The 65529-nt window shown below is 39.4% G+C and overlaps 1 protein-coding gene across 1 annotated transcript; it reads right to left on the bottom strand.

Annotated features, from left to right (window-relative positions):
• Window positions 1-5490: 5490 nt before the first annotated feature.
• Window positions 5491-30625, bottom strand: LOC124776270 (ER lumen protein-retaining receptor). The gene is made up of 5 exons (XM_047251170.1): window positions 30459-30625; window positions 29959-30148; window positions 26957-27026; window positions 26253-26505; window positions 5491-8161 (listed from the first exon to the last, which is right to left on the bottom strand). The coding sequence occupies exons 1-5, from the start codon at window positions 30547-30549 to the stop codon at window positions 8127-8129; spliced, it is 639 nt and encodes a 212-aa protein (XP_047107126.1). The 5' UTR covers window positions 30550-30625; the 3' UTR covers window positions 5491-8126.
• Window positions 30626-65529: the final 34904 nt, after the last annotated feature.

Genomic DNA, 65529 nt, shown 5'->3' with positions numbered 1-65529 from the left:
CTGTCAGCATGACTTGTGTACATTAAAATAATATAAAGCAACATAATGAGTCTTTGTGAGATTAAAACGTGAAATGTTTGCTGTAAACCAGTTGTACACATGCTCAGGTTGTGTCTGTTGAGGTTGAGTTTGTTAGCTTGCTTTTATAATTAATGAACATTGCTGTTTTGTAACCATGTTTAAATTATTTCATTGAGATCGAAAAAAAAGACTGGATCCAGTACTAATACTTGTGGGGCCCATCATCATGTGCCCTCATTCTAACGTTAGTTTCTCTTGTCACCCAGTCTATCAATGCAATAGCGTCAACAGTGATGCTGAGGTGGGTACATCAGTGTTCATCACACCACTGAAGTTAAGCACTGTCAGGGATGGTTAATTCTTACGTGGGTGACTGTTGAGGTGCGCTGCTGACAATTTTCGCTTTGTCTTTACAGCAGATGGGGTGGGAGGGATGATGGCATAAAGCCCCTGATCAAAAGTCTCTGCACCAATGTCCTGGAATAACCTCTCCACAGTCTCTCTCCAAATGAGGACAAGTTTATGGTGATCTGTCTGTCAGAAGGGAATGTTATGCCTGGTGGTCCCCGAGGTGCTGTCAGAGAAGTAAATTGTGTGTCAGCACCAGTTTTCATCCTTTCCTTTCTCTCAAATACAAACATAACACTATGCTATATACACACACCAATTACAGTCACCTCCACTTAACAGATAGACTCACGCACACTGCTCTCATTCTTCAAGAAAATAAAGTGGCTGTGGTTGTGAAGAATCGGGACAACCCATTTAGGTGGCTGAACCTGGCTTTTGGGGTCTCCCATCCACTCATGCCATATGATTTTACTTTTTTAAGGTAACATTCTGTTTTCTATTATGGAGGCAAAACATCACCTGTGCTAAAAGGCATGTCACCAATGCTGTAGCATTTTAACTAGCACAAGTATAATTTTGTGGTTCATGCTTTTTAAGCCTCTGACAAGATCACAGAATGTACCAGCATGATAAATTTTTTTTGTTTAGCTCTGTCAAGACTTCTTTTGTGATTTTTTATATTAGCTTCTTTCTGGATAATCGTTCAGGAAACCCAAATTAAGATGCAGTTAATAACTTCCACTCCAAAGAATGAGTCAACATTCTATCATAGACCACTTTCTCAACGTTTGTGTAATGAGTGAAGTAGGTCTGTAATTATGGGTTTGCTTACCTCCAGTTTCATTCAGCAGAAGATTTTAGTAATCGATCAATAGGAAAATTCTCTTGAAAATACTATAAAATTATGTGACTGAACTGCTGGGCAGTACTTACCTCCTGCAGAAATGACATTACTTCTGACAAACATATTAAAGTACATACAGTATCCTAGCTTTTGGGACTAATAGTTCGATCCTCAGGGACGAGAGAGGAAAAGAGTTGGAAAGGTTAAAAAGGAGGACAGGTCACTCAGGCCCACGGATGAGTGTCCCCCACCTGCTAGAAACACCACCATGCCTAGTAGAATCACTACTTTTTTACTGATGTGATGTATTTTGTAATTTCTTTGGAGGTTGTAGTTTTGAAAGTAATGTCTGTTGGGGGCACATGCAATGTTTGCAAAAGTGGTCTACTATGGAGCAAAGGATCTCAAAAATTTAAGCCTCGAAGTAATCAAAGGCACTTAGCCTTAAAACAATTTAAGAATCACAGGGATCCATATGACAAAACACAGCAATTTGTATGTCTCAAGGTGATCAGACACCAAGTTAACCAAATGTCTTATGTTATTTTCACAGCCATCTGCACATGAATTGGTCTTTGCCGCCTGGTAAATATACATCTTTTCCTGTTTTGTGATGCAGGGCACAGTACACTAATCTGATGATTTTGGAGGGTGGATTAAAAATGTATCCATAGTTTATTGGATCAAATTAAACTTTTGCAGTTTTCTTACAATATTTCAATAATAAAAAAAAAAAAAAATCACATGTAATTAATGTCACCTAAGGTTTGGTGGCTGCCAGCGATTACTGCAAGAAGCAGCCACACTCCCCAAAGGGCAGCATGCCAAGGTGATCTGTCCCAGCTAATGGTCTTGTTGGCCCACCATCGTCATTTCAAAAGTATCCACTGGAGCAGCACCATGCATAAATTACAAACCATTTAGCCTGAGCATCGGTTGTTAACTCACACTATTCAACTGTTTGTGCCTTGAAATTGTGTGTACCAAAGTACAATACAATAAAGAGTGTATAGTGCCAACAGAGCACAATGTTTTCCCTATTTTTCTTCACACACTAATGGCTTTCTCAGTAATCACTGGCGGAACTGCTATAATTTGTCGGTGGACATCAGTCTTTGATTCTGCAACTGAATATGGTCAAACAAAGTTTCCTGTCTTCAATATAGCTCTAAAAGGAGGGATATCTCAAACCACTGTATCAGGTGAATATGCTGTCTGGGGAATATCATAGGGTTGTAAACCCTAATGTCCACTAGAGTTTTCCCGGGAAACATCCATGAAAAACCTAGCTGTACTGTTGAAACCAAATTTCACTCAAATCAAAGTTATGTGTGGTCACTAGCAAACTTCTCATGAATTAATGGTGGCCCTTTATCAATAATTCTACTTGCTGAAAGATGAAAATGTTCTGTCACTTGAAAGCATAACCGCACCTTGTTGTTGGGAACAAACTCTCATTCTATTTTGATATGCTTATTCACTCACTACCAAGTTCCTAGAAAAAACATTTATATGAGTGGAAATTAAGGTCATCATGAAGAACTGTACTTGTACTCTGATCAGAAAAGCCTAATTTGGCAGCATGCCTCATGCAGAATACTGTGAGACTGAGTCACCAATAACCTTCAAACATCAACATTTCTGACATTTTCACATTCATTTTCTTCCAGTTAGTTTAATTTCTAAAGCAGATGATGTTCTCCGAAGTTATTTGAACAAAACAATAAGACATTCCCACTGGGAACAGCATTTCACTTCAAATTAAAATATATGTTTTCATCGACAGTTGAGCCAGCATACCGATGGATACAAAAATCTTAATTGTTTTGCCAGACCATGCACATTGAAATATTAATGTGATATAACAAAGATGATTAAACATGAAACGGATAGAAAATAGTAGGGGGGAGAAAACACTCACTTGATCAAACCATCTCATGGTTATACTGCTGCAGCTCTCAGAAAATCCATCAACAGTTAAAGTATTATCAGTCTTATTCATAAATTTGAATACAAGGAGGTTTCTGTCCAGCTTCAGTTTACAAGATACAAGGTTCAGACTCAATTAACAACACTGTCATGTGTACGACTTTTCTCAGATATAAAAACACCACACAAAGCATGCTGCATGATCTCATCCACCACTCTGCAGTGCCACAGAGCAAAATAGGCTATCCATTCTCCCTCTACACAGATGGACTCAACTCAGAAAATAGTACCTTCCTCTGCATTCTATCCATCTTTCACAATTAGATGAGCTCAAGTTGTCATTATGACTAATACTTTGCATTCTACAGCTGTGTCAGCACTGCATTAATAATTTTATTTTTGCTTTTCTTATGCAAGTTCATAAATTCTTTGTGGTTTTGCTTTAAGTGTGACTACGTAATCAGATTTTCAATCCAAGAATATCCCAAGTACATTTTCTTTACACTCAAGGTATGAATTAAGAAATGCCTTCAGCCACAATTTTCCATGTTTTATGCAGTACACAATGCATTTCGGACGCTGTGGGTCCGTCTTCAGATGTAATTCATCTTGGTACATGTTTTATTTTTTCTCCTGAATGAGATGAAATGCATATTCCTGTCATGAAAAGGTTTGATGTTAGCTTATGAATTTCGTAAATGAGACGCAGAAAATATGTGCAAAATAGTGGAAAAGATGAACAATGTAAACTTACCAGATAATCCAAGAAGAGTGTTTTAAAGTTCTAGCAACAGCATAAGTATTTTCCTCCATCATTTTCAAACATATCACTTCATTCAAGAGGCACATTCGCGAACATGTTTGTAAGCACTTCACATATGTTTTTGTACATGATGTGGTCAAAGATGAATTTCTCATAGTGCTAAATATATAATTGTTAACAATTGGCATATGCAGGAAATAACTTTAGAACAGATCTTTAAAATTACTGAAATAGCTGTGGCTTGAGAAATCTGTTCATTTAACATCGATTCTGGTATTTGATTTGTGGAGGTATATCTCCAGGTGTTCTGTTTTTAATTCATACCTAGAGTGTACTGAGTACAGTCACATTTGAAGCTGCAAACTATGGATACATTTCCTTTGTTTCTCTTCTTGTGGCTCTTATGGCAAGTGACTTTCCTATATTTTCCTTTTTTCTCTTGGCTCCATAAAAATAAGACACTGTTTCAAACGTCTGGCAGTCAATGGTTATTTTTAAGATGTATTATTATTTTTAGCTCCATGCTTCAATACAATATTACAATAATCACAGGTATTAGTTTTTAATTTCTGTATCCCATTTGCTCGTATAGTGTTCATAGATGCTCAACAAAGTATTCAATGCTCCGCTATTATCTGATACGCAAATTGATATTTCTCATGGCTGATTTTTAAATTAACATCAACTGCGTTTCAGTTTTAAGTAACTTACTACTTTCACTAAACTTCATTGAAGTTAATAAACTTAAAAGATTTCATATTCACATTCATGTCTTTGCCACATTACAACCAAACTGTCACCTCCAAACTACCCTAAACCTTCATTATGGTGCAGAGCAGACTGTTACCACAACCTACATTCCAAAACATGGTAAAAGTCAATGCTTCATTCTATTTCTGTGTGTGAGTGTACGGCATCAAACATCACACCATAGGTTAAAGCCCTTGCCTGGTATAGGTAGGTCCATATTTTCTTACTTCTGAAGTTGGAGTAACAACTAAAAAATTATGTAACAGTTCCTTATGACCATCACTGGTTGATATTGGAGCTTTATATACTGGTAGCCAATTCTGTAAGAGGTTAAGTTCTGTTACTCAGCTAATGTGTTATGAAATAAAACTGCCTGAAACTGTACAGACCACAATGATTTCCTTCCACTGAAAAGAAATTTTGAATGCAATCTGCAGCATTTATTACATAATAAACATTTAATTACTATAACAAATTAGGAAATAGTTTTGAATAATGTTGTATAACAAAACAAAATCATTTTCATTACATTATATTAAAATAACACATCTCATAAACTTAAAAAGTGATTGCAGCACCAGACAATACTTTGTAGAAAACTGCTGTACTAGCCAATAAATAGTTAAAAGAATCTATATTATACTTAGAACTAACATTCTTGGAGGCAGATAATATTTGTATTGTTAAACCCATACGCTTTGAATACAGGCATCTAATGTGCCATGTACAGCATCAATCTCCAACTGATGAATGGTTGTGAAATAAGTTGGTAGAATTAATACAAAACAATATAAAATGTGGGAACTGTTTCTGAATAAATGTACTAGGACACTCAGATCCAAGAACGTCTATAATTTTTAAAATCGTCAAGTTTGAATGTGATGAAATTACACTATATGACTCTCAGAACACAATCTTTGATTAGCACAAACAGTTATTTGTGTGTGTGCCTCTTATACTGTAGTTTCCTGCTAATTCAAAATAGTACATGTGTCTGTTTCCATCTTGACATAAAGTTTTAATTCCAAAACATATGTTGCATGACAAAGTTCATGAAGCATTTAAGTACACACATTTTCTCTGAGTAGCTTCTGGTAAAATGACTCATTAATACAAATGAGCTTAATTTCACACACAACAGCTAACAGGGCAATAGATGCAAACAGTACCACCAGTTTTACATATAACAAAAGTATCTGTATTTGGATAACCAAAGAAAGTGGCTCCACATGCCACAAATACTTCCAAGTCGTGAAGACACAATGACAATATGCATTTCCTTTGGTGTTTGTAGCCAGTGCTTACTTACTATCTCCATTATTTTGCAGGTGCTTAGTTCAAGGCATTTTTTTTGTAACTTACGTAACACAAAAATTGTCCTATGTCTGTACCCAGCTACTCAAATTTGCGAACTAGAAAAGTAACTGTGTGTGATGAAGTTATGTTGCTAAAAGTGAAGATGAATTCGGTTCTCACAATAGTAAGATTATTAAGGAAAAAAATTAAATTAAAAAGAAACCAATTTTTTTTGTTTCTCTGGCTGCAAATATCTGCAGAGGATACTCAATTGGTGAAATATATTTTCCAACTAGGGAGGGAGAAAGAACCATCAAATGCAAATATAGACGGTGATCTCTCTGGTGTTCTCCACATGATTGATTAATAATGTGCTTCTGGTGCTCTACTGAGCTATTATTTGCATTTTGTGCACAAAATGCAGCCAACAACTTGGCAAAATACCTGGAAGTATGCTACTGGTGATAAAGGCATTTGGTTACAAAAACCTTACATGCAACCCACAAAAGATACTGGAAATAATGTAGAACCTGATGGTTCACATTGACCATTATGGAAAGATGGCAAGAAGGAACACCCTTGTCAGTAACTGCATTATAGTGATATGTATGATAATGTTCACATCCAAGGAAAAAGCATATCAATAACTCCTGATTACACTATAGGAAGCTCAATATCAAACACATTTCTCAAGTATAAGAATAGAGAAAAGAATACCTGATGCTAGTGTAATGACACAGACAGTAGGAATAAAACTAAAGAACCAAAACATTTCTGGATATTTAATACAGGAAAAAGAAACTGAATGCAGATATTCAGTAAGGAGGATGGTTAATCATTGAGATCTACACATAATACATTATTCTAGTGGAAGAATTATGAAGCAAGTGAAACAGGTGCTCACTGTTGTGGGAGAAACTTATACACATTTTATGTCTTTTCATACTGTCTATTCATTTATGGATTTTTTTGTAACTGGCCATTCATGCCTGATATTCATCTATGAAAAAACATTACAAGTAACAAAATAAAATTGCTACTAGTGACAATCATTCCATTTATCTGATAAGTACTATAGTTTTTTCTCCAAGTGCCATTATTCTCTCACTGAATTAAGTAAACCATTCCCGAAAAAACCCCTTGAATACCCATAAAACTTGTTTTAGTTCCTCTTCCCATATGATGACAAATGCTCATACGAATATGCACCGCTGTTTGAAATTAATTAGTAGAATACTATAGTGGAATTCTACTATCTCTGTAAATATTCTCTTACTATTGTCTTAACCACTGAACAGGACTCATTTGATGTCATATTGTATTTTAGAAAATACAGCAATTTTTACAGCATGAGGTACAAAAACAGTCATCACAACTTAAATCACACATTAAAACTTTTTACAGCTTTGAAATAAACAGCCACAGTCATACAGCAAATCTCAATCATGCAATTCATTTTTTCTTAGAAGTGGTATATGGTATAAATAAGTAGCATACATACTACTTAAAAATACTGTACAGTAAATGCACCAAGTTAGAAACTATGTCTGTAATGTGCTTCTTTAATCAGCTTCTTTGTAAACAAGAAAATAAATTAAAAATAGCAGCCAATGTGACAATTATTCTGAATTACTTCACATTAAAGATACCTTTACCAGGAATGTTTTCACCCCACTGAGTTTAGAAAAACATGTTTGTACACACTGGCTCCTATACTGTAATATTTCTAACAAACAGAAATAGAATTCCATATGGTAACTTCTTAGATACAAATAATTTCATGAAGTATTTTTTCTGAAACTGCTTTATATTCATACACAATCGTAACATGAAGTTCACACATATTCACATGCAGTCTTGAGAATAATAAGACTACTAAAATGAAAGTATATTAAATTATCAAACATCTGTTACAAAACTACATGTTAATGAAACTTCATCCTTGAGTCCAACGATGTGCATATATGTAAGTGAATTTAAGTTTATAGTTTCAGTTTCATGCAAACAGCATGACACTAATGAAATGTTTCTGTGCACTTAACACTAGTGTTTCACAATCATATTCTTCATAAGTCGTCATCTCTTTTCAGCTAATCCCACACAGATGACTAACATTTGGCATAAAACAAGCTCAACCTCAATTTAAACAGAGGTCTTTACGTTCTTTGCACCTTAAGCTGGAAGCTGTAGTTTCTTTCCCTTTAAAACTGAAACAGAAATGTTTACACTGTGAGAATATGATGTAGTTATTAGGTAAGATTTATTTTTTTTATGACAAAGATCTAATTTATTGTTGTCTGTAATATCAAGGAAAGTTTAGCACTGTTTTCTGACTGTGTATTTCTCAATTTAACCCCTATGGGCCACACTGCCATTAAACTGCTTTTGTCTTAAGACAATCACATCACTAAGCTCCAAGTACAATTTTATTTTGTAACACATATATACATTTTTGACAATATTCGTTGTGAAAATTTACTGCAAATCCAGTACTTCAATTTTCAAGACAGCAATATGCGTTCTTGAGCAAAAATTACTTTTGACTACAATCATTTACAGTTGGAATTTCAACATTTGAGACATATGCCCAGGGTAAATGGTTACAGCAAAGGAGAGACTGCAAAAGCTCTCTGGTGGCACAGACGAAAGACATCTCATGAATCAGCGGAAGAGGCCAAGCTGGCTGCATTGCTTCCATACCGAGGGGAAATGATTACCGAGACAGGACAGGTGTTGCAGAGATGCAGACTGAGACTGTTGTTACAGCTCGTCTTTAAGATGTGCGATATGTTATGCTCCATAAATGACAAAGTAGGTCTGAGTTCCTGGTGCGTATGACGTAATGCAGCAAATGTTGTAGCATTTAAATGGGACAAACTATTTGCACTGTTGATAAGTGTTGTGAACAGTACTCACAATATATTAAACAAAGAGAACTTGACTGGGTCAGGCCTTAAATTGCAAGCGAAAGCAAAGAAAAGATACTTGCATAGAGGCATGAACAAGTTTCAAATGTGGCACCTGCCCTTTGTGGCAACTGACATCCCTCTGTCCCAAGGTGGGCTGCAGCTTCTATGAATTGCCCAACTTGTCTTCCATGCATACATCACTTTGGCCACCCACGGAAGATTTCAGACCTTGCTATCACACTTATATAAACAAGACTCTGTGCCAGCCCGAGCAGTCAGCGATTTTAACTCCCAATGCCGATCACGCAGATTGCTATTGGAAGCTCGAGTGATTTATTTGAAAAGCCACTGTTTGTAAACCGAGAAGACCTTACTGAAACAAAATGTTTTATCTATCATCAAACGATATCTTCTTCAGTTTTGCTTCACATTATACAATAAGTGCAAGTTGAGTTCAGACTGTAATAAGTTTCAAACACAACCCAAAAGCTCTAGAAAAATCGTCGCATGTTGGAATGTATTCTCTCACAAGTAGCCAGTGGTGAAAGTAGTATTATTACACTGATTAACTAGCAGTATGTAAAGTTATTGTTGGAGGATATTGAAGAACTGCATATGATGATGATGTGTTGTAACATCATGGTGTAAACCAGCAAGTTATGGCAACTAAGACATAGAAACATAGAATAAATCTCTCTCTCTCTCTCTCTCTCTCTCTCTCTCTCTCTCTCTCTCTCTCTCTCTCTCCCTCTCCCCCTCCACCCAATACTGTCAACCAATCTACAACAAGCATAAAACCAAAGCCTTTCTCAATACAAATGTATTTCAAATTTCAACACACTTACCAAAATATGTAAATCTGTGTTTTCCATACCAATTATGCACCTGTATTTATGACACCAATTTCTCCGACAAACTTCTCTATAGTGAAGTTAAATTAAAATTACCTATTACTCATTTTTGAAAGGAGCATGAGGTATTCAGACAACTGAATGGATATGCAGAGGGGGGGGGGGGGGTCACCCATGTTTGTAATGAAGAGTATAATCAAAGACAACACTTTACTGATAAAATAATTGCAGCAGCAATTCAATAAAATTTTCCTGCGTTGAGGTTTGCATCATAGTATACAATGTTAATGTTAAACCAACAGGACAACACAACTTACTTCTTATATACTGTTAGGACACATCAGTATATTTTGTGCTTTCCATGGAAGTGTTTACGTCTGCGAACAGGGCGGTCTGATGGGCACAAACTGTAAGCTGGTTACTACTGGCAGCCAAGGAGATGAAAGCTTGTAACCTTCATTGCAATTTGCATTGAGAGGTGACCTGACTATCGCCTCTTTTGAGTTAAGATGGCTGCCAGGGTAAAGTTCATAAAGTATTGCCATGAAAAATTGTGAATTGGGTATTGAAAAAGCAAGTGTGTGCAAAGTGTAAAGCTGAAATTACGAAACTGAGTATGCAACTCGTCATTAGTGAATTAAAAACGGGTACCTCTAAACCTCAAAAAGAAAAAATGAGTCGCAATCGCAATCAAATCTTCCACAATGTAGTTATAACACTGCACAAAAGTAGACAAAAATGTCATTTAAAAACAGCACACGTAAAGTAAAAACCATTGACGACACTGTAGTATACAGAAATTTAATGAATGACAATCGCTATCAATTACTTTCTAATATGGACTGTGAAAAAACAGTACAATGTGAAACCATATGGCAGGATCGAAGACGGCAGAAACAAGACAAGAGAAGGCAGTATTTCGCCGCGGAAAAACAACCTATACAACATGAATATGAACAATATTCATTTACCGACCGGTAGTAATTCTTGTGTGTTATCACCATCTCATGTTGACAAAAAAGAAAAAAGAAGACATAGAAAATGTGAATCAAGATGCAACAGGTACTTGTGATTATGGACCAAATAAGTGATCTTCTGGCAACAAATAGGCCCAGAAGTAAAATGGACATTTACACTGATAGTCAGGGGTGAGGAATACTGTCTGAACTGCAACGTATATGCAGACAAAGTCAACAGCATAGTGAAACCAGGTGCAAATTTCAAGGCAGCAACTGCAATCAGTCATGAAAAAAATCTTAGGTCTGAACAGTAGCGATTTTTGTTTCTTCTGTACCACACCGTAAAGACTTACATAATTGGTCCTGTGTGTTTTTAAAAAAGGGCTGAGCGAGACAACAGACTGGGAAAAGCATTTGGCATTTGTTAGTTGTAAGATCTTGGATATAGTTCATGCAAATTCAAACATGCAGTGAGGCATAAAGCATGTTATACCTTTGAAAGGTACTGATGTATCTTTAGAATTTAACATGCAACATGATGAAACAGTGACTTGTACCAAGAGCATTGATGAAAATGCTTTTTTAGTAGAAGTAAATATTCCAGCAATTTCAACTCAGAAACAAGATGTGCAACTCGGATTTACCACATGCAGATCAGTGCTCACTTGAAAATGAAAACAATGACAAAATATTAAGGTTACTGCAAGTCAATATTGGTTGTTTAAGAAATAAAGTGTTAGAATTAAAACATTTTTGCAACATTAAGGATGTAGATGTGCGATGTGTGCGTCAGAACACTGGCTAACAGAAAATAAGCTGACAGTTTTGTTACTCAAGGATATGTTTTAGCTGACAAAATGTGCAGGAAAAACAGAACAAATGGGTGTGCTGGAATTTATATCAAGCAGGGCCAACAATTTTCAAAATTAGATATAACGCCATATTGTTCAGATGTAAATGCTGAGTTTGGCTGTGTAAGACTGACTGAAGAAAACATGGTAATTGTTAGCCTGTATAGGTCTCCAAATGGAGACAAATGTTTTCTTTGAACAGTTTGAACTAGTGGTCATGAAACTTTTTAAGTTTAAAACAAAGACTGTTATTTGTGGTGATTTTAATATTAAAATGGGAAATTCAAGGTAGCAAGACTCCAGAACAATTTTAATATATTAAGATCTTTAAACTTGCACTGCACAAACAAGTGTCCTACTCATAATGATTCCTGCCTAGACAATATTATTGTTCATTTGCATAGAGAGGAATATGTGGTTAGCTTGGCTGATTGTGTTTTTGCAGATTATGATCCATTGCTTTTAACACTTTATCATAATAAACCATCTTATACCAATGGGTAAGAGGTCAAGAGAGGTGCACATTATGTCATTTATTAACAAGTTAAAGGACACAAACTGGAACTCTGTTTATGAGTGTCATCCAAGAGCTGAAAATGGTTTTGAAGCTTTCTTTAAAAAATATAGACATATATGGTGCTCCTGTTCCCCATTAATAAAAGTTAGGTTCTAAGTTGAACACAAAAATACAAAAATAAACTGATATACAAAAGAACTGGCAGAAATTAGACAAAATATGCTCATACTCTATCGAACATATCAAAGCAAGGACAATCAAGGGTCTGAACAGAGGGATATGGTCTACAATGTTTACCTTAGAAATAAAAAGTATTACAAAGCTAAGCTCAGAGAAGCCGAAAAAGCAGCTTGTGAAAGGTATATAGAAGGTGCTCCAGATAAGTATAAGGCAGCATGGGAAGTTATTAGACAAGATAATTCTTCCAGCCAAGTATGTCAAACTCTGCTTGATCCAAGAGAACTGAATGACTACTTTGTCACGTCAGTCAGAGAACTCAGAGACAAAATTAAGGCCTCAGACACATCTGCAAGGGATCTGCTTGGTCCCCAGCTGCCCGAAGGACCTTTGTTTCACTAGAACAATATCACACCTGATCAAGTTCGTAAAACTGTTGCTAAATTATCAAATTGCAAATGTATGGACTGCTTCTGGATGTCCAATTATGTTGTTAAAAGAACAGTCCACCTCATATGTAAGCCACTAAGCTTTATGTTTAACAAATGTTAAGAGAATGGAGTTTTTCCAGATTTGCTAAAAATCTCAAAAATTATCCCCATATTCAAAAAGGGTGATAAACAACTCCACTAGAACTACTGAGCAGTATCTATTGTGCCAATATTTCCAAAAATAATTGAATCTCTCATGTACTTTCATTTAAGCAATTATTCTGAAGAGCATGATCTGCTTTGCAACAATCAATACGGATTTAGAAAAGGTAAAAATACCACTTCAGCTGTTCTGGAAATTGTTGATCAGACTTCAACAGCTTTTGAAAATAAAAAGATGATGTCACTTGTATTATGTGATCAAAGTAAAGCTTTTGATTGCATTCCTTTGAATATATTATTAACAAAACTGGAGTATTATGGTGTAGAAAAATCTACATAAGCAATAATTTCTTCCTATTTGATCAACAGAAAACAGTTTGTCTCAATTAGAAATAAGCATTCCCCCTTGGTAGAAATTGGTAGAGGTGTGACAAAGGACTCTGTCAATGGCCCCTTCTTCTTACTGTGGCTATCAATGACCTGCCCCATTCTGTATCACAGTCTGTAATCAGCTATGCAGATTATACAACTCCGCTTACTTCACACCATGACATCCCAACCCTTGATAGGATTACACAATAAACTCTTGACTCTGCATTGAATCGGTTTGCAGCCAATAAACTTGTATGTAACCCAGACAAAACCCAAAAGCTCATGGCTCTGAGCACTATGGGACTTAACACCTGAGGTCATCAGTCCCCTCCAAAAGCTTATGTTAGGATTATCTAAGAATATACAAAATAAAACTGTCAAGCTCTTACGAATACATATTGATGCCAAACTAACTTGGGAAGAGCATATAAGCCAAATCCTCAAAAAAAATCTCAATAGTGACCTACATCATGTGGAAACTGAGAGATGGTAAAGAATCATTATCCCTGTATAGCATATTTTGGACTCTTTCAGTCACATATATCATATGGCCTATTCATATGGGGACATTCCCCTCATATCAGAAAAAAATTGTTCGTATGATGTGTAATGCTGGTCCTGTAGAACACAGTAGCCCTCTTTTTACCAGGCTTAGGATACTAACAGTGGTGAATCTGAATATCTATGCGGTTGCACTCTTTGTCAGGAACAAAATTAAGGAATGTATCATCAAGGAAACAATTCAAAAACACAATAATAGAAATAAGGCAAACACTGACATTCCAAGGCACAGGCTAGCAATAATAGGAAACTCCCATAAAGTAAATGCACTCAAAATTTTTAGCAAATTTCCTCTTTCCGTTCGATCCTTGCCTTTTAAAAAGTTCAAAATAAAATTATATGACTGGCTAACAAAAAACCAATGTTATCATATAAAAGAGTTCTATTATATTGACAATACTGATAATAATAAATAAGATTATTGCTGTATAAAAGATATTTAATTTTTACATGTAACATGATCGATATTTGTATCTTACTATCACCTATTCTACTGTGTGTGGTCAATGGCAATAAAGAATCTGAACCTATAATCTTCCATTACAGGTAGCTGGTGGCCTAGCTAGCATGCAACACTCTTTGAACTGTATATCTTTGCCATACGAATTTTAATGTTCAGTCACTGTGGGTCTATCAGGCTATCCAAGTTGTATGAGATGCTTGCAGTCTTTTAGCCATGTCCTGACAGGCTGCCAAGTGTAAAGCACTTGCAGCTAACCTCATAAACTTCTGGTATAGGTAGCATCTCAAAAGTACCTTTGGTCTCTAACTTGGTTTTTCCCCAGCAGAGCAACTTCATAGCCACATTGTGATAAACCACATCCAATCAGTGACTCCCTGTATGTATGAGACAACAGTGGTGCACACATGTTCCACATTAACTTGTCTATCACTCTTGTTCTTGGTAGACTTGATTTTACTGATTGCTTCTTTTTCGTGTTAATAAGCTCTGATTATGGTACACAGTTTCTGAAGTTCATATTGTCAACATTACAGGCTTGAGGACCTTCTTGATCAAATTGTACTATACATAGCTGTTATTTCTTAATAATTTTATGCGATTCATATGGTTTTTTTTTGATAAGCTAAGAAATGCCATAATTTTTTTTTCAAAAACTAATGATGAAGATCCACAAAATTCTTCTAAAAGACATACGAGTACATTCGAAAAAACTATATTAAAAAGTGATAAAGACACTACTAACTTTATAATGAAGTATTATGTTCTTCGGATCTAATACAAAGGCATAAATCTTAATATGCAGCCTACATCCTTCTGAATCTGCTTAGTGTATTCATCTCTTGGTCTCCCTCTATGATTTTTACCCTCCACGCTGCCCTCCAGTACTAAATTGGTAATCCCTTGATGCCTCAGAACATGTCCTACCAACCGATCCCTTCTCCTAGTCTAGTTGTGCCACAAACTTCTCTTCTCCCCAATCCTATTCAATACCTCCTCATTAGTTATATGATCTACCCATCTGATCTTCAGCATTCTTCTGTAGCACCACATTTCGAAAGCTTCTATTCTCTTCTTGTCCACACTAGTTATCGTCCATGTTTCCCATCCATACATGGCTACACTCCATACAAATACTTTCAGAAACGACTTCCTGACACTTAAATTTATACTCGATGTTAACAAATTCCTCTTCTTCGGAAACGCTTTCCTTGCCATTGCCAGTCTACATTTTATATCCTCTCTACTTCGACCATCATCAGTTATTTTGCTCCCCAAATAGCAAAACTCCTTTACTACTTTAAGCCTCTTATTTCCTAATCTAATTCCCTCGGCGTCACCCGACTTAATTCGACTACATTCCATTATCCTCGTTTTGCTTTTGATGATGTTCATCTTATATTCTCCTTTCAAGACACTGCTCAATATACAGATTGAATAACATTGGGGAGAGGCTACAACCCTGTCTCACTCCCTTCTCAACCACTGCTTCCCTTTCGTGCCCCTCGACTCTTATAATTGCCATCTGGTTTCTGTACAAATTGTAAATAGCCTTTCGCTCCCTGTATTTGACCCCTGCCACCTTCAGAATTTGAAAGAGAGTATTCCAGTCAACATTGTCAAAAGCTTTCTCCAAGTCTACAAATGCTAGAAATGTAGGTTTGCCTTTCCTTAATCTATCTTCTAAGATAAGTCATAGAGTCGGTATTGCATCGTGTGTTCCAATATTTCTACAGAATCCAAATTGATCTTCCCCGAGGTTGGCTTCTACCAGTTTTTCCATTCGTCTGTAAAGAATTCGCTTTAGTATTTTGCAGTTGTGGCTTATTAAACTGATAGTTCGGCAATTTTCACATCTGTCAACACCTGCTTTCTTTGGGATTGGAATTGTTATATTTTTCTCGAAGTCTGAGAGTATTTCGCCTGTCTCATACATCTTGCTCAACAGATAGTACAGTTTAGTCAGGACTGGCTCTCCCAAGGCAGTCAGTAGTTCTAATGGAACGTTGTCTACTCCTGGGGACTTGTTTCGACTTAGGTCTTTCGGTACTCTGTCAAACTCTTACGCAGTATCATATCTCCCACTTCATCTTCATCTACATCCTCTTCCATTTCCATAATATTGTCCTCAAGTACATCGCCCTTGTACAGACCCTCTATATACTCCTTCCACCTTTCTGCTTTCCCTTCTTGCAAACAACTTGGTTTCCATCTGAGCTCTTGATATTCAGACAAGTGATTCTCTTTTCTCCAAAGGTCTGTTTAATTTTCCTGTAGGCAGTATCTATCTTACTCCTAGTGAGATAAGCCTCTACATCCTTACATTTGTCCTCTAGCCATCCCTGCTTAGCCATTTTGCAGTTCCTGTCGATCTCATTTTTGAGATGTTTGTATTCCTGTTTGCCTGCTTCATTTACTGCATTTTTATATTTTCTCCTTTCATCAATTAAATTCAATATTTCTTCTGTTACCCAAGGATTTCTACTAGTCCTCATCTTTTTACCTACTTGATCCTCTGCTGCCTTCACTACTTCGTCCCTCATAGCCACCCATTCTTCTTCTACTGTATTTCTTTCCCCCATTCCTGTCAATTGTTCCCTTATGCTCTCCCTGAAACACTGTACAACCTATGGTTTAGTCAGTTTATCCAGGTCCCATTCCTTGAAGTCCCACCTTTTTGCAGTTTCTTCAGTTTTAATCTACAGTTCATAACCAACAGATTGTGGTCAGAGTCCACATCTGCCCCTGGAAACATTTTACAATTTAAAACCTGGTTCCTAAATCTCTGTCTTAACATTATATAATCCATCTGATATCTTCTAGTATCTCCAGGCTGCTTCTATGTATACAACCTTCTTCCATGATTCTTGGACCAAGTGTTAGCTATGATTAAGTTATGCACTGTGCAAAATTCTACCAGGCAGCTTCCTCTTTCATTTCTTACCCCCAATCCATATTCACCTACTACATTTCCTTCCCTTTCTTTTCCTACTATCGCATTCCAGTCACCCATGACTATTAAATTTTCATCTCCCTTCACTATCTGAATAATTTCTTTTATCCCATCATACATTTCATCGATCTCTTCGGCATCTGCGGAGCTTGTTGGCATATAAACTTGTACTACTGTAGTGAATTAAACCCAGTGAAAAATAACATGTTTATCTTTCATGACTGGCAACATTTATGGAGTATATTTTCATATTATGAAAGTATTCCACCAAATACAGCACAACAGCTTCTGAAGCACTGAAACTGAGATTGCCATGCTCTTCTGTCAGTCAATCATAGCTCATGTCATATGATCTTGCCAGCAACTAGCAACATCATTGTTAAGTAGCATGAACACACAAATAGGAGAAGGTAATGGTTTAAATTAATATAGATACAGCACAGCTACATGAAAAGCTAAGCGTTCACACATATAATTAATTTTGGTCATCAAAAATTCTTTGTTGGTTTTTTTTCCGGAGGGTGTGGTTAGGTGGATCCTAAGAGCACAACTTAAATTGCAGCAGCTGAATATTTTGTGGGTTACCTGGCTGAGTACATTTTCCACCTAGCATTTTGACTTTTCCTTAGAAAAGCCAGTTACATGAGAAATTGCTCAGGAACTCACTTCACACTTCATTTATTGAAGGACAATTATACTTTCTGCCATAGCTATTGCATAATTTATAATCTATGGAAGAACTAAAATAAATACAAAAACTAACCATGAAGCTTGGTCTGTTCTAGCATGTGTTTACGTTTATGATATATCAAACACAAATGTGCCAATAAAATTTTAAATAGTAGAATGAATGACTGGTCTTCTGGGCCCAAAATTTTTTTAAGTATTTGCATTAGCGGGCTAAAGTCAAGTTCTTTGTTATTTCTTACCAGTCAAGTTTTCAAAGATTTAACTGAAAACTGAACCAATGAAAAAATTTCCCAGAATTATAAAAAATTCCTGGGTTTTACCCCAGATGAAAAATTCCAGATTTTTTCCTGGATTGCCTGGTTGTCACTGAGTGCATGCACCCTTCTATTGCAATGAACATTTTTTCTGTAGCACATTACACTGCAAACCTCAACACAAAGTACTGTTGGTATTGTACCAATTAAATACCTACATTTTCCATACCTTACAAAAATTCTAAATTTCTATCAAAACTGTATGTGATTAAATATTCTAAGTACTTTACCTGAAAACAGCAGCCAAATATATACCACAAAAATCCCTATGTTTTTGTAAAACATTTCACTGTCAACCAGCGTCGCGTGACACTGAGTTCATTCATGTGGGTGCTAATAGTGGGATATAGAATGCAAAAAGCTATTACTGTTCGTGGGCTTGCTGGAGATAGTGTGCCCAAGTGTTATCATCCACACCCTGTTTCCAACATAAACCGTATGTTTTGGTGCTGTACATTGAGATACTGGTAGAGTGTGTGGACCAATTTCTCTACGAGATCAAATGAGAAATATACTTTCAATTTAAGGAAGCCAACATTTTTGTTGCAGAAATGACAAATTAAATGCAAATTCGTTTAATGTTTCCCTAAAGATGTCACCTGTTAACGATGGAATAGGCAATGCCACTGCTACACCGTCCATCTGCTCATAAAATTTTCCTTTCAGCTTTAAAAGTGTTCATCAAGCAGTGTCACACAAGGTTACATACATTGTGGGTAATTCGCTCTTTTAGTGTTTTCGCTGTCTTTTTCAATACTAGATTTATGAATAGCAACTTCATGTCAAATGGGCGATTCCACTGGCAAGATGGACTCGTGTTCTACAAGTCTGATGAAGTGTACTGAATATGATGGAATATTTTCCATCAAGTGCCAAAGCATTTTTGGTCAGATTTTTGGCCAGGTCATATGATGATGTGCTAGAACAGGATGACAAGCAAAATTTTGTGTTACATTTCTCGTAATGTCATTTCTATGTGAATAGTACACTGTGATGTGTTTTGGACTGGTCTTGAGGAGAGGAGGTGGATTATCAAATAACAAAATATACAGTGCTATTCAAAAAAGATGTACTACCGATCATATCTACATAAAGAACAGAGTTCAAGAAAGGCTATCATGTTGCTCGAAACATTCTTTTATTTTACTTTTGGACACAAATTATTTTGGATGGTTGAGAAAATAGGGGAAATAGCGTCATGGACAAATATGTCATCATATTCACTGGAGTCAGGCCGTTTCTGCACATTTCTAAACAAACACTCCACCTTGCCCACAGTACACATGGTTGATTCTGACAATGTTGCTCTTCACAAATGTACCACTGGAAGAGACAGTGAACAGTTTAAATATGCAAATAGCTCCAGACATCATGTAAGTTCAAGCGATGCTACTTGACGATCACTTTTTTCATGTGGAAAGGAACACCTGCAAATGGATTACCTAGCAATGAGATTCACCGTTAATCAATAATAGTAGACCCCTTTATGGCAGCCTTCAAGGAACGTACACTTTAATTCTGCACCACTGCTATTTTGACAATACCTTTGTCATGTGGCCTCCATGGGAAAATTGTGCTCTATGAATTCCTTCAGAAATAGAAAAGAAGTCTGTTTTGCCATTTCATGATGTGCAATTGTACAGCTCACCAGATGGTACACTTTTGTTCTATCACCAGAGCTTCGAAAATCAGAGATGAAGAGGTGGAACTACCGCATGTGCAGGAAGTTACCGAGCATACGGAGAAATTTTTTTCATCAAATGAGCATTAAATTTATCTACCAGAGAAACAAATAACAAACCTGTTGTGACCACCAGATGTGCTACCAATACATTGCACACACCTTGAGTTTATTAGGTCAGTTCTAAGAGAATGTAAGTTTACATTGGTGGGACAGGTTGACCGGTCAAGAAACAGCTAAAAGAGCACGAGTGCCACATATAAATCTGACATGATAAATCCACAGTGGCAAAACATATAAAATTAGGTGACAAATATTCATGGTTTGAAGAGGTGTGTGCACTAGCTAGGTAGCCAATTACTCCTAAAAGGAAGATACAAGGGACAACTGGTGTACTCATCAAGTGGCCCATCAACATGAACAACTGTTAAATGGGATCTTCCATATTAATGTGTTTTCAAACGTGAACAATACATGTGAAAAGAACTCAAACTTGACAATCATATACTGTCACTGCCTGCACCCAACTGGGATTATATTTTGTGGACAAATGTTTCTCAACCACAGGTATATTATCTTCTCTCAAGCAAAGAGTTGTGACTGGAGGTTTGTGTGCAACATCACTGAAGGATCAAGTATCACAACTGTCGGGTACACAGGTTTGGATGTTTTCTGATTCAGCTGTTAACTGATTCGGAAACATTCTCGATGCGTATGCTGAGTGGACCCATTTGTTACAGCAATCACTGTACACTTTGGCTCTCTCCAGCTCTCATTTCATTTTGACCAAATAATTCTGGAGGACCCTGCAGATATACAACAGATGTGTCTAAGTAGTTCACTGAATAGAAAAACTTTCGAGGCAATTACTAGTGAAAAAACATTGTTTGGCATGTGTAAAAAGCAATGAAGAAGCACTGCCTACTGTTCAACACACTAGGGCAATGGTTTCCAATCTTTCTGAGACAATTACCCCTAAGTGTGATCACACCAACAGACGTGCCTTACTAAATTTTAGAATGAACAAGTTCTCTCTCTGAACACCATTTAAAAAATAACAAAAGATAAATGATTATTTAGCTTTTGTAGGTGTTTGATTGAACAATGAACTACTGAGTCAGTGACACAATTGGAACATTTTCTTATAGAATGATGAAACAATTCTGAGTCATCAAGAGTGTTACCTACAGCTTCTTCTCAGAAAAGAGTGTTAAGTATCTACTTTGGGACCGGACACCCATTACTAAACATGCTTCCGCTGCACCATTCCTTTCTCTAGTGAAACCTAACCCACATTGCACACCCCCACTTAAAAGCAACCAAGTTAATGTGTGTGCACTACACTCACTGTTGGTATGACACTTTATTACTACTTACTTCAGAACAGGAAGAAATTAGAGACATCATGCTGCCAATAAGTTGTAACTGGCCACTGCCAATTACAATAATAATAATAATAATAATAATAATAATAATAATAGCTAAGCTCAACAGAAGCATAGTGGCCTTTACGTAGTTACTGGTGTGCTGTGCTATCAGTTAGTTCATTTATCTGCTGCGAAATACGCGATGAAGCAATTTCTGGTCCACTGTAGGAGCTACCTATAACTTGAAGAATGCATTTATGGATATATTTAATGATATATAACAAGTATGTCTTGATTTTACTGACATAGATGCATGGTACAAAGAATGTGCGTAGCGGGTGAAATGTGTGAGGAAGAGGATGTTCATACATTTCTTTCACAAGCTGTAACATCCCTGACATTGTGTTACACATTACTGCTAGTATTTGAAAAGAAAATGTAATTACTGGAAACTCACGTAATCAGTACTGTAAGTCTTATGTAGTAGACATAACACTAACAATATTTTAAAACTAATTTTGTTTTGTGATCTGACCAAAACATAGTTGAGCCCTTTTATTTTTATTATCCAAACAAATTTCATCTCCATTCCCTACTGGTGGTAATTATCCCCAGATTGGGAATCACTGCATTACGGTGAAGTGGATTTGTGAGCTGCGGTTACTCAAATAAAATAGGACTGAAGACTTTGTCATAGTGTACCGGTGCAAATGCACGTGAATCAAATGCTGCTACACAAGAAAGAGTGTGTGAAACAAAAGCTATGGGCAGAAATCCTATTTATGGCTCGTTCAAATGCTGTCAAAATGTGCTTTACATAGTCAGAAACAGTCTCAAACGGAGCCGGTCAAACATAAGGAGGGAGTATTGGAGAGAAAAAAAAAAAAACATAACAGTATTATTCCTGTGGATTGTCATAGCTGTTCTGGGAAAGGACCAGAGCTCTACGTGCTCCTAGAAAGCATTATAGGTACTTTAAATTGGCTGATTTTAGAGAGAAATTCAGCCAAGTTTTTATCAGGAACCTAACGGTGTACAAAAAGGATAAACTAAAATGGTGGTGGTGTGTTCACAGCTGTTGGAAGTAGTTTATGTTATAGACAAACTGAAGTTCATAGCTGCTGTAAGTTAATATGGGTAGAAGCTATACTCGGCTACCACAATGAATTAATAACTTGTTCTTTTTACTGACCCTCATCTTAGGTGTTAAAACTATTGAAAGGTTCGTGGAAAATTTGAGGTTCATTTCAAATAACTACATACAATTTTAGTTGACAGGGACTTCAAAACTGTTCTGAGCACTATGGGACTTAACATCTTAGGTCATCAGTTCCCTAGAACTTAGAACTACTTAAACCTAACTAACCTAAGGACATCACACACATCCATGCCTGAGGCACGATTCGAACCTGCGACCGTAGCAGTCCCGCGGTTCCGGACTGCAGCGCCTAGAACCGACAGGGACTTCAATCTGCCTTTGACATACTGCCAAAAATACATGTTTAAAATCATGGCATGCATGAATCATAATATGAAACTCTACTAGACACTTTCTACAAAAATTACTTTGAGCAATTAGTTTAGAGCCCACTAAGTGTAAGTAGTTATGATAATATGTGCTTCTCATGTGCCAAAAAAATCCTGAGCAAACAGTATCATGCAAAGTCACAGTCATGCGATTGCACACTGTAACATCCAAATAAACCAAAAACAATGAAAACTGCATCTATTTAAAAAAGCAGATAAAAATTTTGCTTGACACCTTCAAGTGTCTCCAGTCCACCCATACCATGTTAGTGTCCACCAAATACGGCTCAAGTTGAAAGAAATAGTGTTGACAGCATTAAGTTTTATACAGAGTAAATTAATGATTATGATTATTGTGTGTTAAAAGGCACTAAATAACTGGGTCATTAGTCCTTCCATTTCATGAGAGAAACAGGTAAAAAAGTGGGGTGGGGTGTGGGGGGAATGGGGAGTGGGCTTCTCCAACAATATAAGGAAGTCACAGAGTTTTAACATAATAGGTAAAAGAAAATTGAGATAACCTGTGCAGCATCATGCACAAGAGTGTCTAAAGGCAAAACACAGTGAAGAGGGGAAGAAGGTAACCTGCAGTCACATGGAGGGTATCTCCCCCCCCCCCCCTCCAACACTGAAAGTGTGGTAGCATTTTAGATTTGCATAAAATCTGCTTTCGCTCAGGAATTTCAACACATTTGCAGTGGCTGTCTTGTCATTCACAAGCATCTGAGGTAGTGGGGTACACAAGCAGAGAGCATGCCACAGATCGGAGAGCAGGGCACACTGAACAACAATAAGTGCTATCATCAGTAGACCACCACAAATGCAGTGAGGAGGATCCTCCCGACGCAGAAGGAACTCATGGGCGAGTCTTGTGTGGACAATGCGTAATCGGCATAACACACTGGCATCTTTCAGAGAGGCCTGGAAGTATATATGCCACACTTTAGTGGATCCCTTAATGACTTTTAACTTGTGTAGGGTCATAGTAGCCTGCCACTCCTATTCCCAGAGCCTCAAAATATGTCGAAGTTGTAATTGTAAGTCTGGGCACAGTATTCCGATGTCAAGTTGATCCCGTGTAGTTGTGTCTTTAGCTAGATGGCTGGCAAGATCATTTTCTGGAATGCCTATGTGATTCAGTGTTCAGATGAATATCAGTGTCTTTCCAGAGCTGTAAAGGTCAACCAGTAGGTTCTGGCTGTTGGCGAGCAAAAGATTTTTGGGGTAGCACAGGGGTATGCCTTATAAGCGGCTTATGGAGAGACAAAAATCGGACAGTTTGTCATGGCAAGGGATTTGACGTCCTGATTAGCCTGAGATATGGCAGTGAACTCTGCAGTGTATACACTGCAGGCACTTAACAGAGAGTGCTTTGCGTGTGCCCTGGCATGTGCAAAACAGTAACCAACCCTGTCGTTGACTTTCAGTCTGTCTGTGTAGATGCATACTGAAATAGAATAAACATGGAGGATCAAACAAAACAGGTGTCTGACAAGGGTAGAATAAGCAACCTTCTTGGGGCCACAAAAGAGGCCCATCCATATCACAAGACAGGGTACAGACCATGGGAGGAAGCCCTTGGAACACAGACTAAAGGAGGCTGCTGGAGGTCCTTCACTAGAGTACTGAATCAAATCCCAGCTGGTCCACCCAGTTTTGGGTAGTGCGCAGTCAATTGTCGAACACAGTTGGGTGACCTGAGTGAGTAGGCATCTGACAGATAATGACTGTGTAATTAGCCAGAAGCTGCTGTCATCTAAACCACAGCAGTGGGACACCGGCTTCTGCCAAGAGGCTGTCAAAAGCGCTTGTACGGAAGACCCCTATTGCCACTCGCACAACAGTGTTGTGAACAGGATCTGGCAAGCACAGTACGGGTGGTGCTGCCAACCTGTAGGCAACACATCCATAGTCCAAGTGGGATAAAAATCAGCACTCTGTAAAATCTCTGAACAACAATGCAGTCTGCTCCCCACGACGAGTTACTAAGAACACAGAGCATTTAGCTTCTTCATGCAAGTTGCCTTGAACTGGCAGAAATATGGAAGCCAAGTTACCTTGTTGTCAAAATGACTTCAAGTAAATGGTCACCAACATAAATTTCTGGGTGCACATGCATAGTCTGGAGTCACAAAAAATGCACAACTCGTGATTTTGCAGGAGAAAATTGATAGCTGTGACTTGACGCCCAGTCATGCACTCTCCACACAACCCGCTGAAGCTGGTGCTCAGTGGAGCGCAGTGATGCAAAGGCATAGTACAGGCAAAGATCATCCACATAAAGTGATGGAGAGACTGTGGGGCCTACTGCATTTGCAGTGCCATTGATGGTGATAAACAGCATTACACTCAGAACCAATTCCTGAGGTACTTCAGTTTCCTGTACATATTGGTTGCAGAGAAACAAACCTATCTGGACCCGAATAAGTCACAGAGATAGGAAATTAAACTGCCCCAGAAATGCCACTCATGAAATGTAGATAGGATGAGATGTCACCAGGCAGTCACAGCAATCAGATGTTGGTGATGAGAGAAAGCACTGAACACTGCAGATTCCAGATGAACCAGGTGATCTGTAGTGGATCAGAAAGCCCGAAAGCAACTTTGGAATCACAATATACGCCCTCCGGCTTCAAGGCACCAACAAAGACTGCGATTGACCATTCATTTAAATAGCTTACACAGCCCATTTCATGGAGATGTTGGTCATTAGTTAGTTAAAATATGTGGGTCCTTCCCTGGTTTCAGGAAGAATAGTAATACCTTCCTCCCATTGAGAGGGAAACTCTCCTTACTAAGTAAATGAATATGAGATTGAAAAGAACAACAGAAGAAATATTCCATATTTAAAAGAATGCAAAATTATGAGGTTTAGCTACAGTTTACAGATGCCTGAAATCTGTTGTATACTTCAATGTGGGATACCTCTAATAGTATCCACAACAAAACTTTGTCTCAAAACCTGGCAGAAAATCCAAAGAGGTTCTGGTCTTATGTAAAGTTTACCAGCAACAAGATACTATGTGCATGCAATGGTAAAGTTCCTGATTGTAATTCCTCTGATGCGGAATTACTGAACCTGGTATTCCAAAATTCTTTCACCAAAGAAGATGCTGCAAACATTCCAGAGCTTGAATCAAGGATTGCTGCAACATGAGTTACATAAATTTACATATCCTCAATGTTGCAGGGCAATCTAAGTCACTTAAAGGGTTTCCTCCCAGTCCAGACTGTACACAAAGTGCATAATGTATGAATTTCAAAAGTTTTCTTTTTTAAATTTACTTCTGTAAAAAATATAACATATTCTGTAAGCAACTAAACCACATTTTACCTAAGTATCTGAAATTTACTTACAAAAATGACCTATCAAAGACAGTCAATCTCACATGAGTGTTGTTCAATGATCTAAATTATTATGAGTAATAGTCACAGTGGAGGAATATAACAGGAAATTTAACTTGAGAAAGCTTGAAATACTGTCTATATATAATATTTTGTTTAGTTATCACTTACCTTTGGTAATATACAGGTAGAAAAAGTCGCAATATAGTACTGTCTGGACAATACCAGCTACAATGGCAATGAGATCGTAATGTTCTTCGGTGTAGTAACGGTATATCCAGTTCAGTAGGTAAAGTGCTCTGTAAGCTCCCAGAGCAAACAGGTAATGTGATGTTATGCTTTCTGCCTCACCAGTCTTTGAGACCAGAAACAGCTGAGGTAGGATTGCCACTGATTCAAGGTAGATGCTAAAAGTCCACAGTACCTGTAATGGCACAAAACAATTGCACACTGCTGCATGTAAGGGAAAATTTGAGCTCTGTCATAAAAGATGAAATAAATGTAACAATATGAGTGACACATTCACAGGCTGCATATAATCTATAAAATTTTCCTTTGTCTGCTAATAGATTCTCCCTAAACTTGATTGTAAAGATAACATCTATTTGTTCGAAACAGTGTCCACGTAAGTCTTTAGAACAGCATAATTACAATAGTCTCCAAATGTAGGGATTATATACACACAATTTAGTGAATAAATAAATTTCAGCTGAGTAGTTATCTGCGAGTCGTATTGGAGTTCTTTGATTTATTTCTTGCAGATCTACATTATCCCAACTTACTGATTTATTGATTTCTAATTTCATTAATCTGAAATGCAATATTTGTTTGCATAGTTGTAACTATGGGGTTAATAGCTGAATGCTAATTCTTACCTCCAACACTGTAAATTCATGGTTGATCAGGAGCGCCAGTGCTACAGCCGGAATTAGCAGAAATTCAATTCTGTAAAAATGAAAAGATAATGAGTGACAACAGCAATGCAGTCATGGAATACCATGTGAAGAATATAAACAATAGTATGAACAAAGACACCCACTTCTCACAATGGATCCCTCCCCACCCCAAAACACACAAATGAAAGATGGAAGGGGGTGGGGAGGGAGTGGGAATGTATACCATTCTCCTGGTGGAGCTCCGGAAGAATGCGTGCATGCACCCTTATTTATACGCAGTTCTACTGTTTAACATTCCCTCTAGAAGATGAATGGTCATGCACACTGCAGCTGTTGAAAATGAGTGAACTGAAGTTAACTTCCATGAAAATAATTCAAAAATGAGGAAAATTCAAACCAAGTAATAAATAAAGTATTAATGGTATGGTGCCTGCCTCAGTCACATCGATTTATCATCTAGGTGGTGGTGGTGGTGGTTAGTGTTTAACGTCGCATCGACAACGAGGTCATTAGAGATGGAGCGCAAGCTCGGGTTAGGGAAGGATTGGGAAGGAAATCGGCCGTGCCCTTTCAAAGGAACCATCCCGGCATTTGCCTGAAACGATTTAGGGAAATCACGGAAAACCTAAATCAGGATGGCTGGAGACAGGATTGAACCGTCGTCCTCCCGAATGCGAGTCCAGTGTGCTAACCACTGCGGCACCTCGCTCGGTTTATCATCTAGGTGTAATGTATGAAAGCACGGTCTCACGTCAATGTGACTAAGGGAAATTTTCTTGGGTTTGCAGCCATTTCAAGCAGTTATACATCATGAGCTCTTGGCCACAGCTCCTCGGCCATTGTCACGAAGTAACCGACTGCTTCTTGGTTGCTGTCATCTTCCTCATTATGTAGCTGTGATACTGGTCGTGACAGCATTGATGCTCAGTCCACTGGAGATACTGAAGCAGTCATCTCTGGAAGAATGTATTATCAAGAATCTTTTCCTTTCCACATGTTATTCAAGGTGCAATATTAAAAATATAAAACAATGAGAACAAAGTCAGCTGTAGGAAATTAATCATGTTTCGAACATTTAGTACTGATCTTATCACTGTATTGATTATGTGCACTTCGCATTTTCAGCAACTTCCCATATCTGTGCAAGCATCGGCAATGATCATATCCAGAAACTGCATCAAAATTGACATTACTCGTATCTACCACTTTGGAGAGAAGACAAAATACAGAAGGGAGGCAACGAGAAAAATATCCTCATATAGCATGAGTTGTTTTGACATTTACTTAGTGACTAGTCAACTGGTCTATTAAGAATGCCATTTTACATTTACGGGTGGCAAAATGCGAAAAATGAATATATGTACTGATTTGCAGAAGACGCTGCGTCATGACAAGCTTTCAGCCATTCGCTTGACTGAACATATAAATAAATAAAACAATAACTATACATCTGACTACAAACAACTTTACAACTATATTAACCATGATGTAGTACAGTCTTGCATATCCAAGTTTGAAAGCAGACGATCAGCAATGTACAATGGATTGAAGAATATATGAGCAGTGAGAATATACAGTTTAGGTGATGTGGCAACTGACATCACCCAATCTCAGATTAGCTTAAACAGTTGATTTATGGTATTTAACTTTAAACAGCTGGAAATAAAAATCTTATTCCATTTAGTGAACAAGTGTGACTTTGGGAAAATAGTATGTCTACATTACTTAAGTGCCATTTATAAACTATTACTTAATACAGACATATCAGAACAGTTTCGTGATGTTTCAGCATCCAAAATTTAGACTGATTTATATTTATCCACGTTACTGCAGTGAAGTCATGCTTTACATTGCTGTAAATTACATATCCATGCAGGAAACAATATACAATACAGAATTAGGTAGGAGTTATATAATCTCTCCCTTGCCTTTTTCTTTGTGTTAGATATTTGTATTATATGAAACACAAATTTTCTTAATTCATCTCACAACCACAATGTCACCTAACAATCAGACCTAGGTCTTGGGCTATGCTACATGAAAGTCTATCGCCGCAACTAAAATATCGAGAGGGAGAGGGAAGTGGGAGGAGACTATCAAACACTAAACAAGCAGTTGGTATCGGAAGTAGGGATTAAATGAAACATTCATTACTGCTTTGCCAATTCACAACCGAACTGTCACGTTCCAATCAAACATAGATCTCTGGCAATGCTACAAGATCAATATGCCACCCCCACTTACATTCCAAAAACTAATACAGACACAAAAGAAATATCATCAGTGTTCTGTTCGCACATATATGACATCATGCACTATCACATATCATCATATTATGGGACGAAGTTGATTTCTGGTATCAGTTGATTCAACTGGCCCAGAAAGAGTCTAGAACATGATACAAGCCATCAACGTTGAACAGCATCTCTATCAAAAAAGTAATTATTTGCCAGCACAAAGTGTCTACTAAGGTGACTACGAAATAATACAAATATGAGTGTTTTAACAAATCAAAGTACTGGGTTCTATGTTGGACCGAGGCTTTCTTGTTACTAATGCCTTTCAAACTTCAAGATACCACTCACCAGCGGGAAAATTAGGGCTTCCTATACAAACATGGGATGCATGCACTGTACAACAGATACAGTGCTGTTTCAGCTTGGGAAAGAATTTCTGTAAAAAGCTGCAACTGAATTTCCACATATATTACAGGCATTACTTGGAGGTTACTTTTAGTGTATTTATATTTAATGCTGTATGAAAGACATAGACTGCCACAGATCACTTGCCAAGATTAATGCCAGATTGAAAGTGTAAAAACTTGACCTCACATGGTACAAAAGGAAATATTTTCCGGACATTAATACAATATTAATGAATATCAATTGCAAAAGCTATGCAGTTAGCCAGATCACAAAACAAAGGTCTACTGTTGAATATAACAGGCACAGTATCCACTTGCAGGATACAAACAAACTCACCGAAAAGTGTCGTGATTGTGGTCATATGTTGCCTTGAATTTGACATACATCAAGTACACTGTTGCGTAGGAAGCAGCGATGAAAAATATCTTCATGGCAGTGTTGTATGCTGATATATAAGACGTCAGGAGATCCAAGTATCGCGTTGTGTACACCAACGCGAAGAGTATTTGGGATTTTCCAGAGATCCCTGAAACATATGTTTTCGATTATAACGTTATGCACATTAAGAGTCTTTATTGGCAAGCGAAAAATAAAACGTGTACACTAGTCAATATCCCATTGTGTGACAGTTAATCTGACCTCACACATAATGTACACAAAAGCACGCGTAATCACATCTAATGGCGTATTATAACAATGGAGAAGTAATTTATAAGTTCGATGCAGAAAGTTTCAAAATTTATCGTTCTAATTTACATTATTATGGTGGTTATCGGTAGACGAACCGGCTACCAGCCAACTAACAATGTCTATATCATACACGTTACAAAACATACCTGCACAAGAACGAGTCTTCCATATTTTCAGCAGTAAGATTATTATTGCTAATAGATGCGATAAATCTCCCACTAGTCGAAATATATTCATTTTGGTAAAAGAAACTGAAGAGTTTGAGTCTCAAAATATGACGTGGCTTAGCCGCAGATGGCACCACCGTGGAAACTCATAGCCTTCTTTACTACGTTGTTTATATCACAGCATTGTGTACATGGTTATTATGTTGGCAACAAGCTAAACGAATGATGGGTGACACGAGCTAAAACTCTTGATATTGTAGGAAAAAATGTTTTAAACCAAATATTGGAACCTGTTCGATACAGAAATAAAGCAGGAAATAATTTATCTTGAAATGACAGTAAAAAAATAATATCTATCTAGGTTTCTCCACACAGACCATGCTGTATTCAAAGGATATCTAATCGTGGTACGTCTTTCCGTTGAAGTGCTTTGATGTCTACGACAACAAGCTTGCGCAGACAGATCGCGGGAACTCATACGTCAACAAAACATGAACGTGCGAGGGACCAGTAGCACACAGTTGCGATACTTGGGCTGAGGTGGTTGGTCGCATTATAAGCGCGTCCGTCCAGACGATTTCGTGGGCTTAATAGTTTTAGCAACCGTTCAACAACAGTTCATGCGGTTTCCTCCGTGCTGGGAACTTTGTCTGGGAGTGACGTTTACGGTAAAGTAATGCCGTAGTTGTATCTGAATTGCCGTATCGTGTTTTAGTAGGAATTTTTAGTCGCTTTGTTCTCTACATACATCCTTACATCTTTCTGCTTGTAGTGTGCTTTTTTTTGCTTGTTGTCAGTTCATTTTGTTGTCGAATTTCATCTGTGCGCGTGTTTGAGTCTTGCCACTAGTTCAGCGGGAGGAACGGAAACCTTTTACTATGTTAGGTCTGTAGAAAAATTAGTTTCCTTCACGCATCAAATTGATACGAGTTGTAGGATTTTGTTTAAATATTCTGGACATTCACAGCTGTGCATTATTTTTGATTTTTCGCGAGACAGCTGACCGATGAAACGGTTAATAAGTCTATTCACGAATTTTAGATTAGTGTCCCTTTATAACTGGTTCATATTTTGTTTAGGAAATGGTTCTCATAAATATATTGAGAATTACATGTGGCACTTCAGTAATTACTAATTTCTGTTTTATGAGTTGCCTAAAAATAAGAAAGTGGTACGAAAAATTGGTTCCCATTCTTGGAACTAATCACGAAGAATATTTCCTTTCAGTTAATTACTACTTAACTCACTGCGCATTACTTCTCTGGTACACTGCGAAATCTGTGTTGCAACTCTCTTTTTTTTTTTTTTTTTTTTTTTTTTTTTGTTCATATAGGTACTTAATGGACTTCACCTTTTTTCTACTCTACGGTTCATCATTGCGCCTGTCTTGCCGTAGAGTCTTTCTCAGACTGTTATTGGGTATTAAACCCAAATAACTGGGCTGTGCTTTCTCCTGGATTGGAGAAAATACACTTTCCGTGAATTGCATAAGAACCGAACTGGGACGCTTAGCCCCTCTTGGAGTCTTAGACATATTTCCCATAAAAAGTTGCTGAATTGATAGAAAACAAAAATCAGTTACGCAGTGTATGAAAATGTTCGTACGAAGAACGCAATTGCCTGTGGTCACTTCAGCCTCAAAGATTCACTTAGGTTTCGCGCGCTATTTGGAAAGACTGTTTCCAGTCACGGATACAGGGGTGAAGTCCTTCTTTAATAGAATTGAAAGCGAATAGTGGACAGTTTATTTGTGTAAATTCTCCTTGCATTATAGCAGCGACTGTATTTTACGACGTGGACGTCCGTCCCTTAGTTCTGTTACCCTGGTGCCACTAAAGGAAAAAAAGCAGCTTACACTTTTTTAACTTAATTTTGCTTACCTGTTAACAACAATGAAACATTTGGGTCTATAGTGTAATGTTGAAGGGGTAATTTGGCAAGTATACTGACTTTGTCAAAAGGCTTTTGGTCCAACGAATATCCATATTTAACATCGCCAGAAAAATGTGTATTAAAACTTTACAGAATACTTAGTCACGCAGACAATTACTTCGTCATTTAAAAAGTATCGGCCCATTAACATAAAGTCTGGAGTAACAGGAAATCGATTAGAGCCAAACCAGGAGAATAAAGTGCATGAAGAACCAAGTCACACCACGTCTGATGCACTGTCGCCGTCCTACTGCTGGTTGTAGAATGGAGCGTTGTCATAGTATGTTTTGTAACGAACGCCAAACGAGCCAAGAATGGAAAGTAATAGATGCTGATTATGACAATTCTGTGGGCCTAGCAATCTGTCGGGACTGTGGCCTTGTAGATAAAATGCGATCTTCTGTCGAAACGACTAAATGCTCTTCAGCGAGTAATTGCACACGGTCTGTGGCTGAGGATAGGCAGTATCATCATCATTTTCTCTCCTTCCTCTCATTGGCAAAGGATGCGCGGGGAGGAAGGTTGCCGGTACCTGAGCACGTATTTCCCTAGCACCATGGACATAACGCGAGATAAAAGTTTGAGGAAATTGCAAGTTTCCTATTGTTTTGGAACGTGGCTCTCGTGGTTTTGTGAGTAAACTTTTTCTCGAAAGGTAACTTTTGCCTTTTATCACCTCACCAGTTTGTCGAGCATTTCTCAGGTTGACTGAAGAAATCCATGACTAATCGTGCAGCTCTTCACTGAAAATTTTCCTTATGTTCCATGAATGGGGTCCAGTTCGACGAAAAATATTTAAGAATTCCTCGAAGGGGAGTTCTGTAGGTGTTCTTAAAGTACACTTCTTTAGGATTCTTGCGATAAACCTGTCTGGCATCTGCCACAGTTACATCTAAGTGATCGTTCCACATTAGAATACACTGTTCATATCCTTCGAAATAACTGAAAGTTGTGACAAGCCAGTAGATGAATCACTCATCGCGTCGTCAAACAGTAAACAAACGAATAAATAAATAAATAAAACTTCGTTGTCGTTCAGCTTTACAGCAATAGATAACGCAAAGCTACAAATGTGTGTAAATATACAGTATACACATAAGAGATTTGTTCATAAAATCTAAAACTAAAATTACAATAAATTTCCAATAAAGTACAATATTAATTTTAAGCTAAAAGAATTTAAACATAGCGTTTTGCGCTACTGACGTTTAAGTAATTATGGCAGTCTCTCCAGCTGTTCAGTGATTTACTTACGCTGTAGTAAGGTATGTCAATGTGCCTATTATTTCTGGTGCCACGAGAGTGCAAATCTCACCTAAGTTGTTGTTCTGATAAGTTATTCTTTGTACAGGAGAGAACAGTGTAAATATATAACTTTATGACACTTAATATTTTTAAATTAGTAAACAACGACCTGCAATGGGCAAGTTTGTAATAATCCTAAGAACTTTCCTTTGAAGTAGCAAAATATCCTGAACATGTGCTATTGCCCCAAAATAGAAGCCCATAGTATATCAAAATGCGAGAAAAAATAGGCTGTTCTCACATAAGCCAAAGGTCCATGATTTTTTAAATTTAACACCACTTCACTCTAGGCAACATACTAAGATATTTAATCTGTAGATCCCAAAACAATTTACTAACACCACCTAAAAACTTAATACTATCTAAAGTCTTCTCCTGGCAAATCTCTGAAACTAAATACAGTTCATTGAGCAAAAATTCATTACCTCCAAACAAGATTGATACTTGTGATGGGGTGACTTTAGTCATAGTTTGAAGGGTATCAAAGTCTGAACTGACGCAGAAAAAAGTGATATCACCAGCGTAGAAAATGGAGTGACAACGTGTACAAAATGTAAATTATCATTAGAATAAACAACAAAGGTTCCAAAACTGAATCTTGTGGCACATCATGCTTAATATAGGATCTTTTGGTCTACTCGGGTACATTACGTTACATTTATTTATGTTTAGACAGCTAGCACTCCTTGCACCAGATAGGGTTGACTCTAGAACATTTTTTCGCACAAGCGACATGTCATTTGCTCGCCCCCCCCCCCCCCCCCCACCCTCCCTTTCCACCCCTACCCCTTCCGCTGCGCCGTTTATATTTTTCTTTTAAAATCGGCAACATGTTGCTGTGTATAGCCTGCTGACAGTGAAGTCACTATCCTAACTCTGTCAGTGTTGTGTGCCTCTACGTGGCATGTTACTGCAGTGCTGAACACAAACAGAATGAAGCTGTTGTTGGTACTGGACTGCTCGCGGTGCCGCTGCGGCATCGGTATGTTTACATGACTGGGAAACGGTCACAAAACATGTTAACAGTGAACACCGGCCAGTATGGGCTCTAACTGGCTAATGTATGAAGCGCCTACGTCAATGAGACCTCTAGTATCGTAGACTTCATTTTGCGAAAGTATACCTAACTTTTGTTGAGCAGTGTACTACCAGGTGGCTGTAATTATCCTATGGCAACGAAGCTTTATAGATATTCTGATGCGTTAAAGCGAAACCGATTTACGATGGAAAAAAATAGTTTTGGCTACCAGGTGCAAATCTGGCACAGCGAATGCAAGAACGACGTATAGAAATGTTTCCATATGTAGTGGATTAGTAACGGCCAGGAAAGGTCAAACAAGTGAGAAAGGCATAATGTTGATTTTATTATTAACCGTCACTTACAGTTTCTTCAATATGAGCTCTGGAGACGTCGACGATATGCTGTATCCGAAAAACGACGTGATCAAAAATTGCTCGCAGCAATTTCTGTGGAACCTGAGCATGTTCATGTTTGGTGGCCTTAAAATCAGGTAGACAGATGATGTCCCCAGTAAACACTTTTAGATATACCCAGAGCCAAAAGTCACATGGATTCAGATCACTTGATCTTGGAGACTATGCATCTGGAAAACCTCTTAAGATAACACGTTCGTGGAAGGTTGCATTAAGTAGACCTTTAACTGGGCGGGCGACCTGACGTGTTGCCCCATCTTGTATGAAAACAGTGCTTTCTACAGAGTTTCGCCCTTCCAAATAAGAAATCACATACTGTACGAGGTATCTGTAATGTGCAGACGTCACGGAAATCCTGACAGCCCCTATGGGTGTATTCTCTTCCAAGCAGAAGGGGCCGGGAATGCAGGTGCTTGTGAATCCTCACCAGTCACATACAGCGAGTGCAATGGTTATTCATACACATCACACCGTTTAGCGGCACCGCAATTCGGCAGTTCCGTGTATTCACTGCACCCTGTAGTGTAGAATGTGCCTTGTCATTTCATAGAATGTCTGGTCAGATATAATTAACTTTGAACCGTGCCAGAAACAGAAGAGCCTGTCCAAGTTTCAGTTGCTGCACTCTCTGGATACTATGTGTACCAGTTCAAAATACACGACAAAGCTTTCTGTACTGTTGACCATGGGATGGACAATTATTGTGACACGGCACGAGCACTGGCACTGACAAAGACACGTGCTGCACGGTCAGTTACAGCAGCAACCACCTCGTCAATAACTTCCGCTGGAATAGGGCGCCTTCCTCGTCCAGGTGTCACATCAAGCTCATGCATGTTTTTAAACTGCATTATCATCTTATTTAAATCATTTGACATCGGGCCTCTCCTCAGACCTTTCAGCCAGTGATACTGTCTCAGTGCAGCGCTGCAATTGCTGCCGTTCACATAAAAGTATCACTAACAGCGCACAGCCTCTCTCCTCTATAGCCATACTGTTCACTCACGTCGTGGGTTGTCAAATGCCATAGCGTTATACAATGTGCAGCGCCAGATTTGCTCCTGGTGGCCAAAATTGGAAGTATTTTTTCCATCGTAATTCGGTTCCGCGTTAGCACATCGGCATACTTAAAAAGTTTCGCTGCCACACGATAATTACAGCACTCACTGGCCCTCAGTGAGTAGCTGTAGTTTAATCATAACCACCCGAATCCTTTTCGCTACACAGTTCCATACCATGTGCCATTAAGTAACTGCTTAATGGCAGTACAACTAATTTGCGAATGTTCAGAGAGCTTGCTACAGAGTGAGTGTAACATTAAAAACTAAAGCGTGCCAGGCAGGGAATGGTATCTGGGACTTCACACGATGTCTCGAATAGAATCGATGCTGGTAAACAATGCTGGCTGCCATACTCTGCCATCCCAGTACTGTTTACACAAGTTATTATACAAATGAGTATCTTCCCCTGTACTACGTTGACTAAAGAGATAAACTACATATCTCACAAAAGCGTCTCCACTAATGATGTTGAGTGATGTTTTTAGAAGTCTTAATCCAGCTGGATATTCATTACACCATTCATAATGTACGCAATTACTAGTTGGCGGTGCGAAACTGTAATCAACGTTTTATGAAACAGTCACGCTGAGCACAGCAGTCTGTTGACTTCCGGATCTCGTCATCGAACATAGGTAGTTACGGAAACCATGTGGATTCGTACATAGTTCTTCGATGATACGAGAAGCCAGAGTACACTAGTGCGACATATCTTTATTACTTCTTCTACGCTGTCTAGTCACATTGTGGCCACCTGTCAGAACCACGAATAACCATCTTTCGCAGCGCGGACTGCTGCAAGAAAAGCAGGAAGCGTCAGCGAGGTGCTGGAAAGTACCGACAGGGATGTGGACCTAAGCAGGCTCCAGTGCCATGACCAGGTGAGCTAGGTTTCTCGGATGATCATCTATGCAGCGAACAGTCCGATCGAGGGGTCCCACAGATTCTTGGTGGGGTTTGAATTCTGGGAATTTGGTGACCAGTGAAGTACGGTAAACTCACACTGGTGCTCTTAGAGCCATACACGTTCACTGAAAGCTGTGTGACACGTTGCGTTGTTCTGCTGGTAGATACCAACATGCCGAGGATAAAAACAAACTGCATGTAAGTGTCGACATGGTCTCCAGGGATATATACATACGTGTGTTAATCCATTTTGCCTTCCAGAATGATGAAATCTGCCAGCGAGTGCCCTCCGGCCAGGATTCTTCCTACAGTTGTTGCAGGGCATTTGCTTTGAGATGTCTCACGCTGTAGACGCCAACAGCTTGCAATTTCGAGCCTTCATCGTCGATGAACAGCAGTCACCGTCGGTGCATGAAGCAGACCTCTTCTGTGGAGGGGGCCATGAAGCAGCAACGTTCCCAGAACGGTCATTGAGGACACGCTGTTGGTAGACTCGTGGTTCCAATTGGGCGGTCAGTTGCACGACGACTGCACGTCTATTCTCCCGCACACATCTACGCAGTCATCGTTCATCCCTATCTTTTATGGCCTGTAGTGCACCACAGTTGCCTCGGGGCTTTTTTGTATAGCGCCATTTTGCCGTGCACGATATACTTTAACCACGGTGGCATGCGCAAGTTTACAAAGACATTTGGGAAATGCTACTACCCTTGATCAGAAAACCAATTGTCCTGCCGGTTTGGACGTCAGATAAATCGCCCCATTTCCACAATATGACAACATCTGCACTGGTTTCCGTTTCCCCCGACACGCTTTGATCCTCCACTGTTAGTGCTGCTACATGCCGTCTGTTGACGTCACACGTAGGCATTGGCCACATTGTGACTGGATCGTGTAGAATCTGCGTCAGTGTGAGGCTTTCAGCGCAGCGCTCTCGCGACCCTTGTTACAGACGGGCACGGCGTGCGCGTTTTGCAATCACGTGCGTGGGCATCCACAGAAATTTTATCAGGAGGGGCAACACTCTAAATCTGCCTTTTTTGATGTGATTCAATGAGCTCGAAGACGTGTCTTGTCTCAAGATCGAAGTTTCGTAAAAAGTACACTACTGGCCATTAAAATTGCTACACCACGAAGATGACGTGTTACAGACACGAAATTTAACCGACAGGAAGAAGATGATGTGATATGCAAATGATTAGTTTTTCAGAGCATTCACACAAGGTTGACGCCAGTTGCGACACCTACAACGTGCTGACATGAGGAAAGTTTCCAACCGATTTCTCATACACAAACAGCAGTTGACTGGCGTTGCCTGCTGAAACGTCGTTGTGATGCCTCGTGTAAGGAGGAGAATTGCGTACCATCACGTTTCCGACTTCGATAAAGGTCGAATTGTAGTGTATCGCGATTGCGGTTTATCGTATCGCGACATTGCTAATCGCGTTGGTCGAGATCCAATGAGTGTTAGCAGAATATGGAATCGGTGGGTTCAGGAGGGTAATACGGAACGCCGTGCTGGATCTCAACGGCCTCGTATCACTAGTAGTCGAAATGACAGGCATCTTATCCGCATGGCTGTAACGGATCGTGCAGCCACGTCTCGATCCCTGAGTCAACAGATGGGGACGTTTGCAAGACAACAACCATCTGCACGAACAGTTCGACGACGGTTGCAGCAGCATAGCCTATCAACACGGAGACCATGGCTGCGGTTACCCTTGACGCTCCATCACAGACAAGAGCGCCTGCGATGGCGTATTCAATGACGAACCTGGGTGCACGAATGGCAAGACGTCATTTTTTCGGATGAATACAGATTCTGTTTACAGCATCATGATGGTCGCATCCGTGTTCGGCGACATCGCGGTGAACGCACGTAGGAAGCATGTATTCGTCATCGCCATACTGGCGTATCACCCGGCGAGATGGTATGTGGTGCCATTGGTTAAGTCTCAGTCACCTCTTGTTCGCATTGACGGCACTTTGAACACTGGACGTTACATTTCAGATGTGTTACGACCCGTGGCTCTACCCTTCATTCGATACTTGCGAAACCCTACATTTCAGCAGGATAATGCACGACCGCATGTTGCAGGTCCTGTACGAGCCTTTCTGGATACGGAAAATGTTAGACTGCTGCTCTGGCCAGCACATTCTCCAGATCTCTCACCAATTCAAACTTCTGGTTAATGGTGGTCGAGCAACTGGCACGTCACAATACGCCAGTCACTACTCTTGATGAACTGTGGTATCGTGTTGAAGCTGCGTGGGCAGCTGTACCTGTACACGCCATCCAAGCTCTGTTTGGCTCAATGCCCATGCGTATCAACACCGTTATTACGGCCAGAGGTGGTTGTTCTGGGTACTGAACATGTGATACATTTTTACGCAATTTGGGTGCATAGATCCTGAGAAATCAGTACCCAGAACAGCCACCTCTGGCCGTAATAACGGCCTTGATACGCCTCGACATTGAGTCAAACAGAGCTTGGATGGCGTGTACAGATACAGCTGCCCATGCAGCTTCAGCACGATACCACAGTTCATCAAGAGTAGTGACTGGTGTATTGTGATGAGCCAGTTGCTCGGCCACCATTGACCAGACGTTTTCAGTTGGTGAGAGATCTGGAGAATGTGCTGGCCAGGGCAGCCGTCGAACATTTTCTGTATCCAGAAAGGCCGTAAACAGAACCTGGATTCATCCGAAAAAATGACGTTTTGCCATTCGTGCACCCAGGTTCGTCGTTGAGTACACCATCGCAGGCGCTCCTGTCTGTGATGCAGTGTCAAGGGTAACCGCAGCCATGGTCTCCGAGCTGATAGTCCATGCTGCTGCAAACGACTGATCGTGCAGATGGTTGTTGTCTTGCAAAAGTCCCCATCTGTTGACTCAGGGATCGAGACGTGGCTGCACGACCCGTTATAGCCATGCGTATAAGATGCCTGTCATCTCGACTGCTAGTGATACGACGCCGTTCCATATTACCCTCCTGAACCCACCGATTCCATATTCTGCTAACAGTCATTTGATCTCGACCAACGCGAGCAGCAATGTCGCGATACGATAAACCACAATCGCGGTAGGCTACAATCCGACCTTTATCAAAGTCGGAAACGTGATGGTACGCATTTCTCCTCCTTACACGAGGCATCACAACAACGTTTCAGCAGGCAACGCCGGTCAACTGCTGTTTGTGTACGAGAAATCGGTTGGAAACTTTCCTCATGACAGCACATTGTAGGTGTCGCCACCGGCGCCAACCTTGTGTGAATGCTCTGAAAAGCTAATCATTTGCATATCACAGCATCTTCTTCCTGTCGGTTAAATTTCGGATCTGTAGCACGTCATCTTCGTGATGTAGCAATTTTAATGGCCAGTAGTGTAGTGTACTTGTATCAATCGTATAACGGCGGCTGCTGGCACGAATTATGCCGATACTAAATCAATTGCTAAATCCAAAATCACTTGATAATTAAATCAAATTACTGCAAAAAGAACATTTAGTTTAACAAAACTTACATATAATACAAAGAAAAAGTGAATAAGCAAGCAAGAATAAAACTTTTAAGAACAAAAAATAAGAAATTAGAAAATTAATCAAATTAAGAAAAAAGAAGCGATTCAAATATTTAAAGAAAAAAAGAAAAAATCAAGAACTCTAACAAAAAAAAAGAAATGCACCTCCGTATGACCACAACTACTTCTCTATTGTATATAAATAAAGATTAATATGGAACATGTATACCGATAAATGTATTATATTCTTTCTTATTTAATCTTTCTTTTCACTAATAATAAATGTGGCAACATGTAACTAAATCTTAGGGGGGTGCAATGGGGAGGTTCCCTTGTTAGATATCATTGTAGCTGGACTATTAGAATTGCCCGTCATTTTAAACTGATGTCTTGGATTTCACATGGCATGTGACTCAGGGGAAAAGCAAGTGGCCAGCTTGGTTTCTATGCTTGGAACACACACAATCTGGCAAGCATGCTAGCGAAAGCAAAGAGAGACATACATAGCACTGGAATATATCTCAGCTGAACTACGAAGGTTGTATCCTATTCTTTAGTTCACCTATGTAGATCAATTGAAGTACAGGATAAAATTTGTCACATTTTTCGCCTGCGCTAGTACTAGTATCCTATAAAGGTCAACCAACAAACTACAGATTTTGCATTTGTTACTGTTTTTCGTGTCCCTGCTAGTAATAATATCTCATTCTTCAGTTGACGTATACAGATGAACTAATTTGTATTTTGTATTTTACGTGCATCGCTTTTCACGCCTTTGCTAGTTCTAGTATGCTACTCTTCAGTTTATGCTGCTGCTGCTGCTGCTGCTGCTGCTGATGATGATGATTGTGTGTATTGTGTATTGAGCCGGGGACCTAGAAACGATGGAGAGGCTTCGTCCCGCCGTAGCCCACCCACCCCACCGCCGCCCCACGCCGAACCCAGAGTTATTGTGCGGTTCGGCCCCCAGTGGAGACCACCACCTCCCCCAGGAACGTGTCATACTAGATGAGTGTAACCCCAAATGTTTGCGTGGTAGAGTAAAGATGGTGTACGCGTATGTGGAGACTGTTTGCGCAGCAAACTCTCACCATTTCACACTAGCACGTTTAGACTATTCTGAATTTCCAGCCATTTTATATGTAGGCCTACGATAATTGGACTATGCCATAGGATTGGGAAGGGGAAATATGGCAACAGTGTATGATATAGGGGGAAGGAAGAATTCGCAGTAATGCAGCCTGGTTCAAATGGCTCTGAGCACTATGGGACTTACCATCTATGGTCATCAGTCCCCTAGATCTTAGAACTACTTAAGCATAACTAACCTAAGGACATCACACAACACCCAATCATCACGAGGCAGAGAAAATCCCTGACCGCGCCGGGAATCGAACCCGGGAACACGGGCGTGGGAAGCGAGAATGCAGCCTGGGCTCGGATGCACCCAGCCTTACTATTCATATAATTGCCTATTAGCATATGGAGCCTCTGGACTCTGTATCGATATTCTAGATATTCTTTAGTGTTTACCTTATGTAGTTTGTTGTGTAACCAGAGGATTAGATATTTCTCTTCAGAACAAATTGGTCTATTCGCATTTTCTCCATATTTTTTTCCTCAATAATAAGAGAGTTGTATTTGTCAGTACCGCGATGTTTCAGTGTGAACTGTTACTAGCTATTAGTGGCCTTGACTCAGATGTATAATCTACGTAAGAAGTTACAGTCTGTATGGTGTGCGCAGGAGACATCAATTAATACAATAAAGTAAAATAAGTAAATATCAGCGTGTCCTTCATGCTTGTAAGGCTTTTCTTCTACAAACGGCCTATTCCATCAGACCTGGGGGAGACAGAAAAAAGTTTTGCAGTTTTATAACTTGTTTACACACAGTATATTTGTTTGATAACACCGAAGATGTTGAACGTCGATATTTGAACTGAATGGTCTGGATCTTAATAAGTATGCAAGCGAAGATGAATAATTTAAAAACAAATCTTGGTAGCTAAATTATATTATCAAAGTATTATTTGTTGAATCACTCAAGTCTGGGAAAATGGGGCACTGTTTGGCGTATTAAACGGAAAGCTGCACCGTGGTATGCAAAGTTTATCGTGTGGCCGTGAACTGGCGACTCTAGATTGTGTGGCGGGCTTGCACTTCTTGTCAGTGTTTCTCTCGCGTGCATTCAGATCTGCTGAGCGTGCTTGGAAGCGGCACAGGAATGGAACTGCGCCCACCAGCCTCAAGGTAAGAAACATGAGACAGAAATATACGTGCTTACGCACTTGTGTGTTCTCCAGAGGAAGACGGTGGACACATCACACGACGCTGTCTTGTATCGTAGCAGAAAACACAACTTCTGCGGGGTGGAAATCGTTCTCGGCATAGCCTTGTTCCTCAAACACTTTACTAACCTGTAATAGAGGCCTAAGGAACCGTGAACCAAACCTTCAAAGATGTTACTCCCTAAGTTTTCGTTTGTCTTTCAGAAGTAATTTCGGATCGCTAAGCTAAACATCGAAAAAGTGTTACTTCGATGCAGGTGGAAAGTCGTGATGAAATATTTAAGAAAAGAATTCATAATGGAGATGTTAGCAGGATTTGAAACTCCCGTCCGGCTATCCTCATTAAGGTCTCCCGCAACTTCCCTAAGTTATTTTAAATACTGAGGTGCTCCCTGAACATTCTGCGACGAATTTCTTCCCGCGTATGTTCGGTGGAAGTTAGCGCTTCATCTCTCTTATGAATTTTTTGACGACCGTTAGCCTGATTACTTTTCGCATCCTGTTCTTTCTGCTACAGAACGAACAACGTTTGCATAATAACTCAGTGAGACAGGGTAGGCTGTTTATTCATGATTCCTTTATAGTCTCTCATCTACTAACGGAAAACAGAAGCCGTTTCAGGATGAAAAAAGGTTCAAATGACTCTGAGCACTATGGAACTTAACATCTGAGGTCATCAGTCCCCTAGAACCTAGAACTACTTAAACCTAACTAACCTAAGGACATCACACACATCCATGCCCGAGGCAGGATTGGAACCTGCGACCGTAGTGGTCGCGCGGTTCCGGACTGAAGCGCCTAGAACCGTTTGACCACCGCGGCCGGCTCAGGATGACAGTAAACGTCGCTGTCGTTATCTTCAGACCGAAGGCTGGTTTCATGCAGTTTTCCATGCTAAACTACCTTGCGCAAGTGCAAGCTTACTGCAAAACTAATGCAACTTACCTCTATTTGAAACTGATTACTTCTTAGTGATAGACCATTCCTCCATATTCTGCTTAAGATGTCACTGGACGATAACAGGGCAAGGATATGTGGTAAGCACATAGCACCGTAGGCCCCTGATATATATTTTAGTAATCGGGACCTATGTCTCTGTAAAGAAGCTCCATAGTTGGTCACTGCTCTTCGTGAACTTTCCCTTTTTTTTACGATGAAAAAGCCTCCTGTGTTGGCAGGGGACCATAGATCCTTTGTGTGGGACAGCAGTAAATGACTGGTGACAGGCAATTGAAGTGACAGATAGTGGATACAACAGCTAAGAACTAGACTTCACTAAAAATCATATTTATGTCTGCCGCCGAAGGTTGCGATATCTACAGAACACTAAACTGCACTGTTTTTCCTTGAAGCTGGATACATGGCGGAATATGCAGGTTATCGTATATCTTAGTCTTATTTACCTGCTGAAAATACTATAAATATTAACATAATATTTATTTGAGATGTTTCAAATGTTGTATAACAAAATCAATGAATCGTTTAGACAATTTCACCAAGCATCTCATACGATGTACAGAAAGTTTAAACGTTTAGGTTGCTCTTAGATCTGAGACGTAAAGTTTTCCCATGAGTACCTGCTGCCGTCTTTAGAGTGATGTATGTCAGTAGAATGGGTAACAGAATAAGGTAATATTAACTGCATGAATTTCGCGAAAATTCAAAATGTTAACGTAATTCCTACAGTTAATCAAGGAAACGTCGGTCTGGTAAGATATCACATTTCTGCAAAAGAATTGCAGGTTCAATTTAATTATGTGCATGTACCATGCATGATAATGGCGGTTTTTCGCTATGATGCGGAAAGAGAGAGTTTTGTTATTGGTAGCACTGTTTCTTATTTAAAAATGACATGATACTGGGTATCAATTATCTATCAGATACTCTACCTCTCTGTGCTACACTAAGGCTGACAAGGGACCATGAGACCAGTTAATCACGGATTTGAATGAGTCTTCGTTGTGTTGTAGCGGGAAAGTTATTGCGTAGCCGGCTAGCGGCTTATCATGCGACAGCCACTAATTTCCGAGAAAATCGATGTTGTAAGTTCATGCCTACCTCCTATATCCGTAACTCTGATTCGAGTGAGCGAGAGAGCGTAGGGCAGCGGTTATGGATCACGGCTACCTCGTTGGCGGTATTGATATCTGAATCCTGTGATCTTTACTCTTACCGGCGTGTTAAAATTTTCACGATAAAATTCAATATGCTCTTAACTTGCTTAACACGAATAGAAAAATTGCTCTGAGGAAAGATTGCAAGAAAAATAATAAATTATTTAATTCTGCAACTGTTTCGTGTACCTTCTTCCACAGGAATGATAAAGTACGCGTTGCTCGCATCGAAGTTGATCGAAGAAAGGACAGTCTTTCTGAATTCAAACTGTTTTTTCCGGTATCACTTCTGAAAAATCCCTGTTCCTGCAAGACAGTAGCTTACATTAAATGTCCGTGGTGCTCCACGAATTTGTTTCGGCTGCCTCTACAACAAATACCATCTGGATTTCTGTTCTAGCACAGTAAGCGATGCAAGCGATAGCGAGTGAGGCAACTCTGTAATATATTGCGTAACAAACGAAATACGCATTTGGAGAAAGTTTGCTGTAATGACTGATTTATTAATGAAATTGGTATGCCGAAAATGACTGTTATTGAATAAAAAATAATGCATGACATAGGTTATTGACTTTTATTCTGCACGATGAATCTGAAAATAAAGTTCTCCCATAGGGTTTGTACCAGTACCGCCTTCATGGTAGTGACGAACATTAACGCCTGCAGTACACCTGCTCATTCGAAACAGAGTTAACGTTACGGATACAGCAGTTACGTATAGAACTGAAACATTGCTTTTCTCGGAAACCAGGGGCCGTTCCGTGAACAGCCTCCAGCCAGGCACTTAGGAAAAGTCCCTCTGCAGCATACCTAAGACTCACCGAAATCCATGCTTAACAGATCTGTTAGTCCCTTTGTGAGTGACGGGTAGTGTGACTTACTTATCCTTCTAGTACGATATTTATGAATGTTAAGACTGTTTTCGAAGTGGGATTCATAGTGGATTAATGGTGGCGGTGAATGCGAATGTCGTGTGACCAGGCCCTCCCGTCGGGCAGACAGTTCGCCGGGTGCTAGTCTTTCGATTTGACGCCACTTCGGCGACTTGCGCGTCGATGGGGATGAAATGATGATTAGGACAAAACCCAGTCCCTGAGCGGAGAAAATCTCCGACCCAGCCGGGAATCAAACCGGGGCCCTTAGGATTGACATTCTGTCGCGCTGACCACTCAGCTATCAGGGCGGACAATTGTGGTGGTAAGTTCCTGTGGCACCAAACTGTTGTCATCGGTCCCTAGGCTTACACACTACTTAAACTAACTTACGCTAAGGACAACACACAAGCGCGCACATTCACACACACCAATGTCTGAGGGAGGACTCGAACCTCCGACGGGGGAGGCGCGGGAACCGTGGCAAGGCGTCTTACCGCGCGGCTACGCTGCGCGGCAGGGATTTATCTATGTGACGCTTGTGCCATATCCCGAGTTGTTTAAGGAACTTCATAAAAACAGTTTCTCGAGAGGACGCCGCACGTTACCCTGAAAACTCGCTCGAGTGCAGTAAACACGTGTTTCCTCAATGACCAGGTACCCCAGAATATGATTCTGTATGGCATTAATTAATGAAAACTGGAAGTGCCACGTTTTTGTTGTTTCCGCGTAAATAATGTGGTCTTATCGTAATACAAATACAGCAGAGCTGAGACATCTAAAAACTTACCATATTCTCTTTCATGTATGAATTCACATTCATTCATTATTTGTAATGACGTAGTCAGGTCTTTTACCTTAGAGAATAACATATATTCTTTTATCTGAGGGAAAGTGCATTTGCAGGGGAACTGGCTACTAATTTGCAATAAAATTTTATTTCCATTTTCAAATGCTGAAGTTCAAATGGCTTTGAGCACTATGGGACTCAACTGCTGAGGTCATTAGTCCCCTAGACCGTAGAACTAGTTAAACCTAACTAACCTAAAGACATCACAAACATCCATGCCCGAGGCAGGATTCGAACCTGCGACCGTAGCGGACTTGCGGTTCCAGACTGCAGCGCCTTTAACCGCACGGCCACTTCGGCCGGCAAATGCTGAAGTCTCAATTAAACTTGATTGTAATAATGTCTCTGTCAATAGAAATAATTATCTCTGCTACTTTATATATGATCTACCATCATTTATACAAGATCAGAACCAATATCAAATCCTGCGAAACAAAAAAAAAAAAAAAACCGATCAAGTGAGTCATCTGTCAGCTAATTATTTGTTCAATGTCCTTTCTACATGCCGAAAACTACCCTGAGCGCTAACCGGTCTCATAAGCAGCCTCAGGAATTTACCTGTTCTTTGGGTGTGTGGGTGTGCGTGGGTGTGTTAGTGACAAAGATCGTTACTTGCTGAGTGCTCAAGTTTCGTGTAGTAGCAAAGTTTGCACCAAATTAAACTTCTGCCGGATCGGAAATCGAAACTGGAATATCCGACTTCCTCGTCTGTACTGTGACGGAGCAGTGCGGCAACGTAATTACTGCTGTCCTCCCTCTTCCTTCCCTGGTCTTATCATGGAGTGGGAGGCAACACGAAATGAGTAGCGTAAAGAAGCTGTGGGCTCAAAGACGAGATGGTAGTTACGAGACTAATGTAACACGCTCTGTAACTGTGCCCGTAAACACGACTCCTGTTACCGAAACTGTAAGAAAGAGCGTGGGACGACATGGCAGACCTCTCATTTGCCGGAGAGAAGGTAAGTACCGATGTGGGACAACCCTTATTTGTCTTACGGTGCGCTGATATAAATTTTCAAATCCTGGAAGGATGACCCAGGATATTAAAACGAACTACAGTGTGTTTCAAAAATATTCATACTTGTCGTTGTTGTCAGTCCGAAAACTGGTTTCACGCAGCTCTCCACAATGCTCTATCCTGTGCAAGCCTCCCATCCCCGAATAACTATTGCCCTCTGCATCCTTCGAGCCTGCTTAGTGCACTGAGCTCTTACTCTCCCTCTGGTTTAACCCCCCGCCCCTTCTTCCCTCCAATACCAAACTGCTGATTCGTTGATGTCTCAGAATGTGCCCTATCAACCGATCCCTTCTTTTAGTCAAGTTATGCCATAAATTTCTTTTCTCCCGAATTCAACTGATTACTTCCTCATTAGTTAGACGATCTAGCGGTCTAGCCATTTAATTTGAAGCATTCTTTGTAGTACTAGATTTCAAAAGTTTCTCTCCTTGTCTGAACTGCTTATAGTCCACGTTTCACAAGGCTACACTCCAAATATATTCGGAAAACACTTACTAACACTTCAATTTTGTACAATGCTTTTTATTAAAAATCACGACTGGTTTCGCGTCAATTGAAGACACATCCGAGCGGTTCTAGTCACTTCAGTCCGGAACCGCGTGACTGCTACGGTCGCAGGTTCGAATCCTGCCTCGGGCATGGATGTGTGTGATGTCCTTAGGTTTAAGTAGCTCTAACTCTAGGGGACTGATGACCTCAGATGTTGACCCATAGTGCTCAGAGCCATTTTTGAAGACACATCCCCAGGTGACGCGAAACCGGTCGTGACATTTTATTAAACGTATTTTACAGCCACATTTCATTCAAAATATGGAAATTTGGCTGCAGTTTAAAATGTGCTTTTCTTGCGATTGCCGGTCTGCCTTTTATCCACGATTTTGACCTCTCTAGTTTTGGGAAAATATAACAAAACTTATGCACTAATTTTAGTGTCTAATTTCCTAATCTCATTCCTCAGCGTCACCTGAGTTAATTCGACTACATTCCATTACCCATGTGTTGATTTTTCATCTTGCATCTTCCTACTAAGACACTGTCCATTCCGTTCAACTGCTCATCCATATCTTGTGCCATCGCTGATAGAATTAAAGTATTATGGTATACCCCAGTTTTTATTTCTCCTTCTTAAACTTCAGTTCCCTCTCCAATTTTTTTCTGTGGCTTCCTTTCATCTACTTAAAAGGCTTTGCGATGAACGATGTCGCCAAATCGCACCACAGTCACCTTTGCCAGATGCGATGCTACTGGTTGATGTCCGCGCTGATTTTCCGTTACACATATTCTGCAGTTCTGACATGTCCTTGAAGATGGAAATGCGCTTCGTCTGTTCACATAATGTGCATTAGCCATTCGTTGTAACGTCCATGCGAGAAAAAAATTCCAGAGCGAACGTTTGTCTTACTGGCAGGTCAACAGGATGCAGCTTATGAGCATGGGTGATTTTGTATGGGTAGCAATGCAAGATGCTTCGGAGGATTTTATGCACCATGCTTGCAGGCATGTCCAACTTTCGGGTAACTGATCTCAGACAGACGTTGGATCAACTGCTTTACTCCCTCTGCCACACTGTTTTTCGAAAGGATATCTCTTAGAGTTTTGTAGTCATTTTCTCCAGACCCTTAGCAGCCATCGGACCAATGCCTTTTTTTTATACCCTTGAGTGCCCAGTACTTCTGCAGGGCTGCTAACGCACAGTCACCGTTCTTGTAAAAGAGCTTTACCAGCAGTAGGCGATCCTTCATGGGGGCAAGCATGCTGGACGTCTCGGAAGCAGACTGAGGAACAGCCGTGTGCTGTACGTCTGTTGGTATGCGCATTCTGACGGTTACAGCGCTATCTATTATTCAGATTTCAGTTAAGCTTTTTTGTCCCATGACGTTTCCCTTTACCTCAGTAACATGCTGTTGAAATTTGAGGTCACGCTGAGCAGTGGTTCTCTTTCTACAGTGGCTTGAAACTGGAGCTTTAATTATGGACACTCTGTAATTACTCAGCGTCCCGTAAGACAGCCCAAGAACACGTTTTTATTTCTGGTTATGATAGCGAAGGGTATACACGTACTATAACTATTGGTTAAACGCATCCATCTGAAGTCGGGTCGGAGTGAGTTACAGCGATTATGAAACGATAAAGAAAACTAAAAGTTAGGGCCACTACGCCGCGCGGGGTAGCCGCGCGCTCTCAAGCACCTTCCACAGTTCACGCGGCTCCCCCCGTAGGAGCTTCGGGTCCTCCCTCGAGCGCGCGCGCGTGTGTGTGTGTGTGTGTGTGTGTGTGTGTGTGTGTGTGTGTGTGTGTGTGTGTGTTTTGTTCTTAGCGTAAGTTAGTTATTAAGCAGTGGGTAAGCACAGGGACCGATGACCTCAGCAGTTAGGTCCCATAAGAACTTACCACAAATTAAAAAAAGGGCCACTACAATGCACAAGCATTGTAACAAAAACGCAAAGACTAATCTAGTCTGTAGATATCGTAAATACATTACATCCGGGAGAGAGACGCCATAGCTTGCTGTCCCATGAACAACAAAGAAATGACCAAAGACTTCAGGTTCCGAACCATCACGTATCTATATTACTAAAACATCTATCCCGGTTCATGCACTTCTCGACACCCAATCGCCGTTGTCTGTCTAGCGGCTTCCAGGGGCAACAATAATTTTATTTCCAATATTTGTGAGGCAGAAAGCGGAATGGGACCTCTAGTCGAAAACTTTGGATTTTGAACTGTTGTAATTTTTACGTTCAACTTTAAATTTGAAAAATTTGTAAAAAAAAGTATATCGTTAAATTTGTAAGATTTGTTACAGGTTGAATATTGGTAATGGCAAATGTGTTTGGAGAGAACGCATTTTAATGTTTCACTTCATTACCACTGTTCAATTTAATTTGACATTTTTAAGAAACAAATTCTGTATATTGTTACCGTTGAAATGTCCTTTGTCAAATAGTATAGACTTTCAGATTTAACATTACACATAAAGTGATTAACCCCTTTAGACCTATAGCACATTTTAATGTACAAAATTTAAAACGTTTAAATTGTCCACGAACTGAGAAAAATTTGGGGTACCCTGCACAGCTCTAAATTTTTCTGAAATATTGGTGTTTTTGAGTTATGGTATCTTGTAATCCAAATTTTCATTTTGAAGACGTGAAAGGGCCAAAAACCTCCTAAAATTTTGAATTCACAGAACCCTCGAAATAAATCACTGAGATCTCATATTTTATACTAGAAAAAGCATTTGATTTCTACTTCTAAAATACTTGTCTGAAGGCGATGGAGGTCGTTCACAAACGGAATTTTCGCCACTTTGGTTCTGGAATATCTGGCAAGTAAGGATCTTCCTCAGCGTCCTCGTCGCCGACGTCAGGTTCTTGTTCAGGTTCTGTTTCTACTTCATCACAATACCTTTTTATTCCTCTTTGCAATAGATCCTGATCTTTTTAAAATACAACTTTTTCGCTGTTTTGTCATCCTTGCCGGAATTACTGGCCCAGGAAATGCACCAGGTCCATTTTCTATGGGAAAGATGCGATGCGCTAATTAATTTCCATCACTGTACATCATATAACGTACACTACCTTTGTAGCTAACGATCAACTGAAAGTGAATATATGTATATGACCATATGACTGGTGTCCTTTCGGACCTGTCTGAAAGAACAAACACCACACATTCCTATAACTGATTCTAGTTGATGGGCAATGAATCCACAATCCTCAGTCTGGATACACATTTACATTTTGCCTCCACTGGGAATCTAAAACCAGGGAGCATTGAGTACATGGATACATGGATACATGGATACATGGATACATGGATACATGGATACATGGATACATGGATACATGGATACATGGATACATGGATACATGGATACATGGATACATGGATACATGGATACATGGATACATGGATACATGGATACATGGATACATGGATACATGGATACATGGATACATGGATACATGGATACATGGATACATGGATACATGGATACATGGATACATGGATACATGGATACATGGATACATGGATACATGGATACATGGATACATGGAGTGCACCTGCCTAGTAAGCAGGAGATCTTGGGTCTGAGTCCCAGTCCAGTACACACACTTATTCCGCATTAGCCCCAATGCAGCTGATATTATTAGTTCCTTACCGTTCCTTTCTGTTCTGCTCCTTCCACCTTCAATTTACATAAAATCGACATATTTGGTTATGTGAGGTACTTCGTTAGTATTAAAATTCTCCAAGACATTTAACCAGTCATATGTATTTGCGGCAACTTCAATTTTTTTTCATTTTAGAGGTAAACACTTGGTCTAGGTTTTTCTTACTATGTCAGAAGTCAGCTGGTATATTAGGGGTGCCAACTCCAAATTGGTAATGTCTGTAGGCATTTATAACTCTTACATAAAAAGGGACCACTTATCTTTCTTGGCATTATAGAATTCACGAAACATTCTCTTATACCAAGCTACTCAGAGCTCATTAAAATGCCTATAAAAAGTACGGCATACTATTTTGTGAAGCATTGCAAATGTAGCTGCAACTTTTAGAAAAGGTGCCTCTTGTCAAGTCTGTGTTATTTCCCATAATGACGAGGTTCTTTTTCAAATCGATATGTGCATTTATAGAATTAAGTGAATTTCTACAGTATACAAAAAAGAAAACATATTTTAGACATTATCGAACCTTTTCGCTTATACTGAAAATTTTACTTTTCCAACAAGAGGTTCCTTTCCTTCACACTAATTATTTATCCAATTTAGAAATTTAAAATGCTGTCATGATTTACTCAAGAGTTATAATCTTATGTTAAAGGTTTAATACAGTAGCAAATATTACAGTTAGAATCTGTGTATATGTCTCCAGCCAGTATAACTCACAGCGCGCAAATACCCAGACCTCATTTATCCAGTATTAAGAATGAGAGCACATAGCGGCTTCAAACAAACGTTACACATAATTTCAACCCTTTATGAAACTGTTTCTCGCTGACACCTCCCACAAAATGATGAAAGGAAAAAGTTTATCACTCACTAGGTTTTCGCTCTTCATGCAGTAAAACTGTCGTAGCTTATGTCTTACTTTATTACTTCTTTACTACAGTCTGTATTCGCAGTACATTTTGCAGACTGCATCCACATATGTCAGGCAGCAGCCGCCGACCAAGACAGCGGAAACAAGGAAGTAAAGATTTTGTGACATTTTAAGAGCACCTAGCCAGGAGCGAATTATATAGTCTCACGTGTATGCTTTGGTAGTTAAATTTTTGAATCCCTACGTGTCAATCTAATTTTTTTCAAATATTTCTTGCATTTTTGTCTGTGTCTACTGTAGAGTTCTGTAGCGCATGTCGATAGTCATTTGTTTATCTGCGTAGTGTAATTTTCCACCGTCTCCAGTACGGATAGGGACTGCAATTGGTGCAGATGCAAACTGAATTGGTGACACTTCTGTCAGCTCCAGGCTGCGTTGGCTTTGGTCATACAGCTTGAGGCATTGCTGTTGTGGATCTGCCATGGGGCTCCAACCGACTTCCAACATGGGTCTCGAGTCCACCAGTCGGTCCGCACCAGTGGCTAGCCCAGTTACTGCTCGTATGTAGGTTGATCCATCGACTGTGGTCGAGTGGGATGCTGCCTTGGCGCGTGGCAGTCTGTGAAAGATTTCCTGGGCGGCCGAACGTAAGGCCTCATCTGTTAGTTTGACAAACAGGTTCCAGGTGCTCTCAGTGGCTGACAGTGTCCCTCAGCCAGATGCACTCGCTTGTCCTGCTTCAGAGGAAACCTCTCAGCCTGCTAGATCTGGACACTCACAGAGGGTGGGATTATTAGTAGTTGGGAGCTTCAGTGTTAAGCTCATTATGGGGCCCCTTAAGAACATGGCTACCAAGGACGGGATGAAAGCCAATGCACATTCTGTATGCACGCCAGGTGACGTTATTTCACATGTGGAACGTGTCCTTCTGGAAACCATGAGTTAGCACAGGGTGCAGCCAACTGCAGGTGGTGGCTCACATTGGTACCAATGATGCTTGTTGCTCTGTATTGGAAGAGATTCTCCCTGGTTTCGTGCGGCTATCAGAAGTGGTAAAGGCTGCGAGTCTTGCTTGTGTGATGAAAGCAGAGCTTGCTGTCTACCGCATAGTCAACAGGACCGATAACGGACCTCTGGTGCAATACTGAGTGGAGGGTCTGCACCAGAGGCTCAGACGGTTTTGCGACCGTGTAGACTGTAGATTGCTCGACTTGCGCCATAGGGTGGTGGGGTTTCGGGTTCTGCTAAATAGGTTGAGAGTGAATTACACGCAGGAGGTGGCTACATAGGTAACGGGGACTGTGTGGCGTGGATTGTGCGTTTTTTTGGGTTAGGAAGCGTTTGGGAAACACGGAAAGGGCATCAGTCTCAAAGGGTGCATGTTGAATGCAGGAAGAACATAGATCAAGGACCCGTCGGTATAACAACTGTAAATTGTCGTAGCTGTGTTAGGAAAGTATCAGCGCTCCAAGCGCCAATAGAAAGCACTGATGCTCAAATTGTTGTAGACACTGAAAGCTGGCTAAAGCTGGAAATACGTGCAGCCGAAATTTTTGCGAAGGAATTACCAACGTTCAGAAAGAATAGCCTAAATACAGTTGGCGGTGGCGTGTTTGTAGCTGTTAGATGTAGTTCATCTTGTTGTGAAATAGAAGTAGATAGTTCCTGTGACTTGGTATGGGTAGAGGTCTTTCTTGGCAACCGGAATAAAATAATTGGATGCTTTTACCGACTTCCCAACTTAGATGATACAACTACTAAAAGGTTCAAAGGAAATTGAATCTAATTTCAAACATGTACCCAACTCATACACTTACAGTTGTTGGTGACTTCAAGTTATCCTCGATATATTGTGGAAAATACATGTTTAAATCCGGAGGAATGCATAAAACATCACCCGAAATTGTGCTAAACCCATTCTCTGAAAATTATTTCGAGCAGTTCATGAGGGTACTCGAATAGCAAACGGTTGTGAAAACACACCTGACCTCTTACCAACAAATAATCCTGATCTAATAACGATCATCAACACATTTACAGGGATTAGTTAACTCCCAAATCCACCAAAATTAACCAAAAATATAGCTATTCAAAGAAGTAATTAGAAATTCTCTTGACGCCCTCTTGAGACACTCTCCACGTCTTGCACATTAATAGTTCAAGTGTAGACCAGATGTGGCTTCAATTCAAAGAAATAGTACCGACAGAAATTGAAAGATTTATACCAAATAAATTGACAAACGAGGAAGCTGATTCCCAATGGTACACAAAACGGGTCAGAACTTGTCGCAGCAACAACGAAAATAACATGCCAAATTTAAACGAACGCAAAACCCCGAAGATTGGCAGTATTTTACAGAATCTCGAAAATAGCGCGGACTTCAATGCGAGATGCTTATAATGATTCCCACAACGAAACCTAGTCTCGAAACCTGACGGTAATTACAAAGAGATTCTGGCCTTGTGTAAAGTATGCTACTGGCGACACCAATGGAAATTACTACAGATGCCAGCTCTGCTAAAGCACAGTTACAAAAGTTTTCCAGAATTCCTTCACCAAAGAAGACGATTTAAATATTTCAGAATTTGAATAAAGAATAGCTGCCAATGTGAGTAACTTAGGAGTAGATATCCTCGAAGTAGTGCAGCAGCTTAAAGCACTTAATAAAAGGAAGTCTCCCAATTTGGATTGTATACCAATTGGGTTTCTTTAAGAGTATGTTGATACATTTGCTTCGTACTTAGCAATCCTGTACAACCACTCGCTCGACGGAAGATCTTACCCAAAGACTGGACAGTCGCACAGGTAACACCAGTATTCAAGAAAGGTGATAGGAGTGATCCACTAAATTACAGGCCCAAATCATTAACCTCGATATGAAACAGGAGTCTGGAACATACGAGGGGGTACCCAAAAAAAACTGGAATTATTTTTTAATAGCTACATATTTTCAAACTGTTTACAAAACAACCTTATACTCTTCATTACAACCAGTACATTTGCCACACCGGTGCTTTGACTGTTCGAAACACCTTTTGTAGTCATCTTTAGAAAGGGCTGACAGCTTTTTCCCGTTTTTTTTTGACTTCAGTATTGTCAAATTGGCGTCCTTCGAAGTTGCTTTTCATGTGTGGTAATAAGAAAAGTTGCATGGAGACAGGTCAGGCGAGTAAGATGGTTGGGGCAGCGGAACCATGCCATTTTTAACCAAAACTAACAGAGATGGCTCTATGTGCAGGTGCGTTGTCATGGTGGAAGAGCCAGTCTCCTGTCTGCCCAAATCATCCGTTAAAATTCACTGAACCGAGCTCCAAGATAACCCACTAATCTGACGTTTGCTCAACTGTCTGTTGACGGTATGTAAGCCCAAGCTCTTGAAGTTTTTCAATATTTTCGTCGATTCGGTCAGATGATGGCCGTTCAAACGAGGTTTGTCATCAATCGACAAGTCGCCTTTTTTAAATCGAGCAAACCACTCATACCATTGAGTTTTTCCCATAGCGTCATCTTGGTAAACTGCTTTTAACACTAAAATAGTTTCAGTAGCATTTTTACAGAGTAGAAAACAAAATTTCACAGGTGCACGTTGTTCACTTAAACTTGAAATCCTAAAAAAATCAACAAAAACAAAATAGCGCTAGCAGAAAGAATCACTGCAGATGAGCAGAACAAGCCACGTCGGCAGCACAGGCGGCACTGAACTGGCAATGAGTTGCGCTATACGCCACTAGCGGCAGAAATGCATACTACAAAAGTTCAGCCCACGGAAATGTTAGTTTTTTTATTTAACAACTGTGAACACTGTGAATTACCGCGAAGAGAACGGTCTATTGACACATTCACCACGAATATAGAAAACATCGTACTTGTGAAATACAAATCGCTGTTTACTCACATGAAATGCTGAGTGTTGTGGACAAAGGATTTCAGATTGATTCCGTGTTTCTAGATTTCCAGAAACCGTTTGACACCGTACCTCACAAGCAGATTGTAATCAAATTGTGTGTTTATGGAATATCGTGTCAGTTAAATGCGACTGGATTCGTGTTTTCCTGTCAGAGAGGTCACAGTTCGTAGTAACTCACCGAAAGTCATAGAGTAAAACAGAACTGATTTCTGGCGTTCCCAAAGGCAGTGTTATAGGCTCTGTTTATCCTTATTTATATGAACGATTTAGGAGACAATTTGAGCAGCTGCCCTATGTTGTTTGCAGATGATACTTTCGTGTATCGTCTAGTAAAGTCATGAGAAGATCAAAATTGCAAAAAGATTTATTGAAGATATCTCTATGGTAGGAAAATTGGCAATTGGCACTAAATAATGAAAAGTGTGAGGTCATCCACATGATGCTATAATCGATCCATCAAACTTCTATTACGATAAATCACACAAATCTAAAGGCTGTAAACTCAACTAAACACATAGGAATTAAAGTTACGAACAACTTAAATTTGAAAGAACATACAGCAAATGTTGTGGGGGAAGACTAACCAAAGACTGCGTTTTACTGGCGGAACACTTAGAAGATGCAACAGATCTACTAAAGAGACTGCCTACACTACTCTTGTTCGTCCTCTTTTGAAATACTGCAGCGCGGCGTGGGATCCTTACCAGATAGGATTAACAGAGTACATCGAGAAAGTTTGAGGAAGGGTAGAACGTATTGTAGTATCGAGAAATAGGGGATAGAGTATCACGGACGTGATACAGGATTTGGGGTGGACATAATTAAAACAAAGGAGTTTTCTTCGCGGCGGATCTTCTCACCAAATTTCAATCATCAACTTTCTCCTCTGAATTTGAAAATATTTTGTTGACGCAGACTTGCGTAGAGGAAAACGATCATCGTAATAAAATAAGGAAAATCAGAGCTCGCTTGGAAAGATAAGGGTGTCAGTTTTTTCCGCGCGCTGTTAGAGTGGAATAACAGAATTAGTATGGAGGTGGTTCGATGAACCCTCTGCCAGGCATTTAAGTGTGATTTGCAGAGTAGCTATGTACATGTAGGTGTAACACTGAATTTACCCTCAAAGTTATAACGTAAGACACACAGTTCAGGAGATATGACGTGATAAATATTGAAATGCGTGAAAAACTAGATTTTGCTTGAAACGAAGCGGAAATTACTCAGACAATATTCATACAGCGCATGATAGTGAGAGCAAACATAATTTCCAATCCTTTCTAAACTTTTTCTCACTTACATGCTTAACTTCAAGTATTTAACATAGTAACTTAATTCTAAAGTAATTAGATGTTTGAAGTTGTTTAACACATCAGAACTCGATTCTGTAAAGAATAGATGGTGTGAGGTTTTAACGTAACATTTTGTCCGTGAAGGTACGCTTAAATGGAGTAAGAGGAGTCGCCCAACAGAAAAGTCTTTCATTTAGTCTTAAATTACACCACATTATCTGCATGTCATTTAATATGCTCTGGCAGATCGTTAAAAACTTGTGTACCCGTGCATTTGACTCCTTTCTGTACTCCTGTTAACCCCTTGCTTGAGGTTGTTTTTGGTGCTAGTTTCAAATTTGATTAAATGTTAGCGTATAAAAGCATGACTTCTTATAAATTAAACGTCTTTTTATCTGAATTGTCACAGCCAAACGAAGAGTGGGAAATGGACAAAAGGAGTATCAAACTGTCCAGCTTGAGCGTATTTTTGATTAAAAATGGTTTAACTGTTTGAAAGTAATTAGCGTAATTTCGAAAAATTAGTATTTTGAGGGAAAATTGAAATATTTCACGAACGATTACTATTACCCATGTAAATAAAGTTTCAAAAACTTCGCCTGTTCTAGACGTAGCTATTTTGCGTAAAAGAGTTGCTCTGGAGTGATATTTTATTTTTAAAATGGCTTCTTTGGAGTAAACTAACAAATTTGACATTTCGAGAACTGCTTTCTGAACAAGACTTAAAAATAAAGTTTAAAAAACGGTCAAATGTTTTGTGTAATTACTTGTCCTAAAGTAAGAAAAAAGACAACGTGACGCACATGTGGCTGATGCTCGAAACTATCTATAGCCAGCAGGTGCTGTTTGAGATTGAACATTCCCTTTCCTGGTATTTGAAGGATTCCTTACGGAAAATGTTTTGAGACTGAAAAATTGTTTCAACTTCTTACAGCTTCGGGTATAGGTTATGGAAATATGTTAAGACCACACAACGGCAGACTGCACGTTATACGTAATCAACCAGACGAATATCCTCTAGTAATCTTTAAAATCCTCAGATTTTGAGAAAAGAGAAATACTGATAACGACAAAGGGCAGTAATGAATATACATATGTTGTGAAGTAGTTGTAAAACTACAAAGTATTTTGAACAGAAATGCGAATTTCCAACTGGAGTATCACATTTCCACAAATACTATGGAAAACATTTATCTTGAAACGTTAGAATATTAGAAATCTGTAGTAAAATTATTTAGATTCCCACTCTGCCGTAGCTAATAGCATTTATCTCTATAAACAATTTGTTGATGATACCATCATTGTATCGAAGTGGGTGTGAATGACGTCAAATCACTTAGTGAGTCCCTGAATTGTTTCAACCCTAAAATTTAATTTGTGTGTCAAATATAAACTCAATATAATGAACTTGCTTTTCTGGATCTGAAATTGCGCTTAGTAGCAAGTAAAATTAATTTTGACATTTACAGGAAAGCTACCACAACAAATAACACCATTCATGCCTCTTCTTGTCACCCCTTTAAGCACACGATCGACCATTGTATTGAGGTATCCTTAACACCTTCTACTACTGCTAAGGAACTTAATATCTTAAAGCATATAACGGTCAAAAACGGATAACAAGCCTTGTCTAAAAACTTCATTAAAATAAGACCGACAAGGATATAAATTCCTCTGCATTCAATAAAATCGCCTTACTGTTAAGAAACTCATTTCCTGATGACATTTCGTATCTTATAGCTATTTTTTTTAAGAAAATATCACTGTCCTTTACCAACATTGTCACAAAGTTGCTCTTTATACGTAATGAGAATCCTCTGACAAATTTCTCAAATGTGGGATATATAAAATAAAATGTAACATATATCTGCATTTTTATATATGACAGCCAGGCAGTGCATTTAAGAGCCACTTTCGTGAGTACTTGCTCCACAGTAACAGTGAGACCTCATGTACGTTAACTTCTGCAGAACGTCTCAAAATCCTCCATCCCTACTTAACAAGGCAATTCGGCATGTAGTTGAAAAGGACTACAAAATTAACCTTTTAGAAGAATTCGAAATATTTAAACATTCCTACCTAAATTCAAAGGGTTTAGTGAGAGATCAGCTTGCAATGAAGAATAGGCGCTATCTTGACTGTGCCGGGTGTCATATAAAACGTGAAAGTTAGCCCATTATTTTTAGACATTTGAACCATGTGCCATGTTTTTCAGATGTATTATATATAACTTTGTTGTGTACTCTATTTATACTTTCTATATGCTTTTATATGTGTTCCTTGTTGCTGACACAATTGCTTGACCTGCACAGATATGTGATTCATTTACTGTAAATTATCAGTCTATGTTCACAGTAATTTCATACAACATATACAGTTTTTGACATGTCATAACATGGTTCTGAGAAGAATATATTGACACCTGATAAACCAGTTACTAAGTAACTTTCTGTAATACACTTCTTATGCTTTACGTAAAGGTATGGCCTAAGTCTGTCCCAATTTTGTATGTTTCTGAGGATGACTAATTTGTTGAAACCGATAAAGCGGAATAAAAATATCTGTGCAACTGGCGACTGAATTTTATTCTTAAAAGTTAAACCGTGTTTGTTAATTATTTGCGTCCGTGACTTGTCGATCGCATGCTACGATGCAAAGGATTCTCCCCTCGTGAGTAAATACGTGGAAGAATTATTTTCTTATCCAAGTGTTATCTTGCGGCATTAAAGAATCGTCTGCATATGCAATCAAGGAATCCAGCCCTTCATATTCATAGCTTGGATAAGAGAGATACATTTAGCTGCAATATTTTAGCGTAAAGTTCCTTTCATAGCGCGAGACATGTTGCTCGGTGTTTGGGATGGCCAAACGTTGATAGTGTACATTGATCAAAGGGCCTCTAGGGACTGAGTTATCGCTGTTATCAAACCGTGGGTTAAGAGATAAGTGTTGGTGTTGATCGATAGGGAGGATGTTTGTTGGCGTTCTTTGTTTAGGCTGCTTGCGTATGCCGATGGGCACGATGCGTTATGATTTTTCTAGTTAAGTATTTCTGATTTTATTACTACATGTATATCCACTGCATGACGTAACTGAAATTACTCAAAATTCAGTATTGTTCAGGACTACAGACGTCCTAGTGGAAACGAGAAATAATCTATCACATGTATCTCACTGGAATTGGCTGCTGTATATACCTTTTGTTTAAACACTTGAGTCACGCCAACTTTTCACTACTAGGCCCTGGAAATTACGTTCACCTAAGGTTATTTGTAGTTGATTTTCACAAGCGTGTCTTTTTATCAAGCACATAACTGTTCTTCCATTCCGGTATTAACAGTAGTTGTATAGATGGGTAATTCAGTGGAGGACTCGAAATATGCAGCAACTGAAAACTGTTAAATATCCTTCTTAATTCCTCAGAATTACGATGGAATGTTCCATACAATCAAAGATGAGTTCGTATTTTTGTCTTACAGTAAGCGACATTACAGTTCTTAGTAATCATAACGTTACGTAAATTGCATCATAATACTGACATCGAGGCATATGATAGTGTGTGTAACGAAATTTTTGAATGTGTACGTAGCAACAGTGAAGCTCGTACAAAGGAATATCAGATAAAAAGTAAAGTTTATGTTTGAGTACTCCAGTTAGCGTATGTCGTAATACCCCTCTTTGTCCACTTACTCCGGTCAATCTCAAAATACTGCTCGAAGAGTACGTAAACTGATTAGTGACATGATAAATTGTAAAATAGTCCCTACAGGCACGTAGCATCTTGAACGAACGGACAATTGGCATTATAAACCTATAAACAGGTGTGTGGGGTGTGAATTGTTCTGGACTTTATCCTGAAGACTGGTTTGATTCAACCAAGCTAGTGTACCTGCTGCAAACCCCTTTATCTGTGCATAATCACTGCAACATATATCCATTTCAAACTACTTGCTATGTTCATCCCCTGGTCTCTCTACGATTCTCCCCCCGTCCCCCCCTCTCCAACTTCCTTCCGTTACCAAAGTGACAATTCCTAGATATCCCAACTGCTACCTTCTTTTATTCAAGTTTTGCGAGAATTCTTTTTTCCAAATTCGATTAAGTACCCTCTCGTTGGATTTTCTATCTACCCATTTAATTTTCAACGTTCTTCCATAGCACTGCATTTCAAAGGCTTCTGTTCTCTTCTTGTCTGATCTATTTATCGTCCACATCTCACTGCCATATAAGGCGCCTCTCCATACAAACCACAGTTGTATACATTCCGCTTTTAACTTGTCTGTGGTTGCCTGTTAGCCAGACAGGCAAGCGGCCGCACGTAATTAGCAGAACGGGCAGCCCGGTTTACTCATTCCAAGACATGCTTTGCCCGACACAAACAGGCCGCCCGTCTTGTCGCAGTGCCACGATACGTAGCACTTCATTCCGGACGCTTTCCTTGTAGTGTTATGAGTAGGGTTCGGAAGATTTTTACTAGAGTATCACTACACGAGGCACAGTATAATATATATATTCATTCTGGGTCATTGTAGCCCAGAGACCTGTGGATTTTATTTGTACTTCTTTCCCTTTTCAGCGGATTTCGGACTTACTTATTTCGATATGAACGGTTTTCTCTGCAACTTCAGCTTCTTTCGTCTAGTACTGGCTATTATCAATTGGAACCATCATCAGGTCACCTCTGAGACATGTTTCCTGTAGTAAGCAGAACCATCTCCGAAAGTCGAGATCCTTTGCACTTTAGAGCCTGAAGAAGTCTGTTACACAGCAGCACCAACTAAAGTTAGGTTCTGGAAATCGTTTTGTACCTTAGTGATTCAGCCAAACATGAACCCAGTTATACCAATTTTACTTTTCCAGGGTGTGTATAGCAGGTTCGCTGAATTCATTCGAAACGCCCAAAACAGTTCATTCTAAATTCCCCAAATGCATTTTAGCAGACACGGAGTTTTTCATATTAATCTAAAAAGTACATGTCTGAAAGAAAATTTTCCATTTGTTTGCATGGCCGTTTTCCACAGCAACTGTTAAAATGAATTACTATTGGTTATCAGTCTTGGGCTGACTGCAATTTAATTAAAGAGGATTACACTAGACTCGGTTCGCTTTTGTTTATAGAGCACCTTCCGTGATTATTCTGCAAATTGGTTGTTTTAGGTTAAAAACAGCGTTTGTTTACAAAGTTGGTGTGGAGGTTACTTTCGGTGTTTCTTCACATATTCTGCTCTTTCCCTCCCTGCTAGCAGCGGTTGACGTTGAAAGACTTAGATTCACTTACACACTAGGCAGTTTTTGCCATTTTGCAGTATTTTTTGAGCTGAATTATTTACACTTCACTTTTGTAAACTATTTTTCCCTCTGTACAGAACAGTGTTTGTCTGTTTTCATTTATTCTGTGAGTGCTACCAATCTGTGAAAGTGCTGTGTGTGTGTGTGTGTGTGTGTGTGTGTGTGTGTGTGTGTGTGTGTGTGTGTGTGTAATTCAGTGAAATTGTCTTGTACACGCTTATAGGACTGAATCTGGGACGAGATGGTAGTGGTAAATGGAGCCTGTGGTTGTATGTGTATGTTTAATGATGCATTATGTGGTCAATCAGTTTACAGAGTGTGCAGTTTGCCAAGTTGGTTTGATCGTTTGAGTTGTTTTCCTTACTGTTGTAGTTTTTTTGGATGTGGTATTTTTCATGTAAGGTGAGGTGTGTTTTTTTTACCCTCATGATTTTCATGTCTGTGTTAGTGGTTATTTTTGTGTTGGTGTAAATGTTCTGCAAAAGTTAGATAATTTGAACTACACTTCCATGCTCTTACATGTTTTTTGTATCTGGGCTCGAATGTCCTCCTGGTCACATGTATTGCATTTCAGTTGGTATACCCTGATTTCTGATGTAGATAAGTTTTTTGCTGTTTTTGGGAACGCTCAGTTCAGAAGTACTTCCCAAAAACAATAGGAAAAACTGATCTAGATCAGATTTTAGGAATATACCAACTGAAATGCAATACATCTGATGGAAGATACATATATCAAACCAGGAGGACATTGGACACCAGATACAAAGTACATATAAGAGCATGGAAGTATAGGACAAATCATTCTAACTTTTGCAGAACATTTACGCCAACACCAACATAAAATTACAATCTGAGACACAGATATGAAAATCTTAAGGGTAAACAGCAACAGAAAACACCCCTTCACCTTACAAGAAAACTACCACATCCAAAAAACGAGATTCTGTCCTATAATCTAATGGCTAGGCACTAGTCGAAATCTGGGTTTGTCAAATAAAACTTGCAAAAAAAGACTACTTGCTGCGCTATATAACTCTCTCTCTCTCTCTCTCTCTCTCTCTCTCTCTCTCTCACACACACACACACACACACACACACACACACACACACACAAAAGTAGTTAAACAGACGGACAGACATGAACACTGTTACCATGCAGAGTGAGAAACAGTTCACAAAAGTGAACTGTAAATAATGCAGCTCAAGAAAGACTGCAGAACGCCAAAAACTGCCGAGTGCATATGCGAATTGAAGTCAAATAACTTTCACACCAACTTTATAAACAAAACGCTGTTTTTAACTTACAACAACCACAACTGTACAAACGTATGTAATCAATTTGCAGAATAACAACGCTAGATGCTTTATAAATAAAATCGAAACGCGGCTAGTGTAATTATCTTTAGTTAAATTGCAGTCAGCTCAAGATGGATAACCAATAGAAACTGAAGAAGCTTTTCTTTCATACTAAGCTTTATTCCCATTCGTTGTATAGTACCATAATGGGGTTTTTAATATCCACTGAACTTTTTTCTATTTCAATCAATGTTTGCCCTAAATTTAGATAGCCTATATGCTGATACACCATAGAGTCCTTAGCACACACCCACACACTTGTCAGCTCGTAAGTCTTTGCCGTCCTTCAAAATATTTATGGACTGACGAAGCTTCTGGTCAAATTTACAGACATGCCGTAGCATACTCAAGGTTTCCGAATGAGTTCTGAGTAACTTTTTACGCAGTTTGCTCTGCGAGACATCTACCGATTTATTTGAAACTGCCTCATTAACACTTGTAAACTATTCCCATGCTGGACTAGGGCTCTGGATTGTGAGTGGTCTATATTCCTCAGTCTCTTTTAACTTCGGTTTGTTCATTTTGCTATTTCCACCATTAAGATAGCTGAGCTGCAGGTAAACTACGTACGCAGCATATGCCTGGCTATTCTGTAGTCATGATGGATTGATAGCGCATGTTGTCAGGTGTAGCAGGCTGAATGGGTTCCGTGAAGCTTTCCAGGCTTCCGGTAACCCACGTTGCCCCGCTTTAACCACCGAGCTTCAGTACCATGTACTCTTGAGTTTCCACTGCGGCAGATTGCTTTAATTGTTGCGGCGGAGAGAGGGGTAGGCAGGCTGGAAGGAGAATTCGCATACCTCTGGTAAAAGCACGTTCATAAAACACTTCCCAACACTTAAATTTGCATGATGTCCGAA

Source organism: Schistocerca piceifrons, chromosome 2 (assembly GCF_021461385.2).
Source record: "Schistocerca piceifrons isolate TAMUIC-IGC-003096 chromosome 2, iqSchPice1.1, whole genome shotgun sequence".
Taxonomy (NCBI): Eukaryota; Metazoa; Arthropoda; class Insecta; order Orthoptera; family Acrididae; genus Schistocerca; species Schistocerca piceifrons.
Note: the sequence above shows the minus strand (reverse complement) of the source record. Positions and strands in the feature narration are given on the sequence as shown.

What these genes read in the sequence shown, in the direction of transcription:
- LOC124776270 (XM_047251170.1), bottom strand. Translation starts at nt 30,549, where the DNA reads ATGAATATATTTCGACTAGTGGGAGATTTATCGCATCTATTAGCAATA. An exon ending in CACAATCACGACACTTTTCG is followed by an intron (nt 27,027 to 29,958) that starts GTGAGTTTGTTT and finishes TCATTTTTACAG; the next exon opens with AATTGAATTTCTGCTAATTC. An exon ending in ATGAATTTACAGTGTTGGAG is followed by an intron (nt 26,506 to 26,956) that starts GTAAGAATTAGC and finishes GTGCCATTACAG; the next exon opens with GTACTGTGGACTTTTAGCAT.